This window comes from Pinus tabuliformis, chromosome 7, assembly GCF_031772625.1.
Source record: "Pinus tabuliformis cultivar Carrire ecotype Pingquan chromosome 7, CPIR1, whole genome shotgun sequence".
NCBI classification, from domain to species: Eukaryota; Viridiplantae; Streptophyta; class Pinopsida; order Pinales; family Pinaceae; genus Pinus; species Pinus tabuliformis.
In genome coordinates, this window is record NC_142293.1 from 1,038,532,283 (window position 1) to 1,038,604,371 (window position 72,089).

Genomic DNA, 72,089 nt, shown 5'->3' on the forward strand with positions numbered 1-72,089 from the left:
ACCTTGAGCGTGAGTCAAATGATAGATGGAGGAAAAGAAGTCAACTTCTGAATTCCAAAGGTTGCGGTATCCAAAAAGAACGATCAAAGAGGCTGATAGCGAGAGGAATTAGGACCCTAGATAATGTATGCATGTTGAAGGGAAGTGTAAGAAAAAGTAAGAGATCCAAGAAAATATCTTCCTCTTAATATTTTGAGTAGGAGAATATAGTCCCCACTGCAATCCATTATTCTCAAATTTGTTCAGAAAATACTACATAAGAAAGTGTGAGGCCTACATGTTCTTACAGGGAGCATATGGTAGTATGAAAATGAGTTGCAACAAGAGAATGGTGTAACCAAGATCCTACAAGTCAAGAATAGGTCCACAAAATCATCAAGAAGTTGGAAAGTTGCATAAGCTTTGGGGGAGTTGTAGCAAATTGTATATGAGTGAAAAGTCTGAATTTCACAATTTATACGCTATATGTATGTAGGAAAAGAGCATATGTATGTTGTTTTATCCTTAGACAGATGCGTATGTCCTCATATGGTGACAAGGGTTTAAAGGTTTTCATTATGTTTCCATATTAATTTCGTTTTGGTAACAAATGTACATGTTTTGATTAGCCATGCATATAAGAGATTCACTTGTTTTAGCTTTGTATGGTAATGTATATCATTTGGCGAATTGAATGGTAGATTTGTTAGAAGAGTAGCAACAGTCGCGAACATATAATCACTTCAAGGGGATAGTAGCTCAAGAATTGGTAGTCAAAGTTTGCATTATGATTCATTTTATTTCATATTGGTAGAAAATGTATGCATGCATCCTTGAATGTAAAGAACAATTGGTATCCTTGCTTGTCAATTGGTACAACCTCGTACTACCATTGTTTATCCCTATAACATCATTTATCATTTGGTGATGGTATGCTAAGGAATCCTTACATTAGAAGGAGCACGCACTTGTATGCATAAGGAAACTTGAGCAATGAAGAAGTAATCAATCAAGTTTTCAATAATTGGAATCAATCAAGTGGTTCATTGAACAACAAACTTAAGTTGATGATTGTAACCCTAGTACATGTTCAGGGGGAGCATGAGCATGTTTAGTAAGAGGAAGGTCATTTTTGGCCTTGTTGTCAATGGTGTTCCATTTCTTTAGGAGCTGCAAGCATGAGCAACAATGGTTTCTTTGGTTCCTAATAATTATTTTGCTAGTGTGTTATATCTGATTATGTTATCAAAAAACAATTTGTATCATCATAGTATAATTGGTGTTAGCATGGTGTTCCAAGCGAGGTTTGGTCACCCTTTTCCATTGATGTCAAAGGGGGAGAACGAGACCCGCCATTAGTGAAGAATGGAACCATCCAATAGAGAATTAAGGTCAGTAAAGAAGATCAGTTATTGATGTGGCTCTGGTGGTGCCATCAATGCCAAAGGGGGATATTGTTGACTGAATGGTGTTGGCATTGATGTCAATAGTTTATTTAACTGTATGTTGTAATTGATGTCAACTAGATGTTTAGGTAGGTATGAACTGTTTTGGTGATGTATATGATGCTTATAGGTGATATGATGCAAGTGATACTAGATTTAGTTAGAATAGATTGAAAAAGTTTGAGTTTTACAATCCATAAGCAACTTCTATTTGAGAAATGTGTGCATACGTTGATATATTGAAGAAGAGTCACATACACGATCCTATGCGTGTAAAATAAAAAACCACAGGCTTTCCCATGGTATTTTCCCAATGTTTTGATAGCTACAAATTCAATTGATTTGATCCATAATATCTATGATTTATTTGGTCCAAAATGATTAGAAATGATGAAATGTAGTGAATACATGTTGATTTGGTCGGTTGAGAAAATAGTTTAAAATGGTGTATCATGGATCTAATAGAGGTTAGATATTGTAGTGTATTATCAAAATTACATGTATAGGGATCTAGCAGATCTAAAGATCATGGGAATATGTAGAATATTTGGCGATCATGTTTGAAGCAATGTGATTCACTTGATTGTTAGTATTGTGTTTCTTCTATTATGTTGCATACAGAGTTGTTATTACTATAGATTGTTTGAAGAGAGGGTATGTTGTTGTTGAGAATATGTTATTTTGTATGTATGTTGCATTGGTGTATGTGCAGAGTTTGATTTATATGTTGTTGCCAGGTTTTTTCATGCTTATGTATTGATGGTTGAGTGAGTATGGCTAAGTGAGTAGGTTGTTGGTCAGAATGTTGTTGAGGTATGATTTAGGGGTTTAATAGTGAGATTGTGTTGTCGTTATTGAGTTGAGCTGATGAGAAGAGAGAGTGGCTTGAGATGTTGGAGAGAGTTTGTATTGTAGAGAGTCTGTTTTTAGATGAGCATAGAATATTATGTGCATCTAGTATGAATATAGATAAAGTGTGGTCCACAATTATTTGTGCAAAGTTTCATGGGCCCAGTTTGAAAATATATGAAAAGTGGTCCACAAGGTTTTGAAGGTTTGGGCCTTTAGTGGCAAGTGGTGGCTTGTTGGAAAGTGATGGGTTTTTTTTTTAGGGAGTGGTGGCTTCCTTCAGGTTGTGGCCTGAGAAACTATTGGAGGTTCATACCTCCAGCAAGTTGGAGCTTACAGCAGGTTGGGGCCTGCATAGTTGCAGAAGTGGTGGCTTCCATTAGGTAGTGGTATGAAGTGGTTGGTTTCTTGCATGCATCACAATTCAAGGCTTGCACAATAGTGGTGGATAGTGAATTATGTAGAAATTTTGAATAATTTGACACTTATTCACAGAGATTATCCCGATTATACACTATTGCGGAATACATGCATAATACATAACCTCCTCTATGTTGATCATCAATTTAGCAGCATTAAAAACAATGAAACATCAATCACATGCGCACATTAACATAGTATGTAACCCGGGGAAATCATACAGCTAAAAACCCCACACTATCTGTATATTATAATGATTGATAACATGTAACAATACATAGGACAATACTCCTCACAAGTACTCAGTACTATCTCCACCTGTTACACACAAGACTAGCTCAGATCTGAATCAATCACAGGTTCAAATCTCCTCCACTGCTTGCCTGTCTCCACTGCGCAATCCTGCATGAGAATAATGATGAATGGCTGATCCAAACTCATATTTCCTTGGCTGAACCACGCCATCCTCATTGGCATTACTCAATCCATTGATTGTGCAAGATCTCATGCACAACTATAGTCACAACTGATAGCAATCTCAACCTCTAACACCTGTCTCCACTGAACTGTCCATGCACTGAGTTAAATGATGTATTCTTTAGTTGCTTTTTGAGTTAATAATTAGTGAATTAATTCACATCACTCATCACTAGTGTATTCTGCAATTAGACTAAATACAACTAGTTTAACCAAGTCAAACTGAACACAACTCCATCAACTCCTCAATCAACTCCACCAAAACTCAACCACTTGAGTTCTAACTGAAGTCCACCATGCAATAGCTCAACTGACTCACAAGAAAAGCGTATTTCCTTCTGACAGCTACATGTGCCACATCTGTAGCTCAAACTGAAGTGCTCCAAGAGGATAAGATAATGTTTATAGTCCAAATATTATTATGAGCTAATAATATTCGACTATTCTATTTGTAGCCTGGCAGTCTAACAATAGAATCTGCCCATATGTCTAAAAATAGAAGTCCATCTATTTTTACCAACATGACCAATCATCCACAAATAGCATCCTGCAACTCATAGACCATGATCCATATGTCTAAAAATATACTTTGCACCAAAAATAGCCTACGGGCCCACTTAGTGAAGGCGACTTCTTTCCACTAAGCTCCATCATCTTGTTGCATTCTCAACAAATTATGTAAAAGAATATTTTAAATAATAATAAGAATAGAACAAGTGTTCAATGGTTTTTCTCCCAAAAGGCTTTCCACCTAATATCTAGTGTCCTCATGTATTGATGATGGTTCATGTATTGCTCATATGTTTATGTGCCTTGATGTTATATATGTTGTACATATGATCTTGCTTTTGATTTATGAATGTATTATCTGTTGTTTATATATTTGGTAATGTTGGTTATATATTGTGTTTGCACATTAGTTATTGGTTAAGATAACTATTAAACTAAAGCTTAGTAAGGTATGATAAATATATGTTGTTTATGTATGAGAAAAGCACGTACATAAATTTATTGGCTTTACGAAAGTTGCGTATAAATTCTTAAGCATGCTAAAAGGGAAATAAATTGCAATTGGTCGATCCATTCTACACTATATTGATTCACCTACCCCCTCGCAACCCCTCTCTCAATATAGTCAAGCTCCCAACAATATCCATAAACATGTCCCTTGGATTCTTTACATCCTTCTCTCCCTTAAAACAACGGCTAATAAACAATAGAAAATTATCTTCATGTGAATTTATTTGTGGGACAAGGACTTAAGATCTTAGAAAGACTATAAATTTGGAGACCTCCCTTCCCATCTAATCTAAATGTCTACTCAACTTGAGTAGAAATTACAAGGACATGCACCAATAAATATTAAATACCCAGTAGAGGATTGGGTTTGGTGAACTATGTAGTAACCAATAGGGATACTCTCATATTCTCTCTCAATCCTCCCTCCCTCCTGAAAGCTCCTATTTGTAACAACATATCAGGCTTTGATGGATTACCAAATGTCAACGATTTTTTGTGATGTTGGCCCAAGAAAATGTGTTAATGGTTGAAAATATAGAGAAAAAAGGACTTTATGGACATACCAGGTGTCCCTTTTTTCCTTTCTCGTGTTGAAATTTCTCACTACCTCTTCATAGAATGTGTCTAAGCTAAGCTAGTTTAGTTATTATTTTGCAATCTTGGAATGAATATTGAGTTGGGTCAACTATTTGATGTAGCTACTTGAAGCCTGGTAGTGTCACTATATTTTCTCCTAGACTAGAAAGCCTCTCCTTAAACAAATTTGGATGGCTCTTCCCAAATACATATATTAAAAATTTTGGCTAGCTAGAAATCAAGCCATCTTTGAACAAATGAAAATAGCACTAGAGTAGGCTCCAAAAAAGGAAAAACTCTTTTCTTGAAGAACCTAAGCCCAAAATGGGTTCAAAATGTCCTAAAAAATGCTCTCAATAAGGCGGAGACTTAATGGCTCATGAGGTTCAACCTTAACATCACTAGTCTCATCATCAATCTTCGAAAACTGACTTAATGCTCATGTTGAAAAATTCAACACTTTGCTAAGGAATTTTAGAAATGGAACTCTGAGCATAATTGATATGTTCTATATTCCAATGGATCCTCAAAAAATAACCCAAGGTGGCAAGTGTAGGTGGGGTACTCATAGAATCAAGAGGAAACATCAATTGTACCTATGCGTAGAGCCTAGGAATCCTATCAAACAACCTTGTATAAACTTATATCCTCCTATGAGGATTTCAATTTGTTTCCTCCCTCTATATCTCTAAGTTATTCATTGTTCGGGACTTTGGAAATGTAATACAACATCTGTGCTAAACACCAAATTGGTACATTACTGAGTAGTGTCAATCTTTTCTAGAATTAAATAGGTGTTGTGAAGCATCCTAGAGGTAGGTTTTTATCACATTCTAATAGAAAACAAGAAAAAGTGGATTGTTACATTAGTATCATAACTAATGAAAAAAAAAAGAATTTATTAAGCTTAATGATACTATTTATCAAAATCTAATGACAGGATGACGTGTGTCCCATTATCACATGTCCATCATAATTTATGGAGCATTCATCTCCCATGAAAGGATATGAATGGTAATTCATTTCACCCCAGGGAAATGTGACAATCTCACAAGTTCATATTCATGTCAATCTTGGGTTGTAATATAAACAAAACACCTCAATTTCACATGATCAAGGTGATATGAATAACTTATTGATGGATGATCATGGAAATCCTTAGTCCATCATCAATGGGTATGCTTGTATCATACTTTCTTGGAAAAATATTTATTCATGTTTCATGTATTAGATTGTTAAAGGATCAATCATTGGTCATCTCATTGCGCCCCCTTAAGTCACAAGTACGCCCCCCCCGCAATGCCCCTACACTTAGACTATTTATAATTACTTTATTATTTTCCTACTTTTTCTCTATGTGAAGGATTTTTCATGGCTACCTCGGTGGTGTTTTTCCAAATTGAGGCTGAACCAGGGTTGAGAGAAGTCATATCTAGTCTTCTTGTTGGTTTACATCTATGATCTCCTATCCTATAGATAAATCAACCCTATGTATGGTTCATGGGGGATCCCTTTAGCCTCCCCACTTGAAACTTTTTGCAAATAGTGATTTACCTTTGCTTTTCCTCATCTACATCCTAATTTCATTGATGTGTGGACAATCTCTTAAAGATCTCATGGGTACAAATGAGAAATTGTGGGCTCTCATGCATCAACAAGAGACCGAAATTGGGGAGAATGGAGCTTCTCTCCATGAACGATATTCTATAGAACATAGAGATATCATAATGGACATCATGGTCAAGCCATGGATATTCCATTAGAAAGATCATCATAATATATCTAATAAAGATTTACAGGAATACAAAAATCTATACTATGAGGGTTAATTTTACTTAGATTGGTTGGATTTATTAAGTTTTTGTTTATTGTATATACATGCAAAATATTAAAAAGTTGAAAATAGATAACAAATACAAAATTCACCCACAAAACCACAATAACATAAGATATGATTTGGTAAACCCTTTCAAGGGAAAACCCAGCTGGAAGGTGAGGATGCTCTGCTCTCTCTTTCTCTGAATGAAAATGGTGCAAATACAAAGGAGTGATGCTTATGGCCTATGGGACACTAGAACACAAACCATGTTTATTAAACCCCTCTCTTTATCCACTCTCATATACTCTACTCAACTCTAGAACAAAATGCACCATAATAGAATCAAGCCCATTTTCCTCCTAGTGTCAAAGTGTTGTGGCCACCAACAACCCCCCTCTTTGTTTGGTATTAGCAATAACACCAAGCAAATGGGGACCCTTTATAAAAAATCCAAAAAACATTCTATGAAAATTTTTGTATTTCAATTCCTTAAAGTTGTATCGCATCGCGAGAAGAGAATGAAACGTTTTCTTATGAGCATAATAAACTGCGAAGAAGCGACATGAAATTCATCGCATCGCATACATTATGAAGCGCTCTTAAAAGAAAAATCTTAAGAAATCTCCGACGACCGATATGCGACGTCGCATATCGCAACATCGCGTAAGCAGCACACAATGATTGAATGACTAAGCGTGATCTGCGATCTGCGATCTGCGATAAATGCGATCATGAATTTCTGCGATGACACATCTTGACGACGCGATCCGCGATGCTGCAATGTGAGTCGCAGAAATCACCCATTGCAAATTTTCCTCGGCGCAGTATTCAAGGAAAGCTGTCCGTAAACCAAAATTGGGCGCGCGCCTTAAAAGAAATTAATGATTGTACGCCAAAATATTCAAGAAGGACAGTTTTGTGTTTTTCGAAGAGTCAGTTAGTTATGGGTGTCATGATTATGCATTCATAAGAGCTTAAAGCTTTCATGTCAATCTTTATTATCATTACTCTTTTCCTTTGCGTAAACTGTAAGATAGGAAATAACATGAAGCAATGTGCAGGAAACATCTAAGGAAAAGGGGAAAGCGTCAATGCTCGGAGAACAGAGAAGAGATCCCTTCAGAAACGGATGCCGCATGCAACAGGACCACAGATTCCAGAGTATCACTCAACAGATGCTGATGTCAATAGGCCATCCAACGCCCAGAGTCAAAAGCGCACAAAAGCAGCATGTTTACAAAAGATCCTGAAGCTTATGCTAAGTAAATCAAAAAGAAAAAAGGCGCTAAAGAAGGAAAACGCACCAGAAAAGCCCGGAACAAAGAACGGAGGCAGTTTTTGATGCAGAAAATTGTTTAGAAAGCAAAGTCCCTAACTTATTCAGTCATTCGCAAGGCCGGAAACCGAAATAGCAAAATCAGAATCAATTTGAAAGAAATTTGGGTTATTACCAAGTATACACGCAGTGAATACATCCAGCCAAAGGAAGATTCTCGAAAATATCTTCTAGTTTACCAGAAAGTGGTGCCAATGCTTGTTATTTCTATTTTCATAGCTCAAACGAAAGTAGAAGGCGACCAGCCGACTCTTCCTAGGCGAATGTTGCATGCTTGCAGCACTAAGGAGAAAATACAGAAATGGTTAGGAATTAGATTCAATTTTTAGAAATAGTTTTGCTTTAGCAGAAGGGCGGTCATTTAAAACCGTATCCTAAATTTATGTAATTAAGTTAATTAGTTAGCAGTATTTAAACCCTTCTCATGCATTTAGAGAAGGGTCTAGAAATTTGTCAAAAACTTGTCCTCGGAACATGCACTTCGGCACCCTCAGAGGAGGTTTTGATGAATGGATGGATCGAGATTTATTAATGTTTGCATTTTAATGTCTGCTACTGATGTTGCACTTTTGTACTCTTAGTAGATATTAGAACAAGTAGAGATAAATCATTTTTGCTTGAAGCTTATGGGTAGGATTAGTCATAAATGGTACTTTTATCTCTTGGCCATTTCTGCTTATATTCTTAAAGTGATATACAGTTTTTAGTTGTTTATATGTTACTGCATGAATGTATGAGTTACCATTTGGCACTTCTGTACAGTGGAGTCATGTATTTATGTTTAATATATGAATAACTTATTATGCGATATGCTGTTCACAACTGTTTTGCCTAACTTTTTATGCAAAGTGGTTTATCTTAATTGATTTCTGTTCTTATGATAGCTGAATGATCTTTATTACCAGTTATTGTTTGAAATCTATTTAGATCACATAATAGAAGAAATACACCCCGGGTTAGCGTAGATTAGATGTGTTGTTTCTCATTAGATTACAATAGAATAGAGTTAGTTTAGAAGTTTGAATTAAATTAGCTTTAAGTACTCTTAGATCAGCATCATCCAACTCTACACGCACACACACCCTTAGATTGGGAAACTGGTCCCATTATCCCTAGTCGGACCCGCTATACCAAACGGATAAGGAGTTGCCAACCAAGGTCCGGACTGGGTGGGTATCCCCCTTGTTGTCGACCTGATTTTCGAGGCTTCAACATATTTGGTGCTAGAAGGAGGGCCCGAACTATGAATGGCACCTAAATCAAAATCTAAATACCATTTTGAGAGTAAATCGCCCTCATCAACTCCCCCGACTTCCCCAGTACGTTTAAATCCAGAGTCGGAAGTCGCTCGAGTATTAATTGCTGCTACATACCCTAATATTTCAGACCAATCTACCATTGAATCCCCTGAAGTTAAAACTCTGATTCGCAAACTCCAGGGATTTTCTATTTTTACACAGAGGTCTGATAAATCTCAAAGCAGCGTGACTTCACAGTACAATCCTGCTCATCCCCTGACCAGATTAAAGAGTGAAAAATTTGGCATCCAGCCAACTGAATTCCCTCTCCCCACCAGGAAAAGAGCAAGGAAAACACCACCAGAGTCTGACAGTGAGACTCTTTCATCTACACCGTCCATTTCAACTCCCTCACCACGAAGTCAGCCACCCACATCTCCATTCCAAACCACTCATCCATCTTCCACAACCCCTCTTCTTCAATCATCTAAAATCATAATATCTTCATCTTCCCAGCCTCAGGGACCATCCTCTGCACTTTCATTTACCAACAGCTCAACGATGGCCTAGTCTCCATGGAACAATCCTGTGGCAGTTTTAATGCCTCCACCCCTGAGCCAAATACCAGCCCATCTTGAGAAATGGCTACCCAAATTCAATCCAGAAGCAGGCATGCTAGCTGAAGAGCACATTAGCAATTTCATGCTTTCTATCAATCTCAACAGAGTTACCAACGAAGATGCTGTTGTCCGGCTTTTTCCCTATACAGTGCAAGGAACAGCCGGGTCATGGTACTTTTCATTACCTTCCGGGTCTATCACAAGTTGGGACATTTTTCAAAGTCAATTCCTTACCAATTTTGGTGATGATAGATCAATGGCAACGTTAATCAATGACCTATCCAATCTTAAAGCCGAGGCTAGAGAACCCATCAAAGATTTCAATTTACGGTTCAATAAAATTCTCAACAAAATTCCCACTGCTTCCCAACCTAGCGAAGAAGTACGATGTGAATGGTATATTACGGCCTTACCATCAAACTTAGCAATCTTCGTGGATAGGGCGAATAAAAAAACCTTAGTTGAAAACCTGATAGAGGCGATAGCAGTAGAGAAACGCGTAGTAGCCCTGGAAAAGAGATCTGCGATAGAGGAACGCAAATCTAAAAAAGTCACCTTCAAGGAAGACCCCAAGAAGAAACAAACGAAAGATCCTTTTGATTTGGAAGGATTGCAAAAAGTATTAAATACCATGTCCAATGAGATGATTGACATAAAAAAACAAGTAGCAGAAACTTCTTCAAAAAAGCCCTACAAAGCTTTTAAAAGAGGCCCTTCAATGGATGTGAAACCACCCAACGCTATCTCAAATGTCGAATCTGAAGAAGAGGAAGAAGAAGAGAGTACCACTGAAGGGCAGACCGATGATGAATAAGTTGTGGAACTACAAGGAATGTGGGATTTCATCCTCCCACAAGAAGAAGATCAAGAAGCATTTCCGGTTAGCACACGAAGCAAAAATCAACTTGATCCTCCCCAAACTACCCCTAAGCAGAAGGGCGCAAGCCCTGCAGCAAAAGATAGAGTCGTAACAAAGAAAACGACTGCTAAAGCGACTCAATCTAGCCCAGTCCAACCAGATCAAACACCTCCATCAAGAACACTGATAGTGTCGGATGAAATGGAATACAATATTATTGATGACATGAAAAAGACTAGGGCTAATATCACTCTTTATGAATTGAGCAAATTGAAACATCAACAGAAGATAATGATGAAAGAATTACATTCCGTGCCTACTACATCTTTTCCTATAGCTGTAGCTTCCCACAACATGGGAAGACCTCCAACCAACACGATCAATAAGATGGATCCAAATGACATCGCCTTGATTGGAGGAAGATCAAGGTCTCACACTCCCCCTTTTCTTCTCACTTATGAAATTTTCAATAAAAATGTGCACAATTGTTTGGTAGATTCTGGTGCTTCAACGAATATTTTACCTAGATCAATATGTGCCAAGTTGAATGTTCAACCACAAAACTCCGCAGTGCGCATAGTTCAGCTGATCGATCTCAAGTCGAAGTGATTGGTGAACTTAATCAAGTGACCATAAGATTGTCGTCTAACCCGAAGGTATGTCAGGTTATTGACATTCTAGTAGCTGATATCCCAGAATTCTGTGGCTTGATTCTTAGCAGGGATTGGTCCGAAAAACTCCATGGATACTTCTCAACCAACTGGTCGCACATGTGGTTACCCTACAATGGTAAACCGAATCAAATAAAGGTTGAACGAGAGTTACACCAGAAGTACATAGTAACGGAATTGGAGGGAGAAAATGAAGCAATAGCATATAATAGCAGTATCATAGGCAATTACTCGGTAGATTCTTTCCTCGGCAATTTCAATGCTCATACATCACCTTACTTAGAAAATTCAGTTTTGTCCCAAGTCGAAATTTTTTCCCAAACTGATAATTCAAAGTGTGTTAATTTTGTATATAAACCTGTAAATACATCTCTGTTTTGGAAATTATATTTTGATGGCTCTAAATCTAACGAAGGAGCAGGAGCAGGATGCGTTCTGATTAGTCCAGAAGGAAATAATACCATGCTTACGTGCAGACTTGAATTCGATTGCACAAACAATACAGCGGAATATGAGGCCTTGGTGCAAGGCCTATACAAAGCAATCGGGCTGAACGTCAAGTATCTTCAAGTCTTCGGAGACTCTGATATTGTCGTCAAACAGGTACGTAACACCATACATTGCCTATCAGGTCATTTGAAACACTATCAATCTTTAGTACAAGATCTGACTGAGCATTTTATAGCATTCAATATTTCGTCAATCCCAAGACTCCAAAACGCGAGCGCAGACCTTTTAGCTAACGTAGCCTCTAGACTTATTCCCTCCGAAGATTTTAGTCCGGATAGATTCTCAATAGAATTAATCTTTACACCGTCCATCCCTGACAACATTACAAATTGGAGAGTATTCAATGACGATCCTGATATTGTAAATTTCCTCACTTCTGAAGGATCCTACTCCAATCAAATAATTGACGAAGACCATCACGATCGACAAATACAACAAGATAGCACTGATAATGCTATACCTAAATCGGTGGTTAAGTTGGAAGACTTATACGATTTGAAAAGTCGGTTTAAAAGGTCTACCAATTCGAAGCTCTACAGTTCAACTCTGAACTACGAGTTAGTAAACTGGGAACCGATGATAAACCGCAAAACGTTAATCTAGGCCACGGCCTAGCCCCTGAAGAAAAACTAGCGTATATTCGTCTTTTGAGACAATACAAAAAAAAATTTCCTGGAATTACGATGAGCTGAAGACATATGACACTTCTATCATTCAACATACTATCCCTATGATTGACAACAAAAAACCTGTCCAACAGAAACTTAGAAAAATCCACCCCAATTTAGAAAATCAGATAAAAACTGAGCTAAATAAGTTATTAAAAGCCAGAATAATTTTCCCCGTCAGACATTCCAAATGGGTCTCCAATATGGTACCCGTTAGAAAGAAAAACAGAGATATTAGAATCTGCATCGATTTTCGGAATCTCAACAAAGCCTGTCAAAAAGAAAATTTTCCCCTCCCACCTATGGAGCAGATATTACAGGCAGTAGCAGGCTCAGAACTAATGTCTTTTTTGGATGGATTTTCAGGATACAATCAGGTGCTGGTACATCCCGATGATCAGTTAAAAACCACATTTCGAACTAAATGGGGCACATACGCATATCGGAAGATGCCATTTGGTTTGATCAATGCCGGCGCTACATTTCAGAGAGCCATGGACATCGCATTCAAGGGTTTAGTCAATAAATCTGTAGTAATTTATTTGGATGATATAACAGTGTACTCCAAGAAGCGAAGCGACCATCTCAAAGACTTGAAACAAATCTTTCAACGATGTTTAAGGTATGGGATTTCACTTAACCCAAAGAAATCTTTTTTTCGCATTAAGTGAAGGAAAACTTCTAGGATTCATAGTGTCAAAATCTAGTATTCACATTGAGCCTGACAGAATCAAAGAAATTTCTGAAATATCCCTACCTCATAACAAAAAAGCCATGCAATCTTTCCTTGGTCAAATCAATTTTGTGAAGAGATTTGTCCCAGATTTTTCACGAATTGTTTCTCCTTTGCAAACCATGATTAAAAAGAATTCAAATTTTAAATGGGGTCAATATGAGCATGAGGCATTCAACCTGATCAAACAAGCTATCATTAACGCTCCATCTTTAGCAACCCCAAATTTTTCAGAATCTTTTATCTTATACACATTTGCCTCAGAGAAATCATATGCCGTGATTCTAACTCAAGCAAATCAAGAGAAAGCGGAAGCTCCAATCGCATTTTTTAGCTCGAATTTACAAGGTGCTGAACTCAACTATTTAGACGTGGAGAAACAGGCATATGTTGTTTTCAAAGCGGTCAAATATTTCAGACCTTTCTTACTTAAAACCCATACTAAGGTCATAGTATTGTTTCCAACGGTAAGAAATCTTCTAATACAGAAGGATGTGGGTGAAAAAAGAGCAAATTGGATCACTGCTTTACAAGAATACGACCTTGAGATCAAACTAGCAAGCATTGTGAGAGGTCAAGGCTTGTGCAAAATGTTGGCTGGAGCATCGCAAATTCCTGAAAATTCATCTGAAGAGGTACAAATGTATGAGGTAAGCCTAAACGATGCAGAATCATTATATGCTGACACCATTTATTATCTTAAGAACGGGTATGCTCCATCACACCTAGATCACACCAAGAAAAGAGCTCTGAGATTGAAAGCTAAACAATATCAGCTCATAAATGATGTTCTGTTTAAAAAGAATTATGATTCTGTTCTTCTTAGGTGTCTTGAGAAAACTGAAGCCGAAAAGGTTTTGCAGGAACTCCACGATGGACCAGCAGGCAGACACTATGCTGGAGATGCTACTGCACATAAAATCTTACGTGCAGGATATTATTGGCCCACGTTGTTCAAAGACTCACACATTTACGTGAGGAAATGCCAAGTCTACCAAACTACTGCAGGGAGACAAAAGAAACCGTCCATGCCACTACAGCCGGTAAACATCGAGCAACCATTCAGTCAGTGGGGCTTGGACATAATAGGTGAGATCGTTCCTCACTCTTCTAAGCAGCATAGATACATCCTCATGGCAACAGATTATTTTACTAAATGGGTAGAAGCAGTTCCTCTCAATACAGTTAATTCTGAAAACATCATTGAATTCATAGATCAATTTATAATCACTAGGTTTGGATTGCCAACGGCTTTAATGTTTGATAATGCCTCATACTTTTCTGGGAATGCAATGACTGAGTTTGCACTTAAAAGAGGGTTCAAACTGAAATATTCAGCCAACTACTATCCGCAAGGTAATGGATTGGCTGAGTCAACAAATAAAAACCTAATCAGGATTATTAAAAGAACAGTTGACCAGAACCAAAAGAATTGGCACAAAGCTTTGGTAAATGCTTTATGGGCAGATAGAATAACGAAGAAAGCTTCAATAGGCACTTCTCCCTTTAATTTAGTTTATGGGAAAGAAGTGGTTCTTCCAACGCACTTAGTCAACCCCTCTTTGTCTTTAGTACAATACATCGATGAAGTATCTACTTCCTCCATACAACTAAGACAAATGGAAATAATTAAATTAGAAGAACAACGAGAACAAGCTAAGAAAACCCATGCTCATCACCAAGCACTAATAAAATCCTCTTTTGACGCGAGCATAATGACCAGAAAAAATTTTCAGATGGGAGATTTAGTTTTGAAATGGGATAAGGCTCATGAAGAAAAGGGCAAACATACAAAATTTCAGAGGATGTGGCTTGGTCCTTTTCAGATTGTAGAAGTCATAGGCCCATCAACGTTTGTGTTGCAGGATTTAGCAGGTAGAAGGGATTCTTTGCCTGTTAATGGACAAATCCTTAAAATATATTTTCCATAGAAGATTACTCTTCTATTCTGTAGGATAGTTTTAGTTTTTCTTTTTCTTTTTCCATAATAAAACCAGTTGTAGATGGTTACTACAGGGGCTCACGAAAAAGACACCAATTCTCTATCAGATTTTGATTTTTTTTCGCTTGTACAAGTAGTAAAATTTTCGAAAAATCTGATCTTTATTATTGACAGATAGAGTTAACTTTAGCCTAGATATGATACTAGTTTCAACTTCAAAAAATTTGATGAAAGCAACCTTTAGCGAAGAAATTGTTTTATATTAGCACAATGAAAGGTATCAATAACAAAATAAATATTCTCTGTAAAACTGTTGTTTTCAAACTCTATTATTGTCGTCCAGAGCTTTCTTAAGGAAAAACAATGATTTCCTCCCTGCTAAAGAAAATCGCAGCATTCAGAGGAACAATCCGAGAAAACACTATATCTCAAAGAATAAAAGGTCTCATCACGAGCCGGCTTATCATGATCACAGATATTATAACTTGTTGACTTTGCCAATACTATCCACCAAAACAGGGCAACGACTCAAGATTGTTGCAATCAAAAGACAAGGGGTCTCATCACGAGCCAGCTTGTTCAGCAAAAGTGTAAATCAAGTGAATGACTGTGTCATAATTTGGCCACCAAACCAAGACATTGTTCTTTAGAGAATAAAAAAGGAAAAAGTGTCAAAATGGGTTTTTCTCTGAAAAGTTGTAAATAGCCTTAAGCAGGATAAAGGATCATTGCTGGGTAACAGGTAACCCTGTCGAGGCTATGGACGCCTGCTGGCAGCAGAGGCTCTACCTACGAAAAATGAGCATATTTTAAAAGCCAACACACAGAGAAGACCTTATTTTATCTTTAAAATACCAAGTAATGGCTGATGTAAATACAAGGACTAAGCCTGAGGAAGCAAACAATTGGAATAGGAAAAGGTTGAAACAAAATATCATTGATAGGATAAGGCATAATGTACTCTATATGTCCATAACAAAATTTAGACTTATGAAAATTTTTCTACTTTAGAAGTTAAAATTCAATAGAAAAGCAGAGATAACTGGTTCTTCTCAGTGAATCGCCATTGTTGTGGCCACCAACAACCCCCCTCTTTGTTTGGTATTAGCAATAACACCAAGCAAATGGGACCCTTAATAAAAAATCCAAAAAACATTCTATGAAAATTTTTGTATTTCAACTCCTTAAAGTTGTATCGCATCGCGAGAAGAGAATGAAACGTTTTCTTATGAGCATAATAAGCTGCGAAGAAGCGACGCGAAATTCATCACATCGCATACATTATGAAGCGCTCTTAAAAGAAAAATCTTTAGAAATCTCCGATGGCCGGTATGCGATGTCGCATATCGCAACATCGCGTAAGCAGCACACAATGATTGAATGACTAAGCGTGATCTGTGATCTGCGATTTGCGATAAATGCGATCATGAATTTCTGCGATGACACATCTTGACGACGCGATCCGCGATGCTGCGATGCGAGTCGCAGAAATCACCCATCGCAAATTTTCCTCGGCGCAGTATTCAAGGAAAGCTGTCCGTAAACCAAAATTGGGTGCGCGCCTTAAAATAAATTAATGGTTGTACGCCAAAATATTCAAGAAGGACAGTTTTGTGTTTTTCGAAGAGTCAGTTAGTTATGGGTGTCATGATTATGCATTCATAAGAGCTTAAAGCTTTCATGTCAATCTTTATTATCATTACTCTTTTCCTTTGCGTAAATTGTAAGACAGGAAATAACATGAAGCAATGTGCAGGAAACATCTAAGGAAAAGGGGAAAGCGTCAATGCTCGGAGAACAGAGAAGAGATCCCTTCATAAACGGATGCCGCATGCAACAGGACCACAAATTCCAGAGTATCACTCAACAGATGCTGATGTCAATAGGCCATCCAACGCCCAGAGTCAAAAGCGCACAAAAGCAGCATGTTTACAAAAGATCCTGAAGCTTATGCTGGGTAAAGCAAAAAGAAAAAAGGCGCTAAAGAAGGAAAACGCACCAGAAAAGCCCGGAACAAAGAACGGAGGCAGTTTTCGATGCAGAAAATTGTTCAGAAAGCAAAGTCCCTAACTTATTCAGTCATTCGCAAGGCCGGAAACTGAAATAGCAAAAGCAGAATCAGTTTGAAAGAAATTTGGGTTATTACCAAGTATACACGCAGTGAATACACCCAGCCAGAGGAAGATTCTCGAAAATATCTTCTAGTTTACCAGAAAGTGGTGCCAGCGCTTGTTATTTCTATTTTCATAGCTCAAACGAAAGCAGAAGGCGACCAGCCGACTCTTCCTAGGCGAATGTTGCATGCTTGCAGCACTAAGGAGCAAATACAGAAATGGTTAGGAATTAGATTCAATTTTTAGAAATAGTTTTGCTTTAGCAGAAGGGCGGTCATTTAAAACCGTATCCTAAATTTATGTAATTAAGTTAATTAGTTATTAGTATTTAAACCCTTCTCATGCATTTAAAGAAGGGTCCAGAAATTTGTCAAAAACTTGTCCTCGGAACATGCACTTCTGCACCCTCAGAGGAGGTTTTGATGAATGGATGGATCGAGATTTATTAATGTTTGCATTTTAATGTCTGCTACTGATGTTGCACTTTTGTACTCTTAGTAGATGTTAGAACAAGTAGAGATAAATCGTTTTTGCTTGAAGCTTATGGGTAGGATTAGTCATAAATGGTACTTTTATCTCTTGGCCATTTCTGCTTATATTCTTAAAGTGATATACAGTTTTTAGTTGTTTATATGTTACTGCATGAATGTATGAGTTACCATTTGGCACTTCTGTACGGTGGAGTCATGTATTTATGTTTAATATATGAATAACTTATTATGCGATATGTTGTTCACAACTATTTTGCCTAACTTTTTATGCAAAGTGGTTTATCTTAATTGATTTCTGTTCTTATGATAGCTGAATGATCTTTATTACCAGTTATTGTTTGAAATCTCTTTAGATCGCATAATAGAAGAAATACACCCCGGGTTAGCGTAGATTAGATGTGTTGTTTCTCATTAGATTACAATAGCATAGAGTTAGTTTAGAAGTTTGAATTAAATTAACTTTAAGTACTCTTAGATCAACATCATCCAACTCTACACACACACACACCCTTAGATTGGGAAACTGGTCCCATTATCCCCAGTTGGACCCACTATACCAAACGGATAAGGAGCTGCCAACCAAGGTCCAGACCGGGTGGGTATCCCCCTTGTTGTCGACCCGATTTTCGGGGCTTCAACACAAAGTAAAAACATACCCTAATAGCCAACTAGGAGTTGAATTTGACTCATTAAACCATCGATGTGAGTTACAACTCAACTCTTCTAGAATTTTCTATCATGGTCACATGACTAGCTCTTTTTCCATGAGTAATGGGGCTGAGTGGCATCCTCTTGAAACATTTTGGACAAAATAAGAAGGTCGACATCTCAGTGGCATAGCTTTTGCATGTGAACTCCATTTGAGGTCATTCTTGTGTTGTTGGAAATGTATCTAAATCTAAAATAGCATTATGGAAATTGGAGCAAGTGATATTTTTTGGGCCCCCAAGAAAATCATTATATTTCCCAAACTTCCTATGGAAGGTTTTACACCCCAAATTGTAAAACTGGGACCTAGTGGTAAAAATGGTCCTAAGAACTAATTCCTCAAAAAAATTTCACTCTAAAAAGCATCAAAATGGATGAAAAGTGGTATAATGATTCAACCCATATCATGCCTCACAATTTTTGGAGTATTTTGGTCGCCATAATATTTTATTGAATGATGTGAGGAAATTTTTCCCTCTACCTTCTCCCTTGAGTACCACTTAGCCTTACTTGGAAGCTATCCTTTCAACCCAATCTACTAAATGTCATGTTTCTCTATAATTATAGAACACTTATGTAAATATATATACTTTATCAAATCTACCTATCCATTTCATGCTATATCCTATACAAAAGGTAGGACCTATTCCTCTTCTTGATCTAGCATGGAAGGTTGATAGAGTTTCAAAATTTCCCCATTCGCTAATCGAAAAATGCAGATGCATAGTGGTAGACTGAGTCTATAAGTGTGATCTCCCACCTTTCCTAGTTTCTCAAAGGGACATTATTGTAGATCCCTGATTTCTTACCAAAACACTATAGAATTTCATTGTTCAATTGTAACCATACTTTGTCTATCACTTTGAGTGCCTTAATTCTTTTATGTTGATCATGCTTAACCTTGTACTTTTCATGTAACTTATGAAACATATACTATACCTGTTGATGGATTTTACTGAACTTCTCAACAAAAATTTCTACCCTTAAAGTATCCCATGTAAGATCCTCCCTCACTCCTCCTTGTTGTCCATATGAAATATCCAAAGGTGAAGGTGTTAAATATCTGAAAAAAGTTTCAAATGGGGAGTTAGCAATAGAAACGTAGATTGCTTTGTTATAATATTATTGTATATATACCATAATTTCATTCCAAGCCTTTGGATGCTTCTAATTGTCACCCCTCCAAGTTGCACCAAAGGCTTGTTAACTACTTATGTTTTCTTGTATGTCTATGGATGGAATGTTGTATACTTCTTTAACTTTATGTCCATCTTCTCCCATAATGTAGTCCAAAATGCACTAAAAAATCTTGTGTCCCTATCTCAAATGATGCCCCTTGGGATTAGAAATTGCACCCTAACCTATCTAAAGAACAAGCTTATTTATTATTTTATATTGATGATGTTTTTATATGGAATGAGAATGCACATCTTATTGAACATGTCAACTACCATGAACAAGTAGTCATTTCCCTTCCTAGTTTTTGGTAAACGTCCCATAAATTCCATTGAACTACTTTCCCAATGCTGAGTAGATACAAGGGATGGTATAGACCCTTGCATCCTCTTATGAACCTAGCTAAATCTTCTTGCATCCTAGGCTAGTACATATACCTATGCAAGTTGGTAATTGTCTTCCCTACACCATAATTCCCTGCCACCTTAGAGGTGTAAACCTCTCTAATTAGTTGTAATCTCTCAACTTTAGGAACACATAACTTGTGTAGCCTATAGAGTAACCCAATCTAGAGATGGTAGTAAAACATGTTGGCATGATTGTGTACATGAATCTAGCTTTGCAACTGCTAAAACGTCTCTTTGAAGTCCTCATCCCCTATGTATGCCTCTTGTATGCATCATGGGTGAAAGGATCAAAGTGAATTATGTTGAGAAATCTGGAGGCTTATGATTTAGAGTATATTTCTCATATTTGATAATTGCTTGTGAATATTGTTGGCTTCTTATTAATGTTTATTATGTTATTTTCATCAAAAAATTACCAAATGTACAAACATGAAGATTAGAAGAAACAAAGAGCACAAAATGTAGGCTCCAAGCCAGGGTGAAAATCCCACAAGGGAGAAACCCAGAAAATCTCTTCTTATAGAATCATATCAATGTGATATATCTAAGAACCATGGCCATAGAAAGACTCCAATCCTCTAGATTCCAAGTCAAGCCCTCCTTCTTCATATAAAATTCATCAATAATAAGAGACCAGTAACATTTACAGCATCATGAACAAACCTTCAAAAAGGGATGTGTTAAGGTAGAACTTCCACAAATTTGAGCTCTAGAAAAATGCTTCTTTACTTTTCAAATTTAGACTTTTGCCCTCCTTCCTTTTCTATCCTTATCTACGATATTTCAGAACATATCATCTAAATTTCTTGCTGCTAAATGATCTCAATTCAGCCTCTATTTATACTGTCCATAGGGGTTTGAATAGATATGTCTTCTGGGGCAGGCCTAATTTGACATCTAGAGGGAATTTTGACCCAAATTACATATTTGAAAATCCTTTTTCCAGGCTATAAATAAGCCTTTGACTTTGGCCGATGAAAATAATAATGAGCATGAAGAAAATGATTAAATAAAATAATAATTTTACTTGATATTGAAACTCATGCTTGAAAAACAAATTCCTTCTTCTTCTTTTTGATTTTACATAAAATATATACAAACATAAGTACAACTATAATTATGGCAACCAAACCTAGTTACATTTTCCAAAACTCCCTCTTAACTAGGGAGGCATTCATAATTACATAATCGATACAAGGATACTCTCAAATTGAAATATTCTCATAAGAAGATTCAGATTGATAAGCCATCTTCAAGCATCAACATCATAACCAACATTGTCAATTTGCAATATAGCAAGGCCTTGACTAACAAGCTCTAAATCTCCACCAAATTAGAGCACAGTGTTGGGAGGCATACATTTGGATACCCCCATAACTGCCTCTCAAGGCACATACCCCATTCAAATGTTCACCAAGTATGTCCTTACAGGCCTATTCTTATCTTGGATTCCTAATCCTAAAAGAATAGTGGTCCTCTTTGACCACTCATATCTTGGATACCTTGTCCAATCCTCAAAGAGTGTCAATTCACAAGACTAATTCTATCTTGGATTCACAATCCTCAAGAATTATTGGTTCCAGATTCCTATTCAATCCTCCATTCTCTCGATCAGTTCCTTAATTAGATGTACAATTTTTATTCCTAGCCTAGTGCATGACACGTGGATAATACGACATCCTCCATCACTCCCTCTCAACCAAGGAGGAAATCCTTACTCCCTCTTAACCAGGGAGACATAATCATAATCCCTAGCTAGTCTCATACTTCATTAACACATGAGATATGTTTTCTTCCATTTTTTATATAGTTGTAGCTGTAGGACTCATTTCTCACATTACATCATACCTAAGCTTCAACCTTCTTGGATGTCAAACATTTTACGGAGATAAATTATTTCACATTATATCTTCATGATAGGATTTCTCAACTCCTAATAGCATCACATCATATCACACTTTGAAATTTTTGGATCTTGTAAATTATCAAACAAATTTATCATCAAATAGTTCATCTATCATCTTTAAGGAGCCAAAGTTCCTCATAGTTGCTAGAAAATTCCTTTTATTCTTCATAACTAATTTTTACGTCATATTCTTCAATAAGTGATAATCATCTTTCCAAATATAAATTCTACCCTTATGCTCTTCCAGACCATCAAAAGTTATATCTACACATTCCATCTATTTCATGATCAAACCACGCAATTGTAGGTACATCAACATCATCCAACAAATTATCTCAACTACTATCTTTCCAACCTCTACATATACTTCTGTAATATGCCTTTCTAGGGGGGCAAATTGTATCTCAAACAAATCAACAATATCAGAGTTACCAAATCATAATGGCATCAGGGCACGGTGTGGGATACTTCATGTCAAATTCTAGTATTTTCTCCCTATGTGGTTAACATACCTTTGCATGGTCTATCTCTTATTGCAACAAATTTTTTCTTCGTGCCTTTTAGATTTCAATCATTAATCAAGAATAGGCTTCAATATTGTATTTATTAGGGTCTTTAAAAATCCCTATTTTCATCTGATTCAAGTGAACTTCTATCCAATTAATATTATTATTTGATGCATACATCAAAGTGCTCCTTCCCTCACTGTATTCATGTTATTCCATGTTCCTTCAAATATTTCATCTGTTTGGTCAAGCTTTATATAGAACTTATCTTGACCTGTAAACTTGTTTAGAAGACTTATGAAAGAACAGGGAGACAAAATATAAAGATAGTAGCATTAGTAATAATCAAGAAGATGTTAATTACTTATCTCTAGATCAAGGTTAACTCCCTCTAACTCTTGGAACCTTTTTCATCAAATCTTGTCCTCACATCATCATGATATGATACCTGTCATTCTTAAGGACTATGTTCCCTTTCCTTTCATAGCAGAAACAACCATTTATGGTTTCTCCTTTTATTCCATACTTTGCTAAGGTTTACGAACCCTAGATGCCAAGACGTGTTACTTACAAACGGTAAAGTCCTACAACCAAACTAGAGAGTTAGTTGCAGAACCTTAGATACTTTAAGGTCTTCAACATCTTGTTATGTTAGAATTTGCAAATTCTATGCAAACCCTAGATCCTTCATAGTCATCAAGACTTGTCATTCAAGCATTGCAAAATGTTGCAAAACCCTAAAGATATTGTTTGACATGCCTTTTCACATAATATTCATATGTAGTATAGCATTAAACTCTTACATGTCATTGTATCTAACATTTATGAAAACCCTTTTTAATTATTATCATCATGACCTAAATGACAAAAATTATATGTGCCTCTTTGAATTTCACCTATTCTTCTTTGCAGAGATCTGCTCTTCATCAACTTTATTCAAAAGAGACAACATCATTCATTCCAAAATTCAAGTTGGATTCATTGATGTCACTCTTTCTTCTATAGGGAGGATATTTGAATAGTGTGACTACCTCAAGTAGCATCTATAGAGATTTAACGCTTCGTCATTCAAGCTAGGATATGAACTAGGTCATCATACTTATTTCATCTAGATGTCTTGTCCACTTTAGAGATGACCCACCCTTTTGTCCATCAACCATTATTGTCTAATTTTTTCAAGCAATATATTATTGTTTGTAATGAAAGTCACTACCATATCAAGTTTACTACCACATCTGGTCACTACCATATCAAGGTTACTACCACATCGGGTCACTGCCATATAGTTGTACAACATATGTATGAGGACATTCTATATCACTGTCAAAATTCATGTAGAGTGTCACTTCCATATAAGAATACTACTATATTACAAGTCATTGTTATCATTTCAATGACAATTTCCATAGTTCACTAACTCATTGTTATGTAGGCCATGATCTTGTTCTTCTCACTGTTATTAAACATTGTAATAGATACCGCTCATAGCTATATAAATTTATTATCATAAGAATATTTTTCATAAGTGACTTTCCAATCAATATGTTATGTCTAACTGCAATGGTCATTGTCCATTCATCATGATGATCCATAGAAGGATGGTGTGAGCCTCAGTAATTGAACTTCGGGAAATTGTTGTATAATGTCAATTTCAAATAATAACGAGCCATGTAAGGAAATCGTATCACATATGCGAGCTCCAAAATTGTGTGAGCCACACAAGATTGTGAGTGATATAGAATCAAAGTGATCCATGGAAATGTGATCCACTACAACTTAAATGTCAGCCATTAAATAATACGAACCTTGACAACAAAGTGATCCACCAAGATATGATCAAACCACAAAACAAAAGGTAGCCACAGAGTGATCATTGTATAGTGACTATTACAGAAATGTGAGCCTTAATGAATGTGACCCACCAAGATGTGAGCCTCTGGAAAGATAAGAGAACCACAGGAAAATATGTTGAAAATGCAGTAAGAAAGTCTCAATTTCATTTTTTCCTTAATTAAATTGAGGAAATTCAAAATTATATATCAGCAGAAAACTTGGGGGAGTTAACTTAGGTGACATGGCACTTGTCACTCAGTTAAGAACACTCAATTCGAGTTAATGAGTTGAAGTTAAGTTTGCTTGAGTTGATTCCTAAAAAATAGGAGTCTAGCTTAGTTAATTCAAGTTAGGGGCATGAAGTTCAGTTGTGTGCAATGAGCTCCTAAATTTTAGGACCCTAGGTTGAGCTAATTTCAATTGTAGCAATTTAATTCATTTAAACTGAGTTATGGTCAGTTAAACTAGTTCTAAATGTTGGAGGAACTAGTGGAAGGTCAAGTTGTGGAAGTGGAAGTTCAACCACATTGAGTGATCATCCAGATAACTAATCAATCAACCTAAATGAACTTATGGATGCAGAGAATTCGAGTTACCCAGTTGAGATTGGAGTTCAAGGGCAGTGTACTATCGGTTGTAAATTATTACAAGTTGTACAAGTGGTGAATGCAATCATAGAATTGACCTAAAGGAATTGTGTAATCCAGATGAGGGAATTTCCTAATTAATAGGGGTTTAATTCCCATAGGAATAGTGCAAGGAATTAGGAGCTTAGAGGGCTTGAAAATTGGCTAAGTGTTGGCCAGATTCAATCAATCAAGCAGAGGATAGAAGATACAGGTGCATGTTGTGCTCAAGCTTGAGCAAGCATATTGTATTCATCTAGATTATTTGATTAATGCAATACATATAGTAATGGGTTTTGAGCAGTTGTTTTCCCCTAGATAAATCTTTGTTCACGTGTGATGTTTCATTTTTCATGTCTATGATTCTTGTTTTAGATGGTGAATTAACTTCCACAAATGAGTAGAGTAGCTTCAAGTCTTGTGATTTAGAAAATTTCATGAGCAGTATTGAATATACACATTAATTCTACATGGTATCAGAGTTGGAAATACTGTAGAGAATATATTTTGAAGTTGTCATTAGAGGAGATTCAAATTTAAATATTAGTGTTGCAAGTTTTCTTCAAAATAGAGAAGATCGATTTCAATGGACTCAGGCTCAAGTATGCCTTTGAAGGCACCTCAATCTTTGTTGCATGGAAGGACCGCATGGAGGCAGTATTGAATGATAATGGGTTGCTATAATACATCAAGACATATGTAGCAAAACCCCAAGATTCTGATGCCTAGAATATTGCTAAGTGGAATAAGGATGTGAACAAAGCGAGGAGAAACATATTGGATGGAGTTCAGGATCATATTTTCTCGAATCTCCACAAAAAAGAGACTTCATTTGCGATATGGAAAGCACTGATCGAATTTTTCAAGAATAATAGTGACCATAGGAAGCTGACACTCAAGGATATTGAAGTATTAAGATGCAAAAGAATGACACAATTTCACAGTAATTAGCAGGTTTACACAGTTTCGTGATGAGCTTGGTGGGGTTGATGTTAATGTCCCTAAAGAAGACTTGGTAGCTCTATCCCTTTTGGGCCTTCCTAAGAGCTAGCATAGCCATCAAGGTTCAGTAAATGGTAGAGAGAAACTATCGAGTTGGGAGCGGTTATGGTCTGGTCAAGTGCAAGATGAAATAAGGAAGAATACAAGAGATGGGACCTCTTCCAAAGATGAGGAAGAGGAATTTGGATTAATCAGCAATGGAAAGAAGGCTAAGGAGAAGATGTCCCAAGGTGAGTGTTACACAGTATTTTGTCACGCCTCCTGCACTTCCCTGTGTCATACCCCGAAGTGCCCGAAACTTGGCAATCATGCAGTGTACCCATCTTGACATGCATCTTAGATCCTCCCTGAGACACTGATGGAAGCATGCCCTGAGCCTTCTCTAAAGAAGTAAGCTCTAAAACCCTAATTCTAGGACCAACACGACCTTCACACTGGAAACTCATGTTGGTCGCTAGTTGCACTATACTAGCCTCACAATGTCAGCACACTTTTTTCTTGGATACTTGCGTGGATCCCTAAAAGGCAAGTTTTCCCAAATAGGAAAAGAAGCTTTGTGATCTAGAGGCTTCCAAAATGACGAGCTAGAGGTTGTTCAATATGGATATAGTCGAATTCTCCCAATATTTCCCTTTGATCTTATCCCTATGAGCTACTTCCTTGAGATGAGTGGCTTCTCCTATCTATGGAGAGATCCTAACTCCCTTTCCCTAACTATATATTCATCCTCTCCCATTCCCAAATGGTTCGTCTTTGGATATTTGCACCCTTATGCTAAGATAGTGCCTACATGCTACTCATTTGTCTTGGAGAAGGAGTGCTTGGAGAGCTTGAGCTTCTACTTGGACATTCACTGAAGGAGAGCTCATTGACATCAAGGCTTGGTTGTACGCTGCCTCCTTTATTTCATTAATATATATAATTGTTTGTTCACTTTCCATAAATGTTTGTGTTAATGCATCATTTATCTTAATGCTCCTTGATTTGTTAAGTAGATTACTTTCAATTATGCTTGTTGTACTTGTATGCTTTGTTATGTCTTTGATCTCTTGTGCAGGTATCCAAACATTGTGAGCAGTAGAGCTGAGCTTGAGGCACAAGTGATTCGAGGTCTTCAACAAAGGAGTACATTATAGCATCAGAACGAGGTAGGCCATCTTCCTCTTCTCTCATTTCGATTGTAATTTAGGAAAGTGTCCTTGTAGATTGTCACGTAGGTTGCTAGTCCCACTCATTGGGCTAGAGGGATCATCTCTATCCACAAAGAGGATTTGCCTAGACAACAAAATGGCGGCTCCGTTGGGGAAGTTATAACCTTTCCATCCATTTCTTCGATCTGATCCTATGATTAGTTTGACCAACCGTCAATTTCTCAGCTTGTATGCATCAGTCTGGGTGTATACAATTAATGATTGTTTCCTTAGAGTGCTAAGTTTGGAATCATTCTCGAAATATTTTTTGTTTTTCCCATATTCCTCACTCAGCGCGAGTTTTACCAGTGACAATCGAGCTACCAGTGCTAGTTTTTACGTGTACAATCGCACTGAAAACCCTGTTTTCCACTATTTTCTTGCGTTGAAAAATCAAAAAAGTTTTTGCTATTTAAAGTAGTGTTGATGTAGTATACCTAGGGGGAATATTATGGGCTACAGAGGGAGGTATCCAAGGGAATAATGTAATAATGGGATGGGCCATAGTAATAAATAAAGTGGTTAACCCGTATCATGTAAGGGACCACAAGTAGTTAGCAATAATGTAATAAGCCCATGGTATTAGATAGATGGTATTGAGGGACCCATGGTATTATATGTATGAGGCCTATATAGAGACTAGAGACTCCCCATTGAGAGATGTCAAGGAATATTGTATGGAAAAGCATATGGCTAATGGAATGTTCCCCTTCCTTAAGGAGTGATTGTATGGTGTTACCCTACCTTAAGGGTTTGATATCAATAAAGAAGCATTTCTATCTATTTCTATCTTCTTGTTTCTGGGTATATTTTCTTTAACATATAATTGTAAATCAGATCTATAACAAGTGGTATCAGAGCACTTTCTTGGGCAAAATGGAAATTTTTTTTATTTTTTGCAGGATTTTTTTGGGCAGCGAGATTGCAGATCAGATATGTAAGTTCTGGTGCAAAATTTGCAGAATCTTATTGCAGATCTAGGTTGTTTGTGAAAAAATACCCAATTTGAAAGAAAGAAAAATCGACCGAATTGGAGTCTGGATGAGGGAGATATTGCTGATTAAAAAATCAGTTGTGTTGCAGAGTTTTTTGGGGCAGCGAGTTTTCAGATCAGATCTATACATTATGGTGCAAAATTTGCAGAATCTAATTTTATATCTGGGTTCTTTGCGAAAAAATGCCCAATTTCAAAAAAACAATCGGTCAAATAGAAGTCCAGATAAGGAAGATATCAATGCTTTAAAATCAACTCTTTTTTAAGAGTTTTTTGTGACAGCGGGACAGTTGCAATGCGAATCTAAAATTCCAGTGCCTAGATCAAGATTTCTATTATATGGGAAGCTGCAGAATGGTTGTTCCATTTCTAAAAACAGGTTATAATAAAGATTCTAAGCAATATTGACCGAACTGTGGCCACTTTAAATTTTCGCCAAGTAAGTGATTTTTCTTTTTTTTCAAAACTCTCTTCATGGCTTCTAGCAAGAAATATTTTACAAGGAAATATAATGGTCCTACTATTGAAGAATTCATAACAGACCTTAAGAAAACCACTCCAAAATGTTGGACATGTTTCGTACGGCTTTGGCTAAAAGATGAAACTCACTTGACAAAAAGAAGTTGAAAATTTCAGATGAAGAATTGGAAAAACTCCTTTTGGACAAATGGTCTAATGTTACACAACAGGAGAATGAGACATGTAAGGGGTTATTTTCTGAAGGTATCTCCTTATTACAGGTTCATGGATGTATTTAGAAAGAGAAGATAATTGTGTCTATCAATCCTAGTTGCAAATATAATTTTATTAATGTTCATTTGGCTAAAAGATTGCAAGTCCCAGCCAAACAAATGGAGCACACGTAGGTTAATAATGACGAGGCGCAAGTTTATAAAGATTTAAAGATTTCTATAAACAAGTATGTATTGCATTCTGATTTTTATGCTTCAAATATGGCTAATGTGGATGTTTTTTTGGGATACCCTTGGATGGAATCTGTTGGAATTATCAATATTAATGTGTAAAAGAGATTCCTGAAGCTTTGGTATAAAAAGAAGAAAATTACATTACAGGATATTTCCATCAATAAACAGGTAGAGTTCAATGAGGCTAAAGCAAAAAATGTTCCAGGGACTGACACATCAAATGATGAATCTGTGGTTGAAGTAATACTGGAAGATAAGAAACAACAGTAGGTGCCACAACATGTACCAGATACCAATCATGCTCAATTAGGTGGTGAATTAAATCAAGATACATCATTGGTTACAAGTCCAGCATATCACCACCTACATCACCCAGCAAGAAAAAAACCTACAAGATGGCAACGAATCAGCAACAAGGACAACAACTCCCATATGACAGATAGAGAGGGGCGGAGATCCACCCACAACACACTAACACAGAAGAGCCACCAGGGTCAACTTCCATCTCAAGTGAGCAAGGCACCAGCTAGATCGAGGGTTCAACTTTCTCTTGGATGGCTAGGTGCACGTGCAAGGTACCAGTGGACTACTCTTTTGAGTAGATCTTATTATTTGTGTTCTTCTTATGTTTCAGGGACAAAACATGTTTAAGGGGGGTGGAATGTAGTATACCTAAGGGGGAAAGTATGGGGTACAGAGGGAGGTACCCAAGGGAATAATGTAATAATGAAATGGGCCATAGGAATAAATAAAGTGGTTAACTTTTTTGGAGCGCAATGGAGACGGCTAGGGTTTCTGAACCAGTTTCCATGTTGCCGCCCCACTACACACCAAAGAGGGGGGCTATGCAGGAAGCCCCCACAGAAAATCGACAGTTGTGCGCTTTCTCCTCCCGCATCATGGTAACTCTAAATGGGTGGATCATGAAACTGTGCATCGATCAGATCAGCTAGTCACCCACAATCTAAAAGACAAAGGAGAGATAGAGCGGCTAGATTGGATCGCGCGAGAGAGTTTATGGGCCGTGAGACCTGCTGCATCCCAGTATTCATCTGAACAAGAGAGGGTTTGTGCCAATGAATGGAAGCCGAGTGTAGCGGCCATGACCCCGGAGGCCCAGATTTTCTTGTTGAAAGCAGATACTCCTGACAGAGCGGTTGGGTCTTTGAAAAACAATCCCTATAAGCCAAATCCAAAGGAACCAAGGCGTAGACAAGATCCAAAACTAAATGGTGCATCTGGGTTCACAGAGGAAATGCCCAATCCAATAGATCGAGGCCTCAATAAGGTCGATCCACTCTACATGGATGAAGATCTGATACAGATCTTCATCAAATTGATAGGGGGTAGACATTACTGCATGCGGCTCAGCAAGGGGACGAGTATCCAAGCTTTAAAGAAGGAAATCCAGATTCAATTTGGAACCCCAACAAAGCACCAAAATCTGATATATACAAGACATAGTCTGCAGGATAACCAAACACTTCAGCACTATGGTATCATCAAAGATTCAACTATCATTCTAAATCTACGACTGCACAGCAGATGCAATGGAGCCAGTTCAAAAAATACAGGTTCCTTTCGGGATGCAGTCAAAGGAAAGGAAAAAATGCAAAACAAACCAGCACCAACACCAGAGCTACCAGGCCCCTATATTGTGGAACAAAAACCAGAATCTCCAATGCTTCAAGTATCTATGCCAGAGGTAACTAATCTACACACAGATCTATCCAAAAATGTTGTTATCTATAGATTTAATGGGTTCTGGCCAAAATCAGATGCTTTGCATCAATGGATCTTTTCTACATGGTCATCTAACTATGAAATTTACCTATGCCCAAAAGGGTTTTTTATAGTTAGATTTAACACAGAACAAGAACGAGATAGCATTATCAATTAGGGGCCTTGGTTTTGGGGTAGCGTTGCCCTCTTCACCACCCCCTGGTTTCCTGATTTTGATGCCAATACAATGAAAGTCTCAACAATGCCTATTTGGGTAAGGCTACATAGTCTCCCTCTACATTTTTGGCATCACAAAGTTTTAATAGCCATTGGGAATTCCTTGGGGAAATTCCTAAAAATGGATGAAGACAGAGCTATCAGGGGAATTTTCACATTTGCGAGAATATGTGTAGAAGTGGACCTAAGTTAGGGGCTACTTGATCACATCACATTGAACTTCAATAATTCATTGTAGACATAACCGCTTGACTATGAGAACATAGCATTCAGATGCCGCAGATGCATGCAAACCGGGCACCTCCAATATGCTTATCCACTGGCCCGAAAGGACCCCAAAAGGAATAAGAAACAACAAAAAAAACCCAAAGGGTGGCAGCATACCGACCTGCTGGAAGAAGAGGACATGAACACAGATCCTACAGAGAACCAGACAGAACCTGACACACAAATGGGACAGAAATATACACAGGAAGAGAATGCCCCAGTTACTCATTTGGGGCCACACATTTCAAAACAGCAACAAGAATCTCAACTGGAAGTAAGTGGCATCAAACGAACTCATGGATCCAAAGGCTCAGAATCTGACAAAGAACATCCAATGAACACAATGGAAAACCAGCTAGCTATTATTGCACCCACTCCCAACTCTAGAGGTTGGCGAAGAGTGGAGAAGAAGAAGGGCAGGAAAGTATAGGCTAGTTGGAATTTATTTTTTCTCTTTTTTTTTCGAAATCTTTTGATTCTTGTCATTACAAGAACATCCATCTACATATGCTTTAAGCATCTACAAAATGTAATTTTTTCATATGAATAAAATTACGACTTTTTCTACGAGAAAAAGAAATAAAGTGGTTAACTTGTATCATGTAAGGGACCACAAGTAGTTAGCAATAATGTAATAAGTCCATTGTATTAGATATATGGTATTGAGAGAACCATTGTAATGACCCATGGTATTGTATGTATGAATCATATATAGAGGCTAGAGACTCCCCCATTGAGATGTCAAGGAATATTGTATTGTCAAGCATATGGCTTGTGGAGTGTTCTCCTTCCTTAAGGAGTGATTGTATGGTGTTACCCTACCTTAAGGGTTTGATATCAATAAAGAAGCATTTATATCTATTTCTATCTTGTTGTTTCTAGGTATATTTTATTTATCATATAATTGTAGATCAGATCTATAACAGTTGATCACCCTAACCAATGCGGTTTTTTCTATATAAAGTAGCGTTGATGACCCAGTGCAGCACAGGTTTTGCTATATAAAGTAGCACTAATCTTTGAATGTGAGAATTTTTAAGTTTTCTTCCTTAAGATCCAATGTGTCTTCATCCTTGAGGTATCTTACCATCCTGTATACTTGTATTCATCATTGTTTTTTATTGATTGTCTTGATTAATTTGCAAAAAATTGTCTCTTTGGCTTTCAAGTGAAATCTGATTGAGTTCTATGGTTTCTAGTCAATTGGTCATCAATTGTTTCTTGTTGGTGTCATTGAGATGTTGGTTTTTTTTATTGATTGAGTGTTGTTTTCTGTGGAAATTATTGAAAACATCATTTTGCATTTGTTTTAGCTTGTATTTCGAAATTTACCTTTTGTGAAAATGCATTAGATTAGTTGCATTGAAAATTTATTTTTTGAGATTCATCGTTGAAAATAGATCACACTTTTTAGTGATTGAAAGGTAAAAACTATATTAGGTGCATCAAATCATTCAAAAGGAAAAGAAAAGCATAATTCATATAAGTTCATCTTAGTAAAGTCAAAATCATTTTGCTTTCGAAAATTTTCATTTAGGATAGCGAAAAGTGAAAATCATTTTTACTTTTGGCATTGCATTTGAAAGACGAAAGTGAAAGTTAGTGAAAGGAATTTTGCTTGATGCATTATTGATTGGAATTTCTTCTCTTAATTAGTCTAGCTTTCATTGAAATGAAAAGTTTTCATTTTCTCATATAGTTGCATCATAAGAATTCAGGTGACATAATTTTGAGCCCAAAACTAAAACATAATTGAATATAAACATTAAAATTTACCTCAATTGACCTAAGGAGTAATTGGAACTTGATGCAAATATCTAGAGGTCTAACCTAGAGACATGTTCCGGCATCTTTAAACATAGCAGTTGTCGCTAACTGCCTGTATTGTATCCTGGGGTGAAATCTCATTCTAATACAAAAGTATATTGAAGGTTCTCCAATAATTTTGGGTATATCAGAGGCACTTCAGTATGGAAAGTATATGGGAACTCTCTCACCGAACAGTTATGCATTAAGAAGTGAAAACACGGACTTGTCCTCCTTGTACCGTCACATATATACTGGGAGACCCCACTAGGTTGCTATCTTTTAGCCATAGGTAACCGAGTCAGTCGCCCTATAGACGTGATACACCGAACACAACATTCATTGATATTGGCCCCCGTATGTTAAGTCCTTGGTTTCGACTAAGGTGTATATTGTGTTTCATGGATACTTGGTAAACCCTTTTTCCTAGTTACCCCTTTTTTATTTCTTTGTTGTTAATTTCTAAAATTAATTAACCATGAAACAACATCCTTCCCATTGAAATACTCCTTAATATATCTTAGGTTGATACCAATGGAAACATTTCCCGAGTCTACCAACCAAGGAAACCACCCTAACGAGAGCCCTAGTCATTTTCCTTCTTTTGGAAATGTTGGTACTCCCCACATGGCAATGTCGTCCCTTCTTGGATTGACCATTGGTCTGCCACTTTGGTTATTTTCAACATCAGTGATTCCAAGTGCCCAAATTGCTTTTCAACTGAATTCTCCTCCACCTTAACAACATCAATCTCATGTTGATCCTAAAATTGACCCCTCACCTTCGTCGCTTGTTTCTTCACCTCGTTCTTCCTCTTCTCCTAGTGAAATTTTGGATTCTAATAACCAGGAAGCTAAGAAGAAGAAGAAGAGGACGAAGAAGAAGAAGAAGAAAAATAAGCAAGGGGGAAACCAAACAACTATTGTTATCAATGCAACTAATAAAGAAAAATCTTCCAACCAGCCTCCAAAAGTAAAATTCCCTTGCACATTATGTAAGGGTGACCACCTTCTTCGAAGTTGTCCTGGCATTCCCAAAGTCTTAGAAGTGTGGTCCACAGGTTCACATTGGCATTTTTCATCAGCCTTTGGAGTTCATGCTGGTGACAGACCTTCAACTAGTAATAATAAGGTCCATTGGAAAAAGGGAAAAGTCAAATTTCCCTACAAGTTGTGTGAAGGTAATCATCCCATTCACCTCTTTCCTCTTCTAGATGAGGCTTCCAAAGAGTTGGAAAACATTACAAATTCCCAGCCTTGTCTTCTGTTTGGTTATCGGAAGCTTTCCCCTAATCCCCCACTAGTTGATCGACTCATTGATCAAAAGTCATCTTCAACCCCACTCTCTCTTAAAGAGTGTCTCGTGAGTATGTTATCGACCAACCATTGGTTGATAAAATGGTAGACTTGACTCCATCTTCAGTTAACCGTACCTTTCAGGTTCTTCTGGTTTCTTCAGTTTCGACTGAACAGGAGGAAAATCCTCTTATTCCTAAGGTGCATGAGAGTAGTTCTCATGTTCCCATAGTGCAAGAGGGAAGATCTCACATTCCTATGACACCCCCTCCGAGTAGTTTGGCCACTTCTTTTGATTGGAGTTGACTGGAAGGATATCATCTTCCATCTTAAGTGCCTTTCCAAATTATAGTACAGGCTTACCATATCATTATACCTAGCACAATCATAGACGAGGGTGCATGTGTTAGCATTTTGTCCTCAACTTCTTGGTAAGCTTTGGGTTCTCCTCAACTTGTCCCCATCACACAGAATTTGTTAGCTTTTAATAGAGGAACCAGTCAACCGTTAGGGATCCTTCCTAATTTACCTATTGACTTTGGAAGAAAGATTGTCTATATAGACATGATGGTTGTCTAAGACCCTTTATATTTTAATCTACTCCTTGGTCGTGACTATGTTTATGGCATGGGATCTCTTGTCTTTTCTCTCTTTCATGTGATGTGTTTCCCGCATGAAGGAAGCATTGTGATCATTGATCAGATTACATTCATTGGTCTTGAATCAACTTTGACTCAACCATCATCCCTAAATGGGTCTTATATGAAAAATATATCAACCCCGCCACAGGTTAATTACGTGGCCACCTGTTCCATGCCCACATAGACTGATGATCTAGTAGGTGATGCAGTACATCATGTACTAGGGTAATTACATCCTGATTTCTCATTTGGATCCCTAGACATGTATCCCTTCCAGAGTGTTGTTCTCCCATCTGATGAGAACCTCTTGGAAGCCATGGCCTCTTTTGGTATTTGATCAAGGGATGGAGTAGAGTTCCTTATCTTGTTTCAAGCTCATTAAAAATGAAACAAGGACTATGAGGATAGTTCTTTTACTATGTCAACCTCATTAAAAAATGAAATTGGTCCTCATAAGCATGGTTCTTTTCCTGTTTCAATCTAGTTAAAAAATGAAACAAATCCCCTTCCATTTTGAGTCTTTGATTAGATCTCATAAAATCCCAATCAAGTCTTTCACTAGATCTTATAATTGAACCTTCATTCCATCCACTTAGGTGAATGATATGAAGCTTGGGGGGCATGTTCCTCGAATTGATTCATTATTCTGGGGGCATGCAAACTTATCTCAAGCATAGTTTATCTTTGTTTAAAGCTTGTGTAAAAATGAAACCACACCTAAGCATAGTTTGTTTCCGTTTCAAGCTTGTGAAAAAATGAAACCATCTTCAAGTATACTCAAGTTTCCCATGTTTCAAGCTTGTGTAAAAATGAAACCATTTCCTACTTTACATCTTGTGATTGTGGTTATTATCAGCTTGTTTTTCCAGATGAGCCTTGGTTTTTTCCATTCCATCACGACTATCTCTTTGGACGATCATATGCTTTCACTTGGTTGTTTTACCCTTGCCTGAGGAACATTTTTGATGAATAGTCTTATTAGTTAGCCTCTTGACCACTACATGTTTTAAGTAGTTCCATCATGATCAGAACCAGATGTTATCCTTTTATACCACTTGTTCCTCGAGGTGGAGTCATCTTTAAGCTCTTTTATGACTCTCTAAATATGAAAAGATTGTCAAGTACTTCTCCTTTCGAACTCATTAAATTAAATGAATTGATGTTATCTCATTATACGTTTACCCCTTTTCGGGTTGGGATTGGCTATTTACAAAAAAGGTACACCTTGGTCGACATGGTCAAGAGGTTCTCTCGAATATTATTTTCTACCTTTTCAGATTCAAGAGACAAATTGCAAAAAGGGACATGATGGAGTTTTATTTTTCGTCTCTTTTTTAAACTCTCTAAATATGAAAAAGACACTTAGATATTCTTTTGTCAAACTTGTTAAAAATTAAATGGAAAAGGACTTGTCACCATGACGAGATTGAGTTTCTCCTTCCTAGGACTCATAAAAATTACTAGGATGGATTCATTCGAAGAATTAACGTATACGACAAGCATATGCTATCCTCTTCAAGATTATGATAAAAATAATTGGGGTACTCGCTAGAAATAGTGGGGAAAATGAAATTGAAACATCTCTTGTATAGGTAGCATGTTGCATTTGAACATGACACTCATCTGCATCTCGTGTCGAGTTTTGGATATCCTCGCTCAATCAATTGGCTTTCAGTGTTTGGGTGATCCATTTTGCATCTCATCTGACTATTCCACTTTGTCATCATTACCCTTAGTCCTATGTTGAGTCAAATGATGCCACAGTCCAGAGTCATGTCATTAACATGTTCAAGGGAAGTCCTATCTGCAGTTTGTCACCTATACATTGTCTAACCTTTTGCTAGAGTCTCGATCATTCTCATTCATTTCACTTTATTCCTTGTTTCGTGACGTTGATGGGGGAATCATCATGTCCTTCCTTTGATGGGTCACTTCCTGTCGGCTTCAACTCATTATCCAGGAAGATGACTTAGAAACTCCCTTTCAGTACCTTAGAGCTTACATGCCTTAATGGAAATTTATTCACATCTGACGAAAGGTTTTCAATATTTAGCTTCAATCGGGTGGTTCCACGAGTGTTCGACATAAGCTTCATTCTCACATTCACATATTGTACTATCATACCTTGAGGACCATTGTCATTATTAGTGGTTCCTCTCGTGCCTATTAACAGTCCACATCATTGGTCGGTAATCAGGTGGTTTTCTAGCATGTTCGACTTCGACACATTCATTCGCATGTTATAATTTGTACTTTTATCGGGTTGGGATGGAGCGCGAGATCTTGATTTTTTTCTGATATAACTCAGGTTGTGTGGACTTATGTATTGTTCATGACTGTACACATGTTTATTCTATACAGATGGTTGTGACCATACCATGGGACTTTATATTTATGATGATGATCCTTCTATATCGGATGGTTGTGTCCATGCCTTGGATCTTAGATTTACAGATGATCCTTTTCATTTGGATGGTTGTGCCCATACCATGGATCTTTTCACATAGTCCTTTCTATTCGGATGGTTGCATCCATACCATGGATTCATTATTTGATATCAAATATGTATATGTATATGCGTCCTTGATTTGTAGGTCTCTTGACAGGGTTTGTTCTCATCCTTGCAAAAGCTCGTAAAGCATCTCAGCCATCACTCCTTGTTCTGCCTTCATGCTTTAGGGGGCATCTGTTACATAGTAATTTTTTACACCTCCTGCACTTCCCTATGTCATACCCCGAAGTGCTCGAAACTTGGAAATCATGCAATGTAACCATCCTAATATGCAACTCAGATGCTCCCTAAGACACTGATGGAAACATGCCTTGAGCCTTCCCTGAAGAAGCAAGCTCTAAAACCCTAATTTCAGGAACTGCACGACCCTGACACTGGAAACTCGTGTTGATCACTAGTTGCATTATGTTGAGAAATGGCAACAAGAAAATTCCAGTTTAATTTGACCTTTTTTTTCCAGAGAAAAAATCGAACTTTTTATTAAACAGATATAAAAAGTTGCAATTAAGAATTCATTTTGGTTGTATGATTGTAGATCATAGAGCCCATAGGACGTAAAATATACAATCCTGTCAAAAAAAGAAACTAGCAAAAAGAGTTGTTCCTGAAATCAGGAAAGCAAGGAAAAAAGAACAAAAAAACAGCTAGCCTAAGCTTTCCTGCCCTTCTTCTTCTCCACTCTTCATCAACCACCGGTGTTGGGAGTGGAATCAATAGTGGCAAGCTGATTTTCCATTGTGTTCATTGGTTGTTCCTTGTCTAAATCCGATCCTTCAGAGCCGTGAGTTCGTTTGATGCCACTTACTTCCAGTTGAAGTTCTTGTTCCTATTCCAAATTGTTCTCTTTTTTAGCATTGTCCTAAACTTTTTGTTCATCTTCTTCTGCATTGTGTTCTACATTCTCTGTTGTGTCTACCTTATTCACCAAAGGTTCAATATTTTTCCATCCTTTCGACTTCCTCTATTGCTTGTTTAATTTGACCTTGCATTAAATTGTGAATTAAATTTGAATTCTATTCTCATTGCAACTTAAAATAGTTGAATTAAGTTTATTAAACTTACTTAACTTAGATAATTCGAGTTAGAAGTCTTTTAGAAGTAATGTATATGTTCTCCCTACTTTGTAGGAGTCCAATGTGAGTTAATTGTGAGATGTAAAATAGAAGACTCAATTTCATGAGTCAGTTCAGTTAAATTAGTTCTCAAACTGATTGAGAGAATTAATAGTGAGTTAACAGTCAGTGGTGACACTAATGAACTCCACCAGTGCTACTCTAGTTAACTGAATATTTACTCATCAGAAACTCATGCATGTCGATTCTGAGAAATACCTAGTTGAGACTAGAGTGCAGGGACAATGTACTATTTGTTTTAGATTTTTCTGAGTTGCACTGATAGTGCATGCAATTAGGAACTGATCCTTAAGGGATTGCACAATTTTTAGAGGCTTTATTTCCCTTTAAATACAAGTTATCCTTCACAGGAATTACACATTGGAATAGAGACTTGGAGAGCTTTTCAAGAGGCTAATATTTGGCCTTGAGATTTCTTATGAGTTGGAGATTGAATTTTTTGAGTGTTGGGATTCGCTCAGAGAGAACAAGCATTGTAATTTCATCTTGATTTTCTAGATTAATACAAAACAGATAGTGGGGTTTTGAGTTGTGGCTTTCCCCAGATATTTATTGTGTTATGTGCCTTTGATTCTCTTCCTCTATTGATTATTGTTTGCTCAATGTTTATGGGCTTCCTTTGTAAAGAGTAGAAGTAGATTCTTGTCTCTTGCTTTAGAAAATTGCATTAGCTGGTGAATCTACAAGATTTTCTACATGTATCGAAGCAATATTTTTTTTTGGGCCAAGAGTTTACAGAGAAGATCTGAGAATTTTTGTGCAAAATTTTCAGAAAATAAATAAATAAATCAATCAATAAATCAATAAATAAAAAAATGTGTATATCTTGATTCCTTGGGAAAAGATACCCACATTCAAAAAAAATCGGTTGAATCAAATTTTGGATGAGGGAGATATCGTTGATTTAAAATCATCTCTCTAGAGGAGATTTTGAAGTTTTGAGTTTCTAGGTTACAAGTGAAAGTCGAATTTGCAATATATACTACAGGATCGGCAGATGACGTTCCATGGGTTGAGGCTTGAGTATGCCTTGGAAGGCAACTCAAATTTCATATCCTAGAGGGACAGGATGGAGGTTGTGCTAGAGGACAATGTCTTGAAGGAATTTGTTGAACAAGCAATTCCTAAGCCAGCAGTTACTGATGCATAAAACTTGGCCGAGTGGAAGAAGTGTGTGGTGAAGGCAAGGCGGATAATCCTTGAGGGAGTTAGAGATCATATTTTTGCGAGTCTCCATGGAAAGGAAACCCTGCATGCTATGTGGAAAACATTGACGGACTTGTATCCAAATAACAATGATAAAAGGAAGTTGGCACTGAAGGATAAACTTTGTAAAATCAAGATGGAGAAAGGCGAGACGATTTCAACGTAATTGACCAAGTTCACTCAATGTCAGGATGAACTTGGAAGTGTTGGAATCACGGTCACCAAGGAGGATATCATGAGCCTTTCTCTTCTTGGACTCCCAAAGAGTTTGCATAGTTATCAGAACTCTATCAATGGTCGGGAGAAGCTACCAGATTGGGAACGACTATGGTCAGATTTGATGCAGAATGAGATCAGGAGGAACACTAAGGATGGCTTTGAGGAAGGGGAAGGATGGCTCTGATAACTAAGGAAGGAGGGCCACTTGCAGCATGGGTCTTTGAAGATATTTCAGCAAATCTCTACCAGTCTTCCCAAAGGTATGCTTGAGCAAGTTGATACATGCAAGGGTTGTACTTTTGGAAAATACACCAAGTCTTCCTTTGGAGACAGAGACAATCGAGAAGAGTCTATTCTGGAGAGATTCCATTTAGATGTGTGTGGACCATTCTCGACAACATCCATGGCCAAACACAGGAATTATGTTATATTTACTGATGACTATTCTCGTAAATGTTGGGTATTTTTATGCAGAAAAAAGGATCAAACTTTGACAAAGTTTTGTGAGTTCAAAGCATTTGTAGAGAAAGATTATGGCATGAAGGTTAAATCGCTATGGAGTGATAACAATGGTGAGTATGTCTCAAATGAGTTTAAGAACTAATGTGCAGTGGAAGGGATTAAAGGGGAGTTGATGGCACCCCATAACCCTCAATAGAATGGGGTTGTCAATAGGAAGAACATGAGCATAGTAGGGGCAGCAAGGGTGATGTTGCATGATCAGGGCCTACCACTACACTTGTGGGTTGAGGCATGTAACACAGTGATTTATGTTCAGAATTGTAGCTTACATCGGATACTTGAGATGAAGACATCAGAGGAGGCTTATTTCGTGAAGAGGCAAGATGTTGGTCACTTTAAGATTTTTGGGTCATTAGTTTATTTCCATGTGACCAAAGATGCACAGAAGAAGCTTGAGCCAATAATAGAGTTGGGGATCTTTGTTGGGTGCACTGATACACCCCACAACTATTGAGTGTACATGTCAACCAGTCGGATGACAGTGGTTCGCAGGGATATCAAGTTCGATGAGGAGAAGGCCATGTGAGTGTCCCTTGAGAGGGAGATTGAGCTATATGCTAATGAAGATATTTTCACTCCTAAGGTTAAGGGGCCTCAGATTGATGTGGAGTAGCCACATGTAGAGGTTCAGAGAGTGGAGACATCCACTCAGGCAGAGTCTTCCACAGAGGGAAGAAAGTGCATTAGAGAGGCTAATAGATTGTTGGATGATGCATGGGAGAATGTGGGAGAACACACTTCTTAGTGCAAAGAGAGGAGGTCACCATAGAGGTACACTGGATACGTGGCACTTATGGGTGCATGTGTTGTGAGAGAACCATCTTCCTTTCAGGAATCAGTGCAACAATCGGTTTGGGTTGATGCGGTGGTGGAGGAGTATGACTCCATAGTTTGAAACAGTTTTTGGGATGTGGTCTTGAGACCGAAGGACAAGTCAGTTGTGAGCTCTTGTTGGTTTTACAAGGTAAAGGAATATGCAGATGGTAGTGTGGAGAAGCAGAAGGCCAGATTTTTGGCCCATGGCTTTTTGCAGGGATAGGGGATTGACTATGATGAGACCTTTTCTCCTGTTGCAAGGTACTCATCAATCAGATCTATTTTGGCACTATCAGCACAGATGGGTTGGAAGATCCATCAGAGGGATGTGAAGGTTGTCTTCCTGTTTGGTCAATTTAGTGTGTCCTAAATTGCTATTTAAAATGTCAATCCAGGAGTCGTAAACTGCTGAAGTGAAGTGCAATGTATATGCAAGATAACCGATTTCTTAGTCTTTTGTCGTTTTTGAGTTTTTTAGTTTGTTTTTGGGTTTATCTTCTGTGGATTCCCTAGTGTGAGATGGAGAAATTGAAAGTCAAGTATGGATGGTAATGGTGATTTCTACAATGATTCAAGTATGGATGGTAATGGTGATTTCTACAATGATTTTCCAGACTTTAAGGTTCTCAAAAAGAAGGTTTCAAACTGACTGTGATGAAATCAACTCTCAAAGGGAAATAAATGTACCAAAACAGTGAACTAGTGACAATGGCCCAGTATCCTTACTGTTGTATGAAAAGAAAATAAAAACTGAACTCAAAGCAACTCAAAGATTGAAAGCAAAGTAACTAAATCACACTACTTCAACCCACATTCTGACCCTTCACCTTTCGACTCGCTCCGGCTATAGGAAGTAATCATAAACAAGCTAAGTAATATGATATCTAAATTGCAGGAAATCAAATTGCATAAAAGGAAACTAAGATTTAACTACTCATTCATATTTCAATTCTTGAACATGACATAAGTAATTTAATCTCTAACTTGCAGGAAAGCAAACTAAATCATACTACATCAAATAATATTATGATTCCTCACTAATTGAGTCGCTTGGCTATAGGAAGGAAATCATAAACAGATGAGTAATATGATATCTAAGTGGCAGAAAATTAAATAAGCAAAGCAAAACTGAAAGAAATGACAATGCTGGAATTAAAACTCAGTAAATGAATCAGCAGAAAGGACAAGATGATCTCATGTCAGTAGTCATTAAAAATATGTAAATTTTCCCCGGCTGCCTACAAAAACCTGTAAGAAAAGCATTGATCAGCTAACAGTCATGAGAAAACATAAAAGAAAATATGGACAGCAGTTAACATGATTATCAGAACAGCGTAATATATACAAGCTAATGATTATAAAAGAAGTAAATGAAAGCAAGTAAGAAACTATACAATAGATATAGAGCCTTGGTGTACAGGGGCCCTCTGCAACCTCGGCCAGTCAATACTCAGTCACAAATCGAATTCAAGAATGTTGTCTTCTCATATATAAAAGTGCAGTAATAAGACAAAAGTAAAGCACGGTACAGTGGGCTTATAACAACAGTCAAAATTACATCTGAAAAGCTAACTATCCAGCGTATACCAACGCGTTATTTATAAGTGAAAATGCTGCAACTAATTCCTAGATTCTACGCTGCCAAACAGACACGTAAATCTCCACGGCCTGAGATCTAGCGGTATGGTAATTATGACAGTTAAATCCATGGAGTGGTGGCTGCTCGATTCAGTTCACGGGTTGATCCACAGGTGTGCCAACACCTCCAGAAATTGAGGATCGTGCCACGCAAACCTTCACTTGGGAAAAATAGAGCCATGCCACCACAAAACTCTCGGTTTGACCCCTCCTTTGACCGTCTTTGACCATGGCTGTTTGTGAGTAATTCGGCTGAACTGAGGGGACACGTTCCATGTACATGTCACTTGCAGCTTTCCCATGTGGCTGGTTCCTCCATTGGACACCTGTAACATAGTCTTTAACAAAATGGCTGCGGAAACTTGAGATGGCTACGGAAAGTGACAAGTTTCTGCAGCTGCTTGAACAAAAATCTAAATCAAACAGCAGTCATAAACATAGTTAGGAAACCATTTCATAAGCTCTTTTTAGACTAATATGCAATGATTTGACAGCTTGGTGGATCAAGTAAATGGAAAAGAAGGTTGAAAAGGTATATAGGGAAGATGCAGGTTTGGGACTCAACATACCCCCACTGTGAAGGTGTTGCATGTCCTCATGCAACCAAAATTCAATCATTCCCCTCTAATCCATATTTTATGAAGCCTCTGCTAGGACATCTAGCCCTATTTTCTTCTTCTTTGGTGCTACCACCATCCTGGGATTCCTTATTAGACATCTGAATTTGAGATTGATCAATTCTCTGCTCAATTTTCTGCACTTTTTCTTCAGTTTCTTGTTTTTCTTTTGCCATAGTCCCAAATGAAGCATAGTGTTATCATGAATAATTTTATCTACTTTGATGTGCTCCTTAAGTGCTTCATTTTCTTGCTTGATATGCCTGTTTAGAACCTCTAATTAAAATACCTCCTGCTTTAAGGATTGAACTTGTGCATCTGGTGTCATGTGGGGCAGAGTGGTATTCAGACCTGCAGCTGATTTTTCTAAATATTCCAAGTAGTCATATACCTCCTATTGATTGGGATCTATTTCAGGTGTCTTTCTTGGACTGAGTTCAAAATCTTGTGGAGGAGGAGGACTGCTCTCTAGCTCTGGCCGAGAAGGGCTTTCATCAATATGTGGAGGACTAGTTTCAATACTTGGCTGAGGACGAGGTGGGCTAGGGCCAGCTGGAGGTTTCTCGGGTGTCTCACCACACAAGTCAATGAAGTGGGGCCGTTTTACTTGTTTTTTACTCCCCTTTCCTCTTAGCCTGGTGCTTCTCCTTAAGTATGGTGGACTAGTACTCCCTTCTTGTATGCTTTGTTTCCCTTTTTCCTTTTTCTTTGCTATAGCAGCCTGTTCTTGAAGATGCACTAATCTCTCCGACAGTGGTTGATATCCTCCTCTATAGATGGCTCAGGGGATTGGTAGACTTCTTGAATGGTTCTTTTGCCTTTCACTTTTTCCTGTTTCTTGTCCTTAGTTATGTTCTATTTTTCTTTTTGATCAACTTCTTGAGTTTCTATAGTAGGAGAGTCTTGGACTATGGCACTCTTTTATTTTCTCCTACTTTTTCTTGGTGTCTTTGGTGTACTACTTTCAGATGCCTCAGATGGCTCTTGAAAGTAGTTTCTTATCAAGAATTGTTCCCAGGTATCTTTGTTTTTCTTTAGTTGGTCCTCAATGAGAATTTTTACAAGTCCATGATGATATAGATGAGGTTCTATATTGCCTATGTGTTTTTGGACTGTAATACTCATCTTTTTCGAACTCAACAGTAAGAAATAAGGCAAATTAAGAGTTTGACTCTCTAAGAAATTCATCAATAGTCTAGCATGGTACATGTACATTGAACCAAAGCGTCCTTCACAAGTGATAAATTTTTGGATAACTAACAGCAGACTGGCCCATTCTTCTTTCAATGCATGAACAGGAATTCCTTTAGTAAACACAGTGGTGTCCATACCTGGGTTTCTTAGCATAATTCTCCATGCCTGTTCATCCAAGCTTTTGTTTTTGAACCATCTCTCACCTTCTTGGGGTAAGCCTGTGGCAGCTGCTACTGTTGTTTCAATGACCGTGAGCTTCAAGTCTCCAATCTCCACCATTTGGCCATCGAAAGACCGTGCAAAAGCTTTGGTTACCTCTTTATTATAGCCCTTAAACTTTTGGATGAAGCGTAACCATTTGGCTTTCTTCAGCAAATATTTTTCTTGAGGGTAACCTTATAAATATTTTGGTCCTTCTGGTTCTGCCCTTAGTAATTTTCCCATTCCTTCCTCTGTTTTGAATTTCAACTGAAATTTCAATTGCGTGTGAGGGTTTGGCAGAGGGAAGGTGGCTCGGTTGCAGGGTTTATAGTAAAATGTAGTGGCTGCAATCGGTAGCAGGTAATGGGAATGCTTCAGGATTACAGGCAGAACAGAGGATGAGCAGCCGCAAATGAGTTCACAAGTTGAAATGCGGATGTATGTGAAGAGGATGATCTTAATAGAATGGTAAGTGAACGGAGTGAAGTCAAGATTTATTTTTTTGAATTAACGGCTGCGTACGAAATATTACACGTTTTGATGGATGGCTGCGGAAAATGCAGTGGAGTGGAGCTGTAATGGGATAGGTCACATCTCATGAGTACAGGTGGTAAATGAAAGTGCAGTCGACTTGAGTTTAAACCCGAAAATCAATCATGAGACCGTTAAGAAATGAATGCATGGTGTGCAGAATAATATCGTGGAATAGGAGTGGGTAATGGAGCTATCGTACCGATCATTGCACATAGTAGAGCTTTTATGGTTTGATAACTATGCATAATCATGACTTTAATTGCTATTTGATTAAAATTTTTGCTCATACCTTTGGAAACCTTGTCATTTCTTGCTCATAGCTTTTAACCAACTGCTCTTCCTTGATGTCTTGGAGATGCTCCATGTCTTCATAGCATTTTCTCAATTACACCTGCATTTTCATGATTATTGTACTAACATTTTGACTGTGAATTTGAAAAACATAGTGGTGGTGGCTGCGAAAATCGTTTCTGGCTGCGGAAACTATTTCTAGCTGCGGAAAATGCTTCCAGCTGCGGAAACTGAGACAGCACCCACTTAGCTGAATCAAAGATAGTTAGAAAATAACTAACTGAATGAAAATAGTCATGAAAGGGACTTTTATTGATGAAATGAAAATGAAATGAGTGGAATGGAGTGAAAGTGAAGCGGAGTGAAGTGAAATGAAAATGAGAATGAGATGGAGATGGAGTGAAATGGCAAATGAGGTGGAGTGAAGATGGAAAAAGAAGGAGAGGAGAGATTTTTTTTTTGGAAAATATAGAGTGTCAGGTGTCCCTGATTTTCACTCTACATTTTCTGTATAAGACCGCCAATCTATGATTGGTTTTCAGGCTTATACAATTTTTTTTATTTTATTTTTTTTAACTGAAAGAAACAAAGGCTAGGCTGGTGGGGAAGAAGGATTCTTCTCCACCAACCTTATTGCAGAATTCTCTTGGAACATTTTGACAAATTCCTCTTTTGAGAGTGGCTTATGATAAATTTTCAATCGGTGGCCATTCACAATGAGAGGAGTTTGAAATTCATCAATGGTCTTGATTCTTACCACTCCATTGTTAAAGACTTTGTCAATCTCATATGGCCCAAGCCAATGGGTCTGAAATTTACCTTTGAAGTCTTTAAACTTGGAATCAAATAGTAGTGCCCAATCTCCCTCTTGAAACTTTTTCTCTTTGATATATCTGTCATGCCACTTAGCTCTTTGATGTTGAACTAGATCAGTCCTTAAAATTGCTTCTTGTCTGATCTCATCTAGCTCATTCAGCTGCTCCATTCAGTGCTTTTGGGCTTCTGATAGATTCATCCCCAACTGAACTGCCATCTTGAAAGTCTTGACTTGAAACTCAATGGGGAGCAGGACTTCTTTCCCATAAACAAGTTCATAGGGAGAATGCCCTGTTGTATTCCTCCATGTAGTTCTGTAGGCCCACAAGGCTTCAGGAAGCCTCTCGGCCCAATCTCTTCTATGTAGATTGACAGTTTTGGTGATGATGCTCTCAAGAACTTTATTTGTAGACTCCACTTGGCCATTTGCTTGCGGATGGTAAGGATTCGATTTTCTGTGCTTGATTTTGTATTCTTCCATCAGCTTCTCCATCAAGTTAGATGTAAATTGACTTCCCTGATCTGTCACAATTTCTCTTGGGACACCAAAACGAGTAAAAATATCCTCATAAAGAAAATGAACAACTGAATTTTCAGTGGCAGAAGGCAATGCTTTGGCTTCTACCCATTTAGTGACATAATCAGTGCATACCAATATATACTTCTTCTGTTTAGATAGTGGATTAATGGGTCCAATGAAATCTAAAGCCCATTTTTCAAAGGGTTCGATGAGTACCTGTGGTTGTAATGGCATTTCATTTGAAAGAGTCAGTCTCCCAACTCTTTGGCAGCTGTCACACCTTCTGACATATTGTTTTGCATCTTTGAAGAGGGAAGGCCAATAATATCCTAAAGAAAGGATTTTATAGGTCGTCCTTTTGTCAGCAAAGTGTCCACCGCATGGTTCATCATGACATGCCTTAAGGATGTCAGGCATTTCATCTTCCCGAACACATCTTCTGATCACACAATCTATCCCTGTTTTAAACAATTCATTAGAAATCCATGAATAATTCGAACTCTCCTGAATAATTCTTCTTTTTTCACTAGGAAATAAATGTGGAGGTAGCCTCCCTGTAACCAAATAGTTAGCAAATCTGCATACCAAGGAGTCTTATTAGTTACTGCAAATAAATATTCATCTGGAAACTTATCCTCTACAGGATAATCTTCATTAGTATTTTGGATTCTAAACAAGAAATCAGCTACTGTATTTTGTTTCCCTGGTCTATCCAACACAGTAATATTAAATTCTTGTAAAAGTAAGAGCCATATTGTAACTCTGCCATTAGTAACAGGTTTTTTCATTAGATATCTAATTGCAGAATGATCAGTATGGACAAAAGTTTCGTAGCCTGTTATATAATGTCTAAACTTATTGATTGCATGAACAACAGCTAAGACCTCTTTTTCAGACACGGTATAGTTTAACTTGGTGGGAGTCAAATTTTTACTGGTGTAATAAATGGCATAAGGAACTAAATCCTTTTGACCCAACATAGCTCCTAGAGTTGTATCTGAAGCATCTGTAGAAATATGGAAAGGAAGTTTCCAATTTGGCCCTCTCAAGATGGGTGCTTCAAATATTCTTGTATTCAAAGTTTCAAATGCAGATTGACAATTAGGATCCCATTTGAATTCACAGTCTTTTGTAAGTAATTTGAAGAGTGGAGATGCTATCTTCGTGAAGTTTTCGATAAATCTTCTATAGTATCCAGTAAATCCAAGAAAACTTCTAACATCTTTCTGGCAATTTGGAATAGGCAACTTGGAGATGACTTCAACTTTTGATCTATCAACTTTAATCCCATCCCCTAAAATATGATGTCCCAAAACAATGCCTTCAGTAAACATCATAAAGCATTTTTCATGACTCAATGAAAGGTTTGTTTCTTTACACCTTATAAGGACCTTTTCCAAATTCTCTAATGCCTCTTCAAATGAATTACCATAAACTGTAAAATCATCCATATAAACCTCTACACAATCATGGATTAGATCAGAAAAGATTCCTAGTACTGCCCTTTGAAATGTTGCGGGTGCATTACATAATCCAAAAGGAAGTACTCGGTAAGCAAAAGTTCCCCATGGATAGGTAAATGTGGTCTTATCCTGATCTTCAGGTGCTACCTGAATCTAATTATAGCCACTAAAACCATCCACGAATGAAAAATACTTTTTGCCTGCTAAAGTATCTAATACCTGATCGATAAAGGGTAAAGGAAAGTGATCCTTCAAAGTTGCTTTGTTAATTCCCTGTAATCAATGCATACCCTCCATTTACCATTCTTTTTAGGTACTATAACAAAAGGAGAAACCCATCGGCTATCTGAAATTGGATAAATGAAGTTTACATTGAGTAGTTTTTGGAGCTCTACTTTCACTATCTCCTTAAGGTTTGGATTCATCCTTCTCTGAGGTTGTCTGATTGGTCTACTGTTTTCCTTGATGGAGATGTGATGAATGCAAGTTTTAGGGTCAATACCTTTCATATCAGTATATTCCCATGCAAATGCAGTAGAATGTTTTTGCAAGATTTTGGTTAGCTCTCCCTGTTGTGATCTTTCCAAGTTTTTGTTGATATTCAATGTTTTACCTGGAAAGATCTCAATGGCAGAACTACCAAACTCTTCCATAGAGAAAAGAGACATTTGTGTAGATGATAGATACTCAATGTCAAAATCTAACTGAAATTGTGTGTGGTCATATTCTGAAGATGTTTCAAAGTTTTCTAATGTGTTCAGAATTTGACTATCTTCACTGATTTCAGAAATGGTAAAGACAGGATGTATAGTATCCTCATCATCAACCCACTCATTATATCCTATTTCTGTAATTTATTTTGCTGGAGGATACAGATTGAATTTCTTTGTCGAATTACCATCAGAAATATACATATCCCCAGACCTACAACTGATAAAAGCATCAGTTGTGGCTAGCCAAGGTCTTCCTAAGATGAGAGGGTGTCCTCCTAAATTACTCTTGGGAGTTAAAATCATGAAATCTACTGGATATTCCCAAGAGTCTAAGGAGACCGAAATGTCTTCTAATACACCATCTGGTTTGATAATTGATCGATCTACAAGTTGCAGTAAAGTAGGTGTAAAAAGAATATTAGGAAGTTTTAGCTATTCCATATTCTGTCTACTCATAATGTTGATAGCAGCCCCTAAATCAATCAAAGTATTTGGAATTTCTACCCCATTGATATGTGTTTTGACAATTGGACTACCGGGATCTACATACTTCTGCATAGTAATTTTTCCCATCATGATATCTGCAATTTTTTCTACCAGGTGGATTCTTCTTATATCTCTTGGTTTCCTTCCTGGTCTTTTAAGACTCAACTCCTTTATTGTTTTTGCTAGAATAGGAATCTCTCTAATGGCTTGTAACAAGGGAATCTTGATACAGACATTCTTTAATTCATATAGGAAATCATAGTCAGGCAACAAGATTTGTTTTTCCACCCCTTTATCAATTTGTAATCTTTCAGGAAAAGGAGGTGTGGATGAAGTTGCAGGTTGATCAACTATAGGATTTGTGGGGATTGACTCTTTTTCTTTTTCTTTTTGAATGCTTGGGTTTTGAAGAGATGCTTCAGAACCTTTATGGGCTTCAAGAGAATCTTCCTCAGAAATGCTTTGCTTTTTAGCATCTATAGAAGTCTTATCTAAAACTGTACCAGATCTGAGTTGTACATCATTGAGAGGAACAATAATATAGGTAGGAAATTGTTGTCCTTCTACCATGTAAGCATTTTGAGGGTTTTTATTGTTGGGGTTTGGCAATGGCTGGGAAGGTAGTTGATTTGGCTTCTGTTGGAATGGAAGCAAGAGTTGAGAGTTTGGATTCTATTGAGAAGGTTGTTGTTGTTGTGAAAATGGCAATGATAGTTGTGGATTTTGATTTGGAAGTTGTGGAGCTTGTTGGTTTTGAAAAGATAGAGGATATTGATAAAATTGAGCAAATCTCCCATAAGGATTTTGCATACCTTGTACCCATGATTGAAAAGGATTTTGAGCTTGGGACCAAGGTTGTTGCCAAGGATTCCAATTTGGTGGGGGTTGAAAGTTCATAGATTTATTAAACCCTTGGTTTTGTTGCCCCTGCCAAGGTCTCCTTGCAACAAAACAGAGAGACTCAATTGTATTTGGATCTTCTTGAAAGACAGATTTGAGCCCAGGAATTGAAGGACAATCCTTGGTCTCATGATTTTCTGAACAAATCACACATGTTTCTACAACTTTTGCATCTAAGGGACATTCCCTTAGAGCATGTTTCTTTCTACATTTTGGGCAAAAGATGGCCAAAGCTTCAGCTTCTGCTTTCTGCTTGTTTTGTATTTTAAGGGTGTCTAATTGCTCACTAAGACTCCCTAAGATATCAGTTTTCAATTCATTAAGCATGTTGCCAATCTCAGCCCTATTTACTGATCCAGTTGCAGATTTGTTTGCTCTAATGAGAGAAGGATCTCTAGGCCCTTTTCCAGTTTTAGATTTTCCCCTTGAGAGATGGACACATAGCTCTGCTATATCATGAAGTGGAAGTTGAGATATATCTCCTTTTCCCATCATGTTCAAAATTTCTATCCATTCATCTCTAATGGCTTTTAATAGAAGGGCTTTCAAGGTTTCCTCATCTAAGTTACTCATTTTTTATCTTTTCAGGTTGTATTGGAATCTTTCAAGTAAATCCTCTAAGTTTTCATCTTCTCTTTGCACCATTTTGAATACCTCATCCTTGTGATTGGTGGGCATACAATAGTCCAAGTATCTATCCAAAAATGTTTGTTTCATATCATTCCAAGTCCTAATGAATTGAGTGAGTAATCCCATGAACCATTTCAAAGCATCTCCTTTCAATGTTGAAGGAAACAGTTTGAGTTTTTGAGAGTCTTCCAGATAATCATAAGTTCGACACACGACCTCAAACTCAAATAGAAATGTTTCAGGATCCTCATTTCTTAACCCATGAAAGTTTGGGAGGACAGATGGTGAGATGTTTTTCATTGTTGCTCGAGAATCCTCATCAACTATAGGAAATCCGAATGAATTATCTCCATCCCTATTTCCCCCATTGTTACCTCTACCTCCTCCATTGTTTCCTCCTCCTCCTCCTCTACCTCTACCTCTACCAAATCCGTTTACTACTTCCTCTGTCATGATAGTTTCCTCAGAGACTTCAGAGTCCTCTGGTTCCTCTACTAATGGCGAACGAGGAGGAATTTCTCCCTCTTCTTCCTCAGGTGATTCTACTTCTTCAATTACAATGTGTCTCCCTGTAGAAGGAAAGAAAGGATCTTTTCCTAATTCATATTCGATGGATGGTGTGGGAGAGTCTCCTAATTCAACTACTGCCTCTTGAATTCCATGAATCCTAAGGCTAGGAGTGTGAGTTGGAGATGATGGAGGTGTCTCTTTTCTATTCATTGAAGTAGATGGAGTTGTAAAAATCGAACTCTTGGCCCTAGCTAAAAACCTTCCCCTAGAATCTCTTGCTCTATGCATGTCATTTTTTTAGTTTTCTTCAAGTCGGGCTAATAATTCTCTTTCTGATCTTCCAGGTCACTCTAGGTGCAAGAAGAGAGCATACTCAAGAAATTATTAAACCAATAACTTTCTCTTTTCTGATCCTCCAGTTCACACTAAGTGCAAGAGGAGAGCATACTTTGAGAGGTTATCAATTTTCCTTCCTTGAAATTTTCTTGTTTCTTTTTTTTTTTTTTTAAGAAATTGGCTACCTAGTTTCACTTCCCCGGCAACGGCGCCAAAATGTTTGGTCAATTTAGTGTGTCCTAAATTGCTATTTAAAATGTCAATCCAGGAGTCGTAAACTGCTGAAGTGAAGTGCATTGTATATGCAAGATAACCGATTTCTTAGTCTTTTGTCGTTTTTGAGTTTTTTAGTTTGTTTTTGGGTTTATCTTCTGTGGATTCCCTAGTGTGAGATGGCGAAATTGAAAGTCAAGTATGGATGGTAATGGTGATTTCTACAATGATTCAAGTATGGATGGTAATGGTGATTTCTACAATGATTTTCCAAACTTTAAGGTTCTCAAAAAGAAGGTTTCAAACTAATTGTGATGAAATCAACTCTCAAAGGGAAATAAATGTACCAAAACAGTGAACTAGTGACAATGGCCCAGTATCCTTACTGCTGTATGAAAAGAAAATAAAAACTGAACTCAAAGCAACTCAAAGACTGAAAGCAAAGTAACTAAATCACACTACTTCAACCCATATTCTAACCCTTCACCTTTCGACTCGCTCCGGCTATAGGAAGTAATCATAAACAGGCTGAGTAATATGATATCTAAATTGCAGGAAATCAAATTGCATAAAAGGAAACTAAGATTTAACTACTCATTCATATTTCAATTCTTGAAAATGACATAAGTAATTTAATCTCTAACTTGCAGGAAAGAAAACTAAATCATACTACATCAAATAATATTATGATTCCTCACTAATTGAGTCGCTTGGCTATAGGAAGGAAATCATAAACAGATGAGTAATATGATATCTAAGTGGCAGAAAAGTAAATAAGCAAAGCAAAACTGAAAGAAATGACAATGCTGGAATTAAAACTCAGTAAATGAATCAGCAGAAAGGACAAGATGATCTTATGTCAGTAGTCATTAAAAATATGTAAATTTGCCCGGGCTGCCTACAAAAAACTGTAAGAAAAGCACTGATGAGCTAAGAGTCATGAGAAAACATAAAAGAAAATATGGACAGCAGTTAACATGATTATCAGAACAGCGTAATATATACAAGCTAATGATTATAAAAGCAGTAAATGAAAGCAAGAAACTATACAATAGATAGAGAGCCTTGGTGTACATGGGCCCTCTGCAACCTCAACCAGTCAATACTAGGTCACAAATCGAATTCAAGAATGTTGTCTTCTCATATATAAAAGTGCAGTAATAAGACAAAAGTAAAGCACGGTACAGTGGGCTTATAACAACAGTAAAAATTACATCTAAAAAGCTAGCTATCCAGCATATACCAACACGTTATTTATAAGTGAAAATGCTGCAACTAATTCCTAGATTCTACGCTGCCAAACAGACACGTAAATCTCCACGGCCTGAGATCTAGTGGTATGGTAATTATGGCAGTTAAATCCATGGAGTGGTGGCTGCTCGATTCAGTTCACGGGTTGATCCACAGGTGTGCCAACACCTCAGGAAATTGAGGATTGTGCCACGCTGTTATAGACATTTTTGTGCCTTACAGCTATAAGCATGAAATGTCCATAATCTAAGGGATCCAAAGTCCCTAACATGTTGTTCCTACCCCTAGAGGAACAAGGCTAACAAACCACAGCAATTCACAGAAGTTCTCCACCATAAACTGCTCAAAAACAAGTCAATTCAGGATCAATTCAGAGGCTCCACTAGCTGTCTGCGCTGAAATGCAAAGTCTGCACTGGCTACCTACACTGCAACGCAGGTAGAAGCACTACCAGGGTGCGCTGAGCGGGAATTGAAAAATGGAAAGTTCATTCAACAAGGTGTCAAGACCTTGGAAGCTTCCAGAATCTTCCTCAATGACACTTGCCTCAGTGAATTCGACTGGTGATGAGTAAGAGGTTCTCAATCTCCAAGTGGAAGCAAGAACTGACAGAGGGAGAGGACACTAGTCAGATCTCAAGCTGACTCATCCTCTCTCCAAACATCTATATATGGATCTCTCCTCCATGAGATCTAGAGGCTGGAATTTTGTTATTGCAAAGAATTGCTGTTGGTTTGAGATTGGAATCATTGGGTGCTTAATGCTTTGAAGGAAGGTGAAGATAGGAATTTCATTTGCTGGGAAGGAGATGCTGGATTGGAGCCCTTTGGGTTGTATCTCTTCCTGAACCTTGTTATTCATCAATAAAGCTATCTTGGTTTCTCCTATATACTGGTGTATCTTTGATGTATGATTGCATTAGTATGTTTAGTTTATTTCTAATCCTGAACTAGTTATGAATATGAATCCATGTCTTTGTGTAGTGTTCTCTTTTTGTGATCTTGCAGAAACCTCTTGAAGTTGGGCGAGTGAGAAGGCAAGTAGCTGGGAACTCCCAAAGAGAAGAGAAACTAGACCGAGGGACAAACGGAAGACACCGGTTAGTCCATCCATCTCTCTTCATTCTTAATTCATAAAGGAAGAATACTAGAATAGCTGTTTCTGTTTGTTGCTAAGGCACTGTCGCACCTTAGGTGGATAGGATCATCTTGTATAGGCATTTTTCCCCACAACAAATTGGCGACTCCACTGGGGAGATCTGTTTAGTCATTTTATTTGTGTTTCCATCATTGTTTGTTTCATAGACTCAACAGCAACAATCGAACTGCATCTGTTATTCTCAGATGCAAAGTAGACAGCTGCTGCTTTGATCCAATCATTGGATTTGTCTATGATCTGAACAATGGACTCACAAATGATTTGATGATCCTTTGTGATAGATCTTAGCCCTCCCTCAAAGCATCCCTTTGATTGTACCTTGCTTGTTGCTTTGATTTGGCCTGAAACCGTAGATTAATCAGAAAACTGTGACCCAAAACCCAGTGAGAAACTCTCGTTTCTCCTTCAGCGCAGACCCTGTGAAGAGGTTCTGCATTTCAACGTAGGTCCCGTGAAGGCTACCTACGCTGAATGTCAAAACCTCTGTGTTGAGGGTGCATTGATCTAGTTAGGCCTTGTGCAACTGGGGTTCTCTGCTCTGTTTTGCCCTGTTTTGATCTCTGATTTTTGCAGCCTGTAACCAGCATAGGTACCTATCTGATAACTCCTTTTCTCTGCTTAAATTCCGCCTCCTTTTGTACAAAAAGATTGTGAGTGTTTTTATGTGTTTGTGGCGTCATTTACAGTTTTCCATTGCAAGAGTGAAATAGTCATCCTGTAGCCCTTGATTCAGATCTGTCGATTGTGATCTTAGGAGAGAGTTCATTGGCTGATTACAGTTGGTTATACATTTACTTTTGCTTTTGGTTTGAGTTTGTCTCTTTTAAGTGTCGAAACTAGTATTCATTTCGAAAATCGTTAAGTGTTGCAATCTCTTCTACCCTTTCTGATTTCGAAAAAGTAAACTTGTTTGTATTTGTCATTTAAAAGCAAATTCAAAGTTGTACAAAAAAAGCTTTCCTTTTAGGCATCAATATTAAGAAAGCGGAAAACAAACACCTGCATTGTGCATTTGCATCTTGATAGTTTGCATGCTTGATTTAGGAAAAGTGCATTAGAGTGTGCTGATTGCTCTTTGAGAAAAGATGGTGTCTTTCTTTTCCCTTTGTAGCTAGGATTTTCATAGTTGAAAAGATATAAAGCTTGCTTATCATCTTTAGACTGCATTTAGGAATTGTATCATACATCTCGTGGTGAACCTCAAAAGGCAAACTTCTAAAAATATCAACCTAAAATAAATTGAATGAACTTGACAACGCTTTGTAACTTAACGCACAACATAGAGGTCTAGGCTAGAGACCTGTTCCGGCGTCGTAAAGCCTGGTGACTGTCGATCTCGCTGATGGTGGGTGATTCCTCCTGAGGGAGAATAGCGCCAGTATGGATTGTGCTCCCACGTACCGTCGCGTATATATTGGGATACCCCTATAGGCATAAAACCTTTATCCTTAGGAAGTCGTGTCGGCCGCCCTACTGATCGCAATGCACTGAACACGGCATTCAGGAAGATCAACCGCCCGTACCTTAAAAAGTATTCTGCGGTTTTGCGAAAAGTTTGGCACACCCTCTACCTAGAACTCCAGAGCAGTTCCTTTTGGCCTTTTTCAGACTCTATAACGGAAAAAGTCCATCCGAGCATTTGTCACTTCGGGCTCGTTAAAACATCGAAGGAGACTAGAGTCATCTTTAGCTTTTTCTCGACTCTTTAAAATTGAAAAAGCAAGTTGTGTCTAAAGCGTCGTTAAAATTTATTTTAAACGGAACAATCACCCCTTCTTCCTGCGTTGATCTTTAGGTTGAGAAAATGGAGCACACCAAACAAGGAATTCCCCTTGGTGGAAATCCTAGTCCCTTCTCCTCTTAGGGAGATGTTGGTGCGCCCCACATGGCCACGTTGTCGCTTCCAGGACTGACAATTGGCTTGCTAATCTAGCTCTTCTCAACCAATGTCGTTCAGAACACCACTATTCCTGAACAGTCGAATCAACAGTTAGACCAGACCAGAGTTGCCCACCAGCCTTCTACTTCATCTAATTCTTCGTCTCCTCCTTCCTCTTCGCTTGACGGAGCTGGTAAAACAAAAAACCAAGTTCCTAAGGAGAAGAAGGAAAAGAAGAAGAAAGAGAAGAAGAAGAAAGAGCCAAAAGCGACTGGGGGCAAACAAGTGTCGTCTGACAAAAATCCACACACAACACTGACTAGGCCTAAATCGCCATGTGTCATATGCAAGGGAGACCACTTCCACAGAGATTGTCCCTGCATCCCTCTGATACCAAAGGACTGGTCTCCCCGTTTGCACAATTCGGTGGCGTCAACCTCTGATAGCCATGTTGACAGTACACCGTCAACTAGTGAAAGTGAAGCCACAAGACATAGAGGGAAAGCTAGATTTCCCTGCAAACTGTGTGAAGGCGACCACGCCATCCACCGTTGTCCCTTCTTAGATGAGGCTAAAAGAGTTTTGGAAGATCGCCCGGTTTTACCAGTGCAACTTCCTCCTGGATATCAAAAACTCCTGCTAAGTCCTTCACCAGTTGAGAACCCGGCTAGCCCGCTCAGGTGGTCAGCCGAAGCACCTATCATTGAAGATGAACCGTCTGATTCCATACCTGACGAAAGTCAAAAGGTTGAAGCGGCAGTTGACCCGGTTTTTCCTTCAGAGGCTCTATCTTCGAATGATACCATCACAGAAGAGAATAAAGATGACACCGTCCAAATTCTCTTCATCAACACAGACTCCGACGAACAAGGGGGCAATTTGCCCATTCCTTTATCGCAGGAAGGAACTTCGTCAGAGTCATACCCGGCCGTCTATTCAGTCCCACCACCAAGCAACCTAGTTGTCTCGTTCGACTGGAACCAACTAGGCAGACCCCGTTTGCCAGCAAGCATACCATTCAGAATTATCGTTCAAATATACAGAATGGTAATGGCTGGAACCATCATTGATGAGGGGGCATCTGTGAGTATCCTTTCCTCTATTGCTTGGAAAGCGCTAGGTTCACCAGCGCTTTTGCCTGAAATGAGAAATCTGACAGGCTTTGATAAAGGAACCAGTCGACCTTTAGGGATCCTCCCTAATGTGCCTATCACATTGAAAGGGAAGACCATTCAAATGAACGTGATGGTCGTTCAAGGACCCTTGGATTATAACCTACTCCTTGGACGAGACTATATATATTGCATGGGAGCCATCGTCTCCTCACTCTTTAGAGTAATGTGTTTTTCGCACGAAGGAAGAGTGGTCAAGCTCGTAGACCAGCTTTCATTTCCCGGATCACGCATCGCAAATAGTCATATACCATCCCTAAATGGTCTCTTCACGCAAGAAATTTCTCAACCCACGGTCCGTCCTCCTGATGAGCACGAGTAATCCGAGAGGATATGACTGGAACCCAGGGGGCATGCGTCCTGGTCTGCTTCGGTAGGAAAACTTTGGGTATAGAGTAGGTTTCCGCGAGAGAATATGACTAGTCTGTACCCCGCCCTTGCTGGAGAGGGGTTATTCTAGAATAAGATTCTTTTGTCAAAGTTACGTGTTTGGCACTAAGGTCATTCACCTTTTTCTATCTCGGTAGACACCGCCGAAGAAGTGTTTCGTTTGAAAGATTAACGGAACAATCTTTGGGTAGCCTGAAAGAGGTAGGCCTTTCCTGCTTAAACAAATGTTTTGGCGGACAAAGTAAGGGTAACCTTGAAATCATACTTTATGCCTGGGGGCATGCAAACCTTTTGGAGTGCAAGCAAGGGGCGGCTATTTATTTTTTAAATTTTTAGGTCCTCCCTTTAAACCTCTAGGTCTAACCCTTTAAACTCGTAGGATTAGTCGTTTCCGAACTTGCATAACGAAAGGATCCGGAGCAAAGCTTTGTAAGATGAAGCTCCATAAAAGATAGCATCTTCAATGAGACATTCTTATCATATGACTGGGTTATCGAGTAGTTTTAGCACACAGTTCATGCTCGTTAAAAAATAAACGCAAGATTCGAGCAGTTTTAGCACACAGTTCATGCTCGTTAAAAAATAAACGCAAGATCCGAGCAGTTTTAGCACATAGTTCATGCTCGTTAAAAAATAAACATAAGACCGAGCAAATGTTTCCACCCACGTTTAAGCTCGTTAAAAAATGAACTATCCCGGTAAATAACCACAGTGAATGTAATATCATCAGCCATTAAAGCCTTGGTCATGTTTGCACCGTCACCTCCACTTTTCCATTGGCCGATCGTTCACCTCCATATGATTGTTTACCCATTTTGAGGAACAGCTGCGAAGAGTGATTTCACTAGCCATCCTTGTGACACTGTCGTGATTGGAAAATTCCAACCCGTACCTGGAATCAGCTGCTAACCCGTTTTATCACTCGTTCCTCAAAAGACGAGTCTCCTTTAAGCTCTTTTCATCTGACTCGTAAAATATGAAAAGATTGCCGAGTTTTGGCCTTCCAGCTCGTTAAAGCAACCGGAAGGGCTATCCCTCCTCTAGATTTTAATCTTTTTGGACCTGAGGGATTATTGCACAAAAAGATCGAGTGCTTGTTTTGTTCGGCTCGTTAAAACTATCGAAAACTCATCCCTTCTGTATTGTTTTATACTTTTTCGGACTTAAGGGATTAGATAACAAAAAAGGACTTCCGGAGTTGACTTTACGTACCTTTTAAAACTCTCTAAAAATGAAAAGGACCGAGTTATCCTTGTCGTTAGACTCGTTAAATGCATTAAATAGCGACAAACTTGTCTTTAGATGAGAACGAGTTTCACTATCGCTAGGCTCGTTAAAACATAGCGATGGGCTTGCCCGAAGGGCAAGTTATAGAACAAGCATATGTTATCCTCCTCAAGCATGACAAAAATAAAGAGGTACTGGTCAGCAATGACTGGGGAAAAATTGGGAGAAGCTCAAGAAAACTTTGATGGTAGCAAGTCGCTCTTGAACATGACACTTTTCCTCCGTACCACAATTGGGTTGGGTTGTTTCATTCACCGGTCACATCACCATGGTCTCACCATACCATCCATATTTGGGTTAATGCTACTGATCCATTGCATAAGTGTCGCCATATGTTCAAGAGAAGTCGTTCAGAGAAGTCAACCGTGTCCCATCCACTGCCATACATTATCCTTCATCCTTTCATGACCGCCACCCTGAATCATATGTCATCATATCGTTTTCACCTCCATCAAAATCATTTGCTCCGTTCCGTGTCACTGATGTGGGATACATTAAGGCCCTCCTTTGACGGATCACTTCTTGTCGACATCAGCTCATTATCCAAGAAGTTGATCTAGGAACAACCCCTTCAGTACTTTGAAGCTTGCATGCCTCAATGGCAAGTTTCTCACTTCCGGCGACAGGTATACATCAATGACCTTCGACCGAAAGATTTTGCGTGGTGTTCGACGCCAAGTCCTTTATTCACACCACGTGAATTGTACTGTAGTACCTTGAGGGTCATTATCATTATCGGTGATTCCTCTCGCGCTTGTTAACGGTTTACCTCATTGACCGGTAATCAAGCGATGTCTTTCCATGTTCGACTTCAGAACATTTCTCACATGGATCGACTTGTACTTAGAGTGAAGATCGAACGAGTTTGAAGACCCCGGATCTAGTTTCATCCATCCGGGCTGCGATATATATTCAGGAAAGATAAAGACATTGACATGTACATCATTGCAGCAGATAATCATCCTACCCAAAGGATGATAATTTCATCAAAATTATCAGTCTACCATCAGACGATTGTCTGTTCTATGTACAAGAAAATGAATTTATAAAGCTGAGCATGGGAATGCCCGCCTCAGCTAGATTATGAAAGCAGTATGAAAAATAATTTATTGTATTGTATCTTATTACAGGTCTCCTCCCAGCAATGAATGAACTTCGGATCCTCTTGGTAAAGCATTTCACCCGATAAACGGCCTCATACTTTAAGGGGCAACTGTTATAGACATTTTTGTGCCTTACAGCTATAAGCATGAAATTTCCATAATCTAAGGGATCCAAAGTCCCTAACATGTTGTTCCTACCCCTAGAGGAACAAGGCTAACAAACCACAGCAATTCACAGAAGTTCTCCACCAGAAACTACTCAAAAACAAGTCAATTCAGGATCAATTCAGAGGCTCCACTAGCTGTCTACGCTGAAATGCAAAGTCTGCACTGGCTACCTGCACTGCAACGCAGGTAGAAGCACTACCAGGGTGCGCTGAGTGGGAATTGACAAATGGAAAGTTCATTCAACAAGGTGTCAAGACCCTGGAAGCTTCCAGAATCTTCCTCAATGACACTTGCCTCAGTGAATTCGACTGGTGATGAGTAAGAGGTTCTCAATCTCCAAGTGGAAGCAAGAACCTCCAAGTGGAAGCAAGAACTGACAGAGGGAGAGGACACTAGTCAGATCTCAAGCTGACTCATCCTCTCTCCAAACATCTATATATGGATCTCTCCTCCATGAGATCTAGAGGCTGGAATTTTGTTATTGCAAAGAATTGTTGTTGGTTTGAGATTGGAATCATTGGGTGCTTAATGCTTTGAAGGAAGGTGAAGATACGAATTTCATTTGCTGGGAAGGAGATGCTGGATTGGAGCCCTCTGGGTTGTATCTCTTCCTGAACCTTGTTATTCATCAATAAAGCTATCTTGGTTTCTCCTATATACTGGTGTATCTTTGATGTATGATTGCATTAGTATGTTTAGTTTATTTCTAATCCTGAACTAGTTATGAATATGAATCCATGTCTTTGTGTAGTGTTCTCTTCTTGTGATCTTGCAGAAACCTCTTGAAGCTGGGCGAGCGAGAAGGCAAGTAGTTGGGAACTCCCAAAGAGAAGAGAAACTGGACCGAGGGACAAACGGAAGACACCGGTTAGTCCATCCATCTCTCTTCATTCTTAATTCATAAAGGAAGAATACTAGAATAGTTGTTTCTGTTTGTTGCTAAGGCACTGTCACACCTTAGGTGGATAGGATCGTCCTGTATAGGCATTTTTCCCCACAATGCACGCAAACCTTCACATGGGAAAAACAGAGCCGTGCCATCGTAAAACTCTTAGTTTGACCCCTCCTTTGACCATCTTTGACCATGGCTATTTGTGAGTGATTCGGCTGAACTGAGGGGACATGCTCCATGTACATGTCACTTGAAGCTTGCCCATGTGGCCGGTTCCTCCATTGGACACCTGTAACATAGTCTTTAACAAAATGGTTGCGGAAACTTGAGCTGGCTGCGGAAAGTGACAAGTTTCCGCAGCTGCTTGAACAAAAATCTAAATCAAACAGAAGTCATAAACATAGTTAGGAAACCATTTCATAAGCTCTTTTTAGACTAATATGCAATGATCTGACAGCTTGGTGGATCAAGTAAATGGAAAAGAAGGCTAAAAAGTTATATAGGGAAGATGCAGGTTTGGGACTCAACACTTCCTCAATGGCATGATTGAGGAAGAGGTGTACATAGAGCAGACCGAAGGTTTTGAAACCTTGGACGATAAGTCGCATGTGTTCTGACTCAAGGGAGCATTTTATGGGCTGAAGCAAGCACCCTGTGCTTGGTACACCAGGATAGATAGCTACTTCACTAGGTTGGGCTTCACGAAGAGTGAAGCAGATGAAAACCTGTATCACATAGTGGTGGAAGGTACATTGTTGATCATTGTACTTTATTTATATGATCTCATACTGACAGGCGATGAGAAGCTCATAAAATCTTGGAAGAGAATTTGAGATGAAGAACATGGGGCTCATGCATTACTTTCTTGGCATGGAGGTATGGCAGGGAGATGGCGAGTTGTTTTTATCTCAGGGCAAGTATGCCAACGAGATACTCAAGAGATTTTTCATGGAGATCAGTAAACCCATGGAGACTCCTCTAGTTGGTAATTAGAGGAAGGAGGATGCTACTTCAGGGAAGTAGTGGAAGCTATTGTTTACAGGTAGCTTGTGGGTTCACTCATGTACTTGGTGAACACATGACCGGATATGTGTTATGTAGTTAACCAACTTAGTCAAGCGATGGATAGGCCTACCAAGTTGTATTGGAAGGTGGAAAAGCATGTATTGAGATGCCTCAGAGGCACTACTCCGTTTGGGTTATGGTATAGACAAACAAAGGGAGTGAATATTCAAGGCTTCACCGATGTATATTGGGCAAGGAGTCCATATGACAGGAAGAGCACATCAGGAAGGATCTTTAGTATTGGGTTAGTGGTAGTTTCTTGGTACAACAGGAAATAGAGATCGATTGCACTCAGTTCGGTAGAGGAAGAGTACATGGATGCAAGTCAAGCAACATGTGAGGCTATCTAGATGAGGAAGATCTTGGTTGGTTTGTTTGGTTAGCAAATGGATCTGACAATGATTTATTGTGATAATCAGAGTTGTATCAAACTCTCTGAAAATCCAGTCTTTCATGATTAGTCCAAGCATATTGATATTCAGTATCGTCATCTCATAAATTGTGTATTGAGGGGGATCGTGTTGTTAGATTACATTCCCACGGAGGAGCAAGGTGCTGACATCTTGACAAAGGCATTGTCAAGATGTAAATTCGAGTTTCATAGGGACAGGATCAGGGTAGCTGATAATCCATTTCTTTTTTAGAGAGTGTTGAGAAATGGCAACAAGAAATTCTGGTTTAATTTGTTCTTGAATTAAATTATGAATTAAATTCGAATTATATTCTCATAGCAACTTAAAATAGTTAAATTAAGTTTATTAAACTTACTTAACTTATGAAATTCGAGTTGGAAGTCTTTTGGAAGTAATGTATATGTTCTTCGTACTTTGTAGGAGTCTAGTGTGAGTTAATTGTGAGTTGTAAAATAGAATACTCAATTTCATGAGTCAGTTCATTTAAATTAGTTCTCAAACTGATTGAGATAACTAATAGTGAGTTTACATCCAGTGGTGACACTAATGAACTCGACTAGTGCTACTCTAGTTAACTAAATATTTATTGATCATAAACTCATGCATGTCAATTCTAAGAAAGACCCAGTTGAGACTAGGGTGCAGGGACAATGTACTATTTTTTTTAGATTTTTCTGAGTTGCACTGACAATGCACGCAATCAGGAATTGATCCTTAAGGGATTGCACAGTTTTTAGAGGCTTTATTTCCCTTTAAATACAAGTTATCCTTCATAGTAATTACACATTGGAACAGAGACTTGGAGAGCTTTTGAAGAGGCTACGCTTTGAACTTGAGCTTGCATATGAGTTGGAGATTGAATTTGTTGAGTGTTGGGATTGTTCTAGAGAGAACAAGCATTGTAATTTCATCTTGATTTTCTGGATTAATACAAAACAGATAGTGGGGCTTTGAGCTATGGCTTTCCCTGGATATTTATTGTGTTATGTGCCTTTGATTCTCTTCCTCTATTGATTATTGTTTTCTCGATTTTATGGGCTTCCATTGTAAAGAGTAGAAGTATATTTTTGTCTTTTGCTTTATCAAATTGCATTAACTTGTGAATCTACAGGATTTTCTACACACTATACTAGCCTCGCAATGCCAACGCGCTTTTTTCTTGGACACCCTCACTGATCCCTAAAAGGAAAGTTTTCCCAAAGAGGACAAGAAGCTTCGTGATCTAGAGGCTTGCAGAATGACGAGCTTGAGGTTGTTCAACGTGGATATGGTCGAATTCTCCCAATATTACCCTTTGGTCTTATCCCTATGAGCTACCTCCTTGAGATGAGGGCCTTCTCTTATCTTTGGAGAGATCCTAAATCCCTTTCAATGCCTATATATTCATCCTCTAACATTCACAAATGGTTGATCTTTGGCTATTTTCACCCTTATGCTGAGATAGTGCCTACATGCTACTCATTTGGCTTGGAGAAGGAGTTCTTGGAGAGATTTAGCTTGGACTTGGACATTCACTCAAGGAGAGCTTATTGACATCAAGGCTTGGTTGTATGCTTCCTCCTTTATTTGATTAATATATACAACTTTTGGTTCACTTTCCATAAATGTTTGTGTTAATGCATCATTTATCTTAATGCTCCTTGATCTATTAAGTAGATTACTTTTGATTATGCTTGTTGTACTTGTAAGTTGTGGTGTGTCTTTGATCTCTTATGCAGGTATCCAAATGCTGTGAGCAGTAGACCTAAGCTTGAGGCATGAGTGATTCAAGGTATTCAACAAAGGAGTACGTTATAGCATCTATTGAGTCTCAAAGTTGTCTTCCGTCTTCATCCATATTTCCGTCATTTCATAACCATTTAGCCCTCATTTCATAGCTATCTAGCCTAAAACCCTACATCAATTAATCATCTTCATGATCATATGGGTTAGAATAATCATTTTCCAAATTTATTTATTTTATGTATTTTTTAATGAATTTATGATTAAAAACTAGGAAATTAACATGGTTTCATTTATATGTATATGTGTGTGTGTGTGTGTGTGTGTGTGTTATGAGTTTTGTGACATGTATAGGATTATTTGGAGGTTATAGAAGGATCTTACTTGGCCTCCCAAGCACAAATTTGAATTTCAACTCAAGAGGTAGACCATATTCCAAGGAGAAAGACCATGGAGATCTTTATGTATCATGGGATTTGTATATAGTATTTAGGGATAAGTTGAGACAAGTATGGGTCTAGTAGATATTTAAGGGATTTACATTTATTGAGAAGATATCCCTAATTCATGTATAAATAAGAGGAGCATCCTTCAAAGGAAGCCAATAGTTTTCAGTTATTTATTAGCATCAGATTTATGATTTTTCATTCAACATGATTAATATCATTTTATTGCAATTATGAGTTATGAATGTTGCTTGATTCTTAAGGAGTGAAAGTTGTTCATGTGTTCTCATTGAGGAATGGATGGATCCTCATAAACCACAATTCGCATACATCTGTAACAGAGTTTTATTTCTATTGTTTCCTTTCATGCAGGTGTGATTTACTTTCTGCAAGTGTGTTTTGTTATGTGAAGATTGATTTCCTTTCAGTAGCTAGTTTCTATGTGAGAAGGACAACCAGAACCTCCTAAGTTAGGAGCCTCTTCTACATGAGCTATACTGAACTAAAACAAGATTTACTTTCTTATATGCTTTCCTAGATTAAATTTATGTGAATATTGATTTCCTTTTAGCAACCAGTTTTTATGTGAGAAGGACAATCAGGACCTCCTAAGTTAGGAGACTCTTCTCCATGAACTAAGAACTGAACTGAAAACAATATTTACCTTCTTTCATTTACATACTTTAATTTCTTTCCTTCTTTCTTAGATGTTTGGCAATGTTATAGAAAGATTGTAGAAGGAAAAAACAGGACTCTTCAACAAGAGACTCTTCTCTATCTTCTAAAGTAAACTAATTCCGTTGATCAAACATTTTTATTCCTTCTGTTGTATCTCCCAAAGATAGCCTTGGAATTCTTCAAGGCCAGTGCTTGGGCACATCTAAAATGGTGTGTCTCAAAATATTTGGATATGCTGGAGACAACACCTATGGTTCTATAGGTTTATATGTATATAGGAAATAGGTTGGTTCATTAATCCAAAGGAATGAAACATGGATTTCAAATACTTCTTCACAAATTCAAATCCTGGAAATAATCATCAAAAGAGTGGAGGCCGAGAGCTTCAAGGTCTTACAGCTTAATAATCTTTTACAGAGTGGGCGAAAGAGGATACTAGAGGAGAGAAACTCATCACACAGAGCTTAAGACCTCAAGAATTCAATGTTGAACACAAAGAGCTCAAGGTTGTAAGGATTTCTATGTTATTTGGGTTACAAGAGGAAATGAGGTCTAAAGGGAGGACTGAAGGCTATGATTCATATGTTGCACATTTAAAGATATAATCGCAATGATCCTCATAGGCGTATACATAAACAATGTCAAGACAAATGAATCTGTGGGATGGTAACAGGCATTTGCATTAACATACAGCTTACCAACGAATCTATAAGAGAGCTTGAAACATATCTAGCAACAATAACTACATAAATTAGTTGAAGAAGCATGAACATTTAATGAGTAAAACAGAGGGGAACACATACTATAATCCTTTGAAGATGGAATCACCACAGTTTCATTGATATTCCAAAAGACTTGTATTACAAAGGAAATACAGTCTGAAATTATACATGTAGTGTTTTTCCTATAATTTTTTAACCCCTTCTAAGTCTTATGTTCCTCTATTTATCTAGGAAGAGGGGCAATATAGTTAATTACATGAAATATCTAATGTCCCTATTCCTCGGTCTTGTAGAATAGCTATATCATCCTTAATTGTCTCTATGGCCCAAAAATATTACAAAGTTGAATGCTTTAGGATGGGTGGCATGTTTCGATATAGCAAAATAAATGGACCTGAAGGAAAAAGAGCCAAGGATTTTTTAGCCTATCCCGTGATCATATCAGTATGTTGGTGTTGTCATGGCGTAGAGTATGGCTCCCCTACACTACCTTACATCCCTCTGTCTTTTCTTCCACTACTTTCTTCATCACCGACTCCTAGATCTGTGTGTGTGAGCATCCTTCCTCTAAATCGACCCATTCTTAATCTTGAAGGTCCACCTGCTCATAATGACCCACTGGTTGTTGACCCACTGGTTGTTGACCCACCTCACCTTTAAAACTTTGTATTGTGTCTTTAATGCCCTTTCAAGGTGGTTGAGCAACCTTCTTTATTCATAGTTCAATTGTGTAGCTATGAGCCTTTTCCTCTACAACAGACGAAATGAGCCTTTTCAATTTTCTCCTTAACTAGTGGAGTGGGCCTCTAATCCAAGTGCGGGGTCTTTATAAACCTAGTTTTAATCTTTTATCGCGTCTAGAGGAGAATCTCGCACGTCGCAATCGGTTGATGGAATCGCTGATATCTCTTACGAGGGAGCCCTTTGCCTTTGCCAATGGCCGATGTGCAATATTTCTTGTGGCTTGACACATGTACCCCGCGAAGGAGAGAGAGAAGGGTCCATCCATCTTTTTTTTGCAAAAATTTCCTATGTTAGTCATTTATCGGCCCTCTTAGTGATTTTGGTTTATATCGCAAATTGGCCCCTCGCCACAGTCCTTGTCCTTTGTAACTCGTCGACAACCGATGTGCGAGATGCGATATCACAAATCATAATCAGCCTCCCCAAACCACCAATAAGTCTTAAGCCTTTGGCCCTTTGCCTTTACCGATGGCTGATATGCGATGGGCTCCTTCTATCCTGATTGCGATTATTTCCCAACACTTAGCCAATATTTCATTTGTTGGGGGCCTTCATAGGGGTCCTTCCATGGGCTCTAACTTTAGCTCTGGAAGTCTGCTTTTAGACTTCTATATACCATTGGAAAGCTCCTCCCGAGCACTAGGAAATGGAGATGGTCTGATCTGGCTCTGGTAGCTTCTGTGGCTCATAATTTAGCCCCAAACATCACTGCTATTTGGATTTTGAAGCAACTAGTGACTGAAAAAGCAGTGAGTGACAATATTGGCTCCAACTAGGGATAGTGCCTTGCAGACAAGGTGTTGAGAACCTGCAGACCAGTAGCCTTTCCTTTCATTGGGCATGGGTTTATTCTTAAACAAAATATCATTTTGTGAAAGGGACTTATTTGGCAATAAACTAAAAATTCAAATAACAATTTTCACAACACAAACTGGATATTTACAATGAGCCAGAGAAAGTTGTCTCTAATTTTGAAAATAAAATTTTAGGAATTGACCATTTACCGACAGTTCTTGTAGTTCACTATCCAATTTTTCAAGCATGTAGGTGTTGTTTCCTCTTTCTTGTGTGATCTTGAAGGGGCCTAACCAGAGTGAATCAAATTTCCCATGTTTTCCTTTGTCTTCTCGTCTCACATCCCACCTGAGAACAAAATATCCCTTCTGAAATGGTATGTCCTTAGATTTTCTATCGAACAACAACTTCATGTTTTGTTGATAATCAAATAGTCTGGTCTCCACCTGCTTTCTACTCTCCTAAAGTTCCACCAGTTGATTTGTTCTTCTTATTGGTGCACTTGGATCCTCCTCAACTTCTTGTAATAGCTTTGCCACAGGCATTACTAATTGTATAGGGAAAACAGCAGCCTTGCCATATACCAACTCAAAAATATGATACCCCAATGGATCTCTTGGGTGTTACCTTGTTGGCCTAGAAATCAAATTTCAATTGAGAATCCTAGTTCCTTTTGTTTTCAGCAATGATTTTCTTCAATATCCTTATCACTGTTTTATTAGAGGATTCGACCAAGTCGTTCCCTTGAGAGTAATATGTGGTGGAATGCCCGATAGTAATGTTATATTTGCTGCAGAAAGTAGTGAACTTGGCAGAATTAAAGGCTTGGGAATTATCGTTGATGATTTTGGAGGGGCAACCAAAGCAGGATAGTACATTTTCTTCCATGAAATTCATAACCACTGCATTTGTAGCATTCCTGGTCGGAATAGCCTCAACCCACTTGGTAAAGTAGTTGGTAGCTATTAATATCCACCTGTGTTGGCCACTGGATGGTGGGTTGATCTCTCCTATAAAATCCAAGCCCCATTGTCTGAAGGGCTCTTCCACCTGTACAGGAATCAAAGGGAGAGGCGCAATTTTTTGTCTTTTAGTGAACATCTGGCACTTCTAGCAGCTCCTGACTCTGTTATAAACATCTTTGAATAGTGTAGGCCAGTAAAATCCAGCCTTGAGGATTTTGTGTGCAGTGACTTTCCAACTATAATGCTTACCACAAGCTCCTCCATAAAATTCTTCCATCACCTTATTCTTCTCTATTTCTACTAAACACGGCAACAATACACCCATTGGGTCCTTCCAATATAATAAGCCATTTGATATAACATACTTTTGGGCATGTAATCTCAAGCTTCAATATTTAGAGGAACCTAGTCCCAATGGGAATCTCAAAAACAGGAGATAATGGACAACATTTTTATACCACTGAGACCTCTCATACTTGGCATAAATTTTTTGCTCAGATGTTCTAATGTTGCTCTAGTGCTCTTCAACCCTACTATTTCTATGACTAAATTTATCCCAAGAGCTGGGCAGTTAGGTTTGGATAAGATCTTAGCTAACCCCTGGCCTTTTATGAGCTTGGTAGGCGTGATTTCTAGCTCATATTCCTGTATTTTGGCTATCCATCTGCCCCTCTTCCCTTCATTGTCTCCCTACACGATAATGTCTTTGACTGTAGTCTTCGAGACAAATGTTGTGACCTTGGACTACAGTACATACATACGAAATGATTTGAGAACCTTAACTAGTGCATACGCTTGTTTTTCCAATATGTCATACTTCAGCTCAATGTCCCTTATGACTTGATTGAAAAAAGCGATAGGTTACTCGTGTTCGTCCTTGTTTTTATGTAATATCACTACAACAATGGTATGCAGAGAAGCAAAAGAAAATATATAGAAGGTAATTGAAAGATCAGGGTTGACTAGCAATGGGGCCTCAGCCATAGCTTCTTTGATCCTAGTGAAAGAATCAAGGGAAGCGGTGTGCCACTTAACTTCATTCTCCTTCCTAAGCATATTTGTGATACTTCTAACTATCTCAACATATTTAGGTATGAAGCACCTTAAGAAATTTATCCTCCCCAGAAAGGCTTGGACTTCTTTTTTATTTCTTGGGAGGGGGATAAGGTTGATGGATTTGACCCATTCAGGATCAATCTTCACCCCTTCCTACACTACTATATGTCCAAGAAGCTTTCCTTCCCTTAGGATGAACTAAGATTTCTTTGGATTCAGAGAAAGGCCATACCTCCTGCACTTCTCAAAGGTAAGTTTTAGGTGGAGGATGTGTTCTTCGTCTGTCTTGTAAAAGACTGTGATATCATCCAAGTAGACTACCACAAACTTATCCTTCTCACCCATGAAGGTTATTTCCATTGCTTTCTGGAAAGTGGCTCCTACATTCATCAACCCAAAGGGCATGCGAGCGTACATGAATGTTCCAAAAGGGGTGGTGAAAGTAGTCTTTCTCTGATCTTTAGGGTGAACCACCACTTGGTTATATCCTGAGAATCTGTTATAGACATTTTTGGGCACTGCAACCCCAATCAAAGATGTCAATAAACCAAGGACTCCTAAGTCCCTAAAAGTGTTGTTCCATCCCCTAAAAGAACAAGGTCAGCTGATCACATCATCTCCCAGAAGTTCTCCATGAAAAACTACTCATAACTGGTCAAAGCCGGACCATCTCACCTGCTCCATTGTCAAAGTGCGATGCATCCCACCTAAATGCACACAAGAGGTGCGATGCATACTGAAAAGCCCTTCTATGGGGTGCGATGGGCGAGAGTGGATAAATGGCAGAGCCAATTTGCGAGGTGGATGGTCATGGAATCTTCTAGAAACTTCTCCTGTGACACTTGCCTCTCTGAATTTGCCCAGGGATGAGTAAGAGATCATCAATCTCCAAGTGGAATCAAGAACTATCAGAGAGAGGACACTAATCAAATCTGTTGGGTCCCTGTAATACTAGCGATTACCCCATTACTATTGTATTTTTACCCCTTATTAATATTGTTGTGCCCTTGTTATCCCCATATTGTTATTACTGTGCCCCATAGAATCCCTCTATTGTTATTTTTGTGGCTTTATATTATTATTGTTAGGTCGGCTGGGTTATATTGTGACTCCTTAGACTCCTATATATAAAAAGGAGGTTTTGTCATTTGAATCATCCAAGAATTGTTCATTTATGTAATGTAAAGGAGGTTTCCCCCTCGAAGAGGCTGAATTCTAAGGCGTTGATCTATCTTTTCTATCTTTTCTTGAGCTCGTTTCATAACATTTGGTATCAAAGCTTTGGATTCTAGGGTTTCGCTGCTCCAAACAGGTCATCGTGGCATTTTCGCTATAAATTGTTTTCTACGATGTTTCAGAAGTTGCAAAAAAAACCCATTTGAGAAGAAATCGCGCTGAACCTCAGGTCCAAATTTCAAAGTTGTTCGCCCTATATTTGCAAAGATATGATCTGAGGAAGTTGGTCTTTTTGCAGACTCCTGAATTACATTCCAAACAGGTGACCTGAGGAAAAGCGTCATAACTTTCTCTCTGGGGATCGGATTGAAATTTAGTAAAAAGGTATAGAAAGAGGATGAACTATAGTTTTTTGTATGCATTTTTCAGATCCAAAGGTCGAAACAGTGACTCGTGGCACGTCGTACAAGTTCGCTCTACTAAACTAGTCTATAATCAAGTCACTGTGGGAGATTTCGCATAACTCTT